Here is a 72,089-nt window from a genome sequence, read left to right as displayed (position 1 = left end):
GGTAGTGTGTGTGAGAGGATTTCGGTAGTGAGTGTGAGAGGATTTCGGTAGTGAGTGTGAGAGGATTTTTTGGTAGTGTGTGTGAGAAGATTTCGGTAGTGTGTGTGAGAGGATTTCGGTAGTGAGTGTGAGAGGATTTCAGTAGTGAGTGTGAGAGGATTTTTTGGTAGTGAGTGTGAGAGGATTGCGGTAGTGGGTGTGAGAGGATTTCGGTAATGAGTGTGAGAGGATTTTTTGGTAGTGTGTGTGAGAGGATATTTTGGTAGTGTGTGTGAGAGGATTTCGGTAGTGAGTGTGAGGGGATTTTTTGGTAGTGTGTGTGAGAGGATTTTGGTAGTGAGTGTGAGAGGATTTCGGTAGTGAGTGTGAGGGGATTTTTTGGTAGTGTGTGTGAGAGGATTTCGGTAGTGTGTGTGAGAGGATTTTTTGGTAGTGTGTGTGAGAGGATTTCAGTAGTGAGTTTGAGAGGATTTCAGTAGTGAGTGTGAGAAGATTTTTTGGTAGTGTGTGTGAGAGGATTTCGGTAGTGAGTGTGAGAGGATTTCAGTAGTGAGTGTGAGAGGATTTCGGTAGTGAGTGTGAAAGGATTTTTTGGTAGTGTGTGTGAGAGGATTTCGGTAGTGAGTGTGAGAGGATTTCGGTAGTGTGTGTGAGAGGATTTAGGTAGTGAGTGTGAGAGGATTTTTTGGTAGTGTGAGTGAGAGGATTTCGGTAGTGAGTGTGAGAGGATTTCGGTAGTGAGTGTGAGAGGATTTTTTGTTAGTGTGTGTGAGAAGATTTCGGTAGTGAGTGTGAGAGGATTTCGGTAATGAGCGTGAGAGGATTTAGGTAGTGAGTGTGAGAGGATTTTTTGGTAGTGTGTGTGAGAGGATTTCGGTAGTGAGTGTGAGAGGATTTCGGTAGTGAGTGTGAGAGCATTTCGGTAGTTAGTGTGAGAGGATTTTTTGGTAGTGTTAGTGTGAGAGCATTTCGGTAGTGTGTGTGAGAGGATTTCGGTAGTGTGTGTGAGAGGATTTTTTGGTAGTGTGTGTGAGAGGATTTCGGCAGTGAGTGTGAGAGGATTTCGGTAGTGTGTGTGAGAGGATTTCGGTAGTGAGTGTGAGAGGATTTTCTGGTAGTGTGTGTGAGAGGATTTCGGTAGTGAGTGTGAGAGGATTTCGGTAGTGAGTGTGAGAGCATTTCGGTAGTGAGTGTGAGAGGATTTTTTGGGTAGTGTGTGTGAGAGGATTTTGGTAGTGTGTATGAGAGGATTTCGGTAGTGAGTGTGAGAAGATTTTTTGGTAGTGTGTGTGAGAGCATTTCGGTACTGGGTGTGAGAGAATTTTTTGGTAGTGTGTGTGAGAGGATTTCGGTAGTGTGTGTGAGAGGATTTTCGGTAGTGTGTATGAGAGCATTTTCACATGTGTATTTGAGAGATTTCCTATGTGTATGTGAATTAATATATTTTCAGTTGTATGTATACAAGCATTTCACTAGTGTGTGTGAGAGATTTCATATGTGTTTATGAATGCTAATTCTGAATAATGTCTTACACGGCACCTCATACATACCGGTGAGCATTAAAATTGTCTTTAGCGGTAACAACATGAGCAGACAAGCTGCAGAATCCGCTACCCGCTGGTCTCAACTCGTTTTTGATGGAGATGAAAAGAACCACGAGCTGTGGAAGACAAAATTCCTTGGCCATCTTCGACTGTTGGGTCTAAAGGAAATAATTTTGGAATAAGACGACGAGTAAGAAGACGGAAGAAAAATGATGGGGCCTACGCTGGATGAATCCAATTTTTGGATGATAAAAGCCTATCGCTGGTGATGCGGGAGGCAACAGATGATGGACGGGAGGCAATTCCGATTTGGAGGAATTACAATGCCGGAAAAGGTAAACCCCGGATGATAAGCCTGTATACTGAACTGACTTTGCTTAAGAAATCCAGCAGCGAGAGTGTGACCGAATACGTTATCCGCGCGGAGACTGCCATTATAGCACTGAGGAATGCCTGTATTGACCATATTCATGTTTTGTCCTCGGTGGTGAGAGCTAGACTGCAAGACAGTAAAAGTACCTTTGTTTGTTTTCTGGATAAATAGAGATCTTCTTGAATATAAATTACTCATGTGTGGAATTAATGGTAAGTTTTATAAATAAATTAAAGCTCCGTACAAGGCTCCATTAGCCTGTGGACAGGTGAATGACCTAAAAACAGGTTGGTTTCCTACACCATTTGGAGTTGAAGAAGATGTTCTTTCACCAACTCTTTTTGCTATCTATGTCAATGATTTAGCTCAAGAAATTAAGAAAACTAACTTATTGATATTAATAATTGAGCAAACTAATTTATGCTGATGATATTGTTTTGATAGCTGATGAGGAAATAAAATTACAAGGAATGTTAAATACAATGAATGACTGGTGTAATAAATGGAGACTCACTATCAATGGTGATAAAACTTAAATAGTTCATTTTAGAAAGCCTTTAGTACCTCAAATTAATTTTCAGTTTTATTTTGGTAAAACTACTCTTATGTATACTGATACTTACAAATATCTTGGTTTTGTTTTTCATGAAAATATGATGTTCTCAGAAGGAAAGCAGCTTTTATCAAATTCTGCTGGGAGGGCACTTGGTGCAGTGATAAATAAGATGGAGGTCTGTCCTGAATTAAGTTTTGACACGTTTAGTAAATTGTACGATGCCATGGTGGGATCTGTGTTACTTTATGCTGCAGGAGTGTGGGGTTATGAAGACGCTCCTGAGTATGATGATGTTCAAATCAGAGCAACGAGATACTTTCTGGGTGTACACAGGTTCATCACAAAAGCTGCCATAGAGGGGGACATGGGGTGGGAACCTTGTGTGATCAAACAAAGAGCAGAAGTCCTCAGATTTTGGAACCAATGGTGACTTTACCTGGAGAGAGACTTGCATGTAAAATATTTGAATGGGATAGAGCTCATATTTATCCCCGGTGTAAAGATGTGTTTAACATTTTGTCCTCTATGAACCTACAATCATTATTATTTAATTGATTTAAATGTAAGATAGTTAATGTTAAGGAAGCTTTAGTTGGTTAGTATGAAAAAGAATGGAAAAGGAAACTGATTCAAAAACCAAAATTAAGAACTTATTTGTAAATTAAGGAGAAATTTTCTACTGAGCCATATGTTATGTACAACTTAAAAAGAGGACAAAGATCTTTTTGTGCTCAACTTAGAGCAGGAGTGCTGCCCCCGCAGGTGGAAGTAGGGCGCTTTATGTTAAGTTATAAATACAGGAACTGTTAAATAAATATGTCTTTACTTGTTTTATGGTAGTTGCACATATGTGTTCATATTGTGAAAGGGAAAAAGTGAGGGGATGTGTGGACGTGGTTTTCGGTTGTTGATGGCGTTGGAATAAAGAAGACGTGAAGCCAAGAAGTGAATTTGAATCCTTTTTAACATTGGTAGCAGAGGATGGTTAGTAACTACAGAGTCCCGCCACCTTTTGACGAAGAAAAAACGTACGAAAGCTGGAAAAATGAAGTCGCGGTGTGGACCCGAGTTACAGATCTTGAAAAGAAGAAGCAGGCGCTCGCCGTTGCTTTGGCGCTTTCTGGGCGAGCGAGAGAAGTGCCGATGGAAATATCGGTGGTGGATTTGAACAAAGACACAGGCATGGAAACTTTACTCGTGAAGCTAGATGATCTGTTTCTCAAGGAAGAAAAAGACAGGATCTACGAGGTTTACTCGAGTTTTGATCGGATAACGAGAAGCAGTAACGTGTCCATGACGGATTATATAATTGATTTTGAACAGCGGTATGGCCGAATGCGTAAATACAAGATGGAACTTCCAGATGCAGTATTAGCATTCAAACTAGTGGACACTGCCTGTTTGAACGTGAAAGATCGACAATTAGCACTAACAGCGTGTGCAGAATTGACATTTGCCGCCATGAAGTCTGCACTGAAGAGGATTTTTGGAGGGAAAATGTCTGGCTCAACGGTGGGAATTAACCAGGATGCTGCCTATATTACTGAACAGAGAAGACAGTTAAACAAACCATGGTCCCATAATGATAAGCAGAAGACAGCTGGCCGGGCACTAATCCTCTGGATAGATATGGTCGCAGATCCAAATGTGCCATTTGTCAAAGCACATTCCACTGGGCCAAGGACTGTCCACACAAAGGTGAGCAAATTAAACTGACTGAAGATAAAGCAAATGATGTAGAAGAGTGCAATGTTACTTTGTACACAAAAGAGTAACCCACTGCAGCAGAAATCTTTATGACAGAGTGTTTTGGTTCTGCAATAATTGACACTGCATGCACACGGTCGGTGTGTGGACAAGAATGGTTGGACAACTTCACCAGTCAGCTAAATCAAAGAGTAAAACATCTAAAGAAGTCGGAAATGCACAGTTGCAGACCCTTCAGATTTGGAGACGGAAAAGTGGTCAACTCCACCAAAAGACTAAAGATTCCTGCTAAAATTGGGCAGACAAAATGTCATATTGAAACTGAAGTTGTTCCTGCCAAGATTCCCCTTCTTCTGAGCAAAGAATCTATGAAAAGAGCAGGAACTGTGCTGGATATGGAAAATGACTGTGCAGTGATGTTTAACCACCCTGTAAAACTTGAGTTTACAAGCTCAGGTCATTACTGTGTGAACATTATGGATTTTGAAGACCAAAACCTTACTGACAATGACCACATTTTGATAGCCAATGAGAATGTTATTCAACAAGGGAACACAAATGAAGAACTGGAGAGTCAGTATGAGGAGGAAATACTGGCAATCTCAGAAAACATGACTACAGCAGAAAAACAAAAGATCTTGATGAAGCTTCATCAACAGTTCGGTCATGCTTCTGTAGAAAGGCTTCAGAAACTTCTGATCAGCTCAGGCAACAAGGATAAAGAATGTGAAATCATCATGAAAAGAATTGTTGAAGAATGTGAACCATGTCAGGGGTATAACAGAACCAAACCAAGACCTGTTGTTGGTTTACCATTAGCATCTCAGTACAATGAAACTGTTGCAGTTGATCTTCATGAACTCCAGCCAGGTATGTGGTATCTTCATATTGTTGACCAGTTCACACGATTTAGTGCTGGAAGTATTCTGACCACAAAGAAGTCATCTGAGATAGTGAAGCACTTCATTCATGCCTGGATAAGTGTGCATGGCCCTCCTCAGAAACTGTTCAGTGACAACGGAGGAGAATTCAACAATGATGAGATGAGAGATATGGCAGAAAACTTTAACATTGAAATTAAAACAACAGCAGCATACAGCCCCTGGAGCAATGGACTTATGGAAAGACACAACCAAACACTTACTGAGATTTTAATGAAAGTAAAAACCTCCAATACTTGTGACTGGGATACTGCACTAGACTGGGCCCTTATGGCCAAGAACACAATGCAGAATGTACATGGCTTCAGTCCTTATCAGCTGGTGTTTGGACGGAATCCCAACCTGCCCTCTGTCCTTACTGACAAGCCTCCAGCTTTAGAAGGCACCACAAAGAGTGAGTGGGTTGCTAAACACATTTCTGCTCTGCATGCATCAAGGAAGGCCTTTACAGAAGCAGAATGTTCTGAAAGAATACGGAGAGCATTGCGTAAACAAATACGCCACTCAGATGAAAAATATGAACTAGGGGAAAATGTCTACTATAAAAGAGTGGACTGCCATGAATGGAAAGGGCCAGGAGTTGTCATTAGCCAGGATGGTGCTGTGGTGTTTGTCAGACATGGAGGAACATGCATCCGAGTACATCATCTCAGACTTAAAAAAGCAAAAATGTTGAGTCAAGATCACCACATTAAAGATAATGCAGAAGTGGAAACAAAACTTTTGAGAAAACAAATTGTGTCAGAGGTTTCTGATGACAGTTTGGAGGACACTTCACCAGCAGGAGGCACATCTGTGATACAAAATGAAGCAGAACAAAACACCAATGACAACACCAGGCAACACAAAGTTGTGGAAGGAGAATATGATGTTCAGCTCAAAAAAGGACAAGTTTTGAAATACAAAGATGATGACAGTGGTGTTATATACACAGCACAAGTCAAGGGGCGTGGAGGAAAAGCTACAGGAAAATATAAAAACTGGTATAATCTTGTAATCATGGAGCCCAGTAATGCTGCAGGTAGCACATGTTCAGTTGACATTACACAGCTGGAGAGCCTTCAGATGAAACCAACTGTTGCTGTTGATGATGCAGCAGATGTTAATGATGACATATTTATGACAGGATACTTAACTTTTGACCAAGCCAAAGTAAAAGAAATAAAAAATTGGAGAGGCGATGATGTGTTTGTAGAAGTTCAGGATGAAGGACAGAAATACATCTCCACCAGGTGGGTGTGTACGCTTAAAGAGACACACACTGGACTGATGCCAAAAGCATGCTTATCGGCAAGAGGATTTGAAGAATTACAAGTGTCTGAGTTGCAAAAAGATTCACCAACATGTGCATCAGAGTCTCTTCGGCTCCTTGTGGCAGTAATCTGTCAAAGACAGTGGTCACTTAACTCCATGGATATAAAAGCAGCATTTCTCCAAGGAGCAGAACTCTCACGTGACCTCTACATTAGACCTCCACCAGAGGCAGATTCAAAACGCACATTATGGAAACTTAAAAAATGTGTACAGTAAACCCTTGTTTATCGCGGGGGTTACGTTCCAAAAAGAGCCCGTGATAGGCAAAATCCGTGAAGTAGAAACCTCTGTTTTGTTTTACAACTATTATACAATTAAATACTCTATTATACATTGAAAAGAAAGAGCAAACCATTTTACAGGCTCAAGCATTTGTTTCACTAATTAAAGTACTTTAAAACGTCTTTTTCAACAAATAACTTCTGTACTGTCAAATAATAATTTTAATCATCAATGTGAACAGAAGGCTTCAAATCGCGGAGATTAGCCCCGCCCACCGCGACCCAAGTAATTGGATTAAACGGGAGGAAATTTTAAATGATTAAAAAAAATACAAAGTACATAGGGACAAATAGTGACTCAGGTGTGTTTCACTGCTCTACAGACTGAGCCACTGTATTCTGACTCCGCTCCTCAGTGCTTACTTCTTTTGCAGCTGTGTTTGTTCGGGAGAAGAACATAGTGATAGGCAGTTGTGGTCGCTCTTTTTTCTTCTTTGAAAAAACATCCTTATACACCGACATGCCACCATCAAGAGAATTTGCACGTACACAATATAAATTTGACAAGCTGTTTTACGTACGTGTACTTTAATTATTAAACTGCAACGTTATTGACGCACAGGTAGAGAAGAAGTAGAGTGACTTTTTAGCCAATCAGAATGCAGAACACAATGCACGATGCAAATCCGTGAAGTAGCGAAACCGTGAAAAGTAAACCGTGTTATAGCAAGGGATCACTGTATATGGTTTGGCTGATGCATCACTTTATTGGTACAACAGGGTGAAGGAGATTATGCAGACACTTGGAGGAAAAGTGTCAAAGGTAGATCCTGCTGTCTTTTACTGGCTTGATGAGAAAAAAAAACTAATTGGGGTACTTGCCTGTCATGTGGATGACTTCATATGGGGGGGTACGCAAAGCTTCTCCATAACCGTTATACCTGAACTAAGATCAGCTTTTCAAGTTGGACTTGAGCAGCATGGTAGCTTTTGCTACGTGGGAATAGATTTTGTGTCCCTAAAAGAAAAAAATTCAACTACACCAGGAAAACTACATCCAGCATCTGCAGCCCATACAATTGGATGCTGTGCGGGCTGTACAGCAAGACTCACCTCTGTCAGCTAAAGAAAAAGATCTACTCAGGTCCAAGATTGGACAAATTCTCTGGGTCGCAAGGCAGAGTAGGCCAGATGTCTTGTTTGATGCAAGCACTTTGGCATCAGGCTTTAAAGATGCAACTGTGAACACAACCCATGACGCAAATAGAACTGTGTGCAAACTGAAATCCAGGAAGGTGGCTCTGAACTTTGAACATCTTGGCAAGGACACAGCCCTCAAGATGATGGTGTTCAGCGATGCCTCATTTGGCAATCTTTTAGATGGAGGCACTCAAGGAGGACACCTGATAGTTCTTATGGGTGAACATGGATAGTTTTCACCGCTCTCATGGCAGTCAAAAAGAGTGAAGAGAATTGTGAGGAGTACACTTGCTGGAGAAACATTAGCAATGTCTGATGGAATTGACAATGCATATTTTCTAGCAACACTATTCTCTGAGCTAACAACTGGAAGTGCTGAACATGCTCCATCCATAATCTGTGTCACAGACAGTCGTTCACTGGCTGACGCACTGAAATCTACAAAATCTGTCTCAGAAAAAAGACTTCGCCTGGAAATCAGTGCCATCAAGGAGCTCATCCAAGCACAGCGAGTTGAGCGCATGTTGTGGCAGACTGCCTTACCAAAAAGGGTGCATCTGCATGCAAGTTACTTGAAGCCTTGAGTGAAGGACAATGGGAACTTGGTTAATGTTAAATGCAGTAACAGCAAGTTCAATGAAAACAGTTCATTATGTTGTTTTGTTTTGTTCATTTGACCTGGTAAACTAAGACTTAAAAAAAAAATAAAAAAAAATAAAGAGTGAGTTTGTTAAGTTATAAATACAGGAACTGTTAAATAAATATGTCTTTACTTGTTTTATGGTAGTTGCACATATGTGCTCTGTGACAACGAGCAGTTGTCACATTAAAGAAACAGGCAGAGAACGTTAATTGACAGAGTTTTATTAGTTTAATGCAGCTAAAGTTAAGCAGCAGCAGCAATGTTCTTCTAGGTCAGGAGCACCTGTGAAAGCACATAGATTTAAATATTTATGTTTTACAGCTGCTGCATGTATGTCTATGCCTTGTCTGATTGTGGTGACTCACCTCTGTTTTCTATGTCAGGAATGGTCTGCCAGCAAAAGAGGTCCTTAAGGGTACAAGGACCTTATATTGGTTCCAGGGAGGGAACCAAAATCATTGAAAAGTTAACAGGGGAGATTTAGATTAGTACTTTTATTATTGGAGTGAATTATTAAAATGTTTAGGAACAGTCAGTGAATTCTATTTTTGCATGGGGAAATTATCTATTTTTATGGGGTTAGGGAAACTTTAAATGTACATATTTTAATATTGTGTAAATAGATTTTCTGTGGGAACCTGGGTGGATGGTAGCTCCCAAAGGTGAAATCCTATAAAGGTGGGAGTTGTAACCATTGGGAGGTTGTTGTTGCTTGGTGGTTAGAGCTGGGCCATGACTGTGAAATGCCAACAGAAGAAATTGGAAAATAAAGTTTGAGTAAAAATCAAGTCCTGAGACTCCGCCTGTGCTTCTACCATGAGGATGGTCTCCGAGACTGCGAGCTGAACGTGACATGCTCTTATTGTGAAAGGGAAAAGGGGAGGGGAAGTGTGGACGTGGTTTTCGGTTTTTGATGGCATCGGAATAATGTAGACGTGAAGCCAAGAAGTGAATTTGAATCCTTTTTAACACTTTAAAGGCGTTTCTGAGGAGGAAAGACTGAGCTGCAAGTGGTGGAGGGTGAATTTCATTTTTTGTTTTATTGTCCTTTGTAAAAAAAAAAAAAGAGACTTTGTTTGTATGAGGTGCTAGAAAAGAAAAGTCCTGATTTGTTTGGTTATCTGATAATAACATTTTACATTGGCTTTTTGAAAATGAAAGTTTTTGTTTGGCAAATTTTGTGTCAAAAGCATGGAGAATAAGAATAGACACTTTGTATTCTGTTGGACTCTGATTAGGTGGGTTATTGTATTTTTGTGATGGGCATGTTTCTATATTTTTTCTGTATTTTGTCTTCCAGTGTCATGTAAGCCCCCCCAGCATCCGGACCCAGGCAGCCCGGGAGGGGGGGAGGAGGGGATCGCCCATCCCACCAGCCAGGCACAGAGAGGGCCCCTCCAATGCCCAGAGGCATAAGCGAACCAAAGTTTGTAAGGTCAACTGTCAACAATGGGAAAAATCATTTTGGAATATTGTCCAACTGACCTGATGGTGGCAGATGTGACAAATATTGCAACAGAACTTAGGTTGCATAAGTTTGTGCAGTTTATGTTTAGAGTTAAATCTTTTATTTATTTATTTATTTATTTTTAGAGGTAATCTTGTGTACTGAGTATGATGACAGATAAATTTGTAACAATAGTTAAGCTGTCCCTACCTGCAATTGCCAGCTTCAACACATACGCATATAAGGTGTGTCCAAATTCGAGTGCTGCATCCTTCAATGGCCACGGCCTTCCCGGTTGACGATGGCTGTGTCCTTCGTCGTTTGGGTAGGTCAGATGTTTATGGATGTGAATTTTGATAAGTCTAGCCTTTAGATAATTCCAGCCGTTACCTCAGCCAATGTCCTGTCGCGTAGTAACGTAGCACATGAGTCAGAGAGGAGTAGTGATCCAGGCATGGAACTCTATATTTCCAGGCCTATCTGATCCAACCTTTAATCTTGGAGGAGTTTAATCATATGTATCCCGGTCAAATGCACATGTTGTATTGCCAGCTGAGACGTAACATGTACTGTACACAATCTCTCAAAAAGAAAAAGTCTACAGGTTGAAACGCTCAGAAATTATGTATTAGTTTTAGCTAGTGCATGGATGTATTTTATGACTTCATTATAGGTTGTAAAGTTTGTAGAGTACCCAAAAATGGTTTAGTAAAATTACTTTTTTTTGGTTTACTGCTCACAAGTTATTATAGTAAATCTAACTGTGTATAAGTACCTATCCTCTTTTCAACATGTAAAAAAAAAAATTGGTATGAAATAACTACAAACATTTTTTTTGAGTATTTTATTAATCAGACTACAATAGTTTTAAATGTTAATTTTATCATGTGACTTCTTTTTTGCAGAATTTTTTTTTAACAATGACTAACCTACTCTAATTTAAATTCAGTAAAAGTGTATTTAAGTATTTTGTTATCATCATATCCATCTAATTATAATCATGTTTCTAACCTCATAAAAACTCAAAACCATATCTTTAAACTGAAAAAGGATTTGTTGTGTATTTCTCTTTATAACCATACTAGACCTCTGTACTGCAGAATCAATCAGGATCCTGGTCTCCTCCCACTCCTACCGGGGATGATCTTCACACCTGTCATGTATCAGCCTGCAGCCTTTATCTAGTATTCCTCAGCCTTCAGCCGATGTCAGTCAGTCTGCTTCCTGCGGTAGAGTACTTTCGCTCATGCTAAGCTCTTAAGCCAAGCCTCACACCAAGCTCTATGCCAAGTGCCACATTCTACTTGCAAGCTTATCCACTCTGTGTTTTGCCCCTACCAGCTTCACTTCCACCATTGGTCACCAATTGGCATCCAATAGGACACCAAGCAACGCTCCACTCTTCAGTCTCACTACCTCCACCAGACCAGCAGCGCTTCCATTTCGTCATCCATCCAAGCCACATGTCTTTCAAGCCAGAACCCTCTTCCACCACTGGAACTAAATAAAAGACTACTATTTCATCCAACGACTGCTTCTGGGTCCAGCCCCATTCTACTTAACAGAATCAACCTATAGATAATCTTTGGTCATCCATCGACAGCCAGCACTGCAAACCCTGTTGATGGAAATGCGGTATAGAGTGCAGTGTGAAGTGTACAGACCACCCTGCAAGATGTTCCAATCACCAACCAGAAGGTTCCAGCCCTGGGTCTCAGTTGCAGCGCCCCATCTATGTTGACCAACTTTGTAACTCTTTGTAAAGAAAATTGTTACAATGAATTCATGAAAATTGCTGTTTTGGAACTATTGATTTATTATTTATTTGCATTCAGAAAAGTTCACATGTTTTTAACATGTCAATTATGAACTTTATTGATTCCAACAGATGATGTGGAGGTATTTAAACTCTGAGCTGGATGTCCTCATCCAATCATCAGAAAACAAAAAAAGAGACAGAAAACACACCAAATGCACAAGCAAAACAAAATTATGGCCTCAGCCGTAACTTTGAGAACAAGCAGTAGGTGGACAGTTTCAGAATGGGTCCAGCTGCACTTTATTTTTTACTTTTTCATCTGGGTTACTGTGATAATGGTCATTTGTAATAGCTGTTGTTCAGTGGTGCTGGTGAGATTCACAGCACCACTCTCACCACTATAATGGAGCTCCTGCTCCATTATCAACATACAATTCCCCCCAGAGTGAGATGACCACTGGTTGACCTCAGAAGCCTTCAGAAACAACTACTGATATCAAACTGCTCTTTCCTTCCTGTATTCCAGACTCCTCCAGCAACATTAACAAGATAATTGTAGAGGTAACAAATTGAAGCATCTTATTTCTCCCATGGACACAAATGCCATGGTCAAGGAAATCAAGCACTTGGTCCAGCTTGTGATTTTTCAAAGTTTGTTGTGGTTTTTAAGCTTGACACGTAAGAAAGTGGCTCCATGTTTGTTTTTCATACATTTGACCTGAAATGTAAACATTCTGAGCACCACACTTACTCCCTTATGTCTGGTAATGACTCTGTCCTCAGTGAGTCATCAAACACTTTTCCTAACAGTAATGTTTCTATTACTATATTTTCCACACTATAAAGCACACTAGAAGGCCTTAAATTTTTTCAAAAAACAACTGTCAATCGACTAAAATCCAAAGCACCTTATAAATTGATAATTATGGCCCGCAGCAGCAGTCACTGACTGCAAGGACCATATTGTTTTCGCAGTTGGAACGACGACTTCGCCGCCTTTCAGCGAGAATTTGACCCCCGCCGCATGCTCGAAAAGTCACCAAAATGGGCACACACCTGGGATAAATTGCAAATGAATTTTCCACAAAGTCAACGTCACCCCCCCGAAGACGATGACATCCCGGCCAGCGATCCCGTCAAAAAAATGAATGGGCCGAAAATCGCGTATGGGGCCGAACAAAATGTACTTCAAAATACAGCCGCAAAACCAAGACACACGTGTCGGGGATATCCCAAAGATGTTTTGAAATCATTACGGGACGGCCACACGACCTACGGCTTGGCGGCCATTTTGTGGCGAACTCTGAGAATTGGCGATTTTCGTGTTTTCCCACAATATGGGGAAAAGACACTTTTGTTTGAACGATTTTCACGCAATTGCACACACTTGCTGCCAGCTCCAGTCTACAAACACCCCAGACGTGTCGTTGACCTTTGACCTTGGGAAAAGGCCGCCATCTGGAATTTTCTCAAAAAAGCACCTTTAGCACCGGATACAAACGAAAAATCGTCGATGGAATTTTCATCAATCGTCTCGTAACTTTTCGGGCACCAACGGCCAGCTACTCTGGACAAAATGTTGGAATTAGAAGTTGTAGATTTTGAACGGCGTGCGCGTGGCGAGCTAGCAACCGTTGCCATCTTGGCATCACGAAATTTGACTCACATGTTGCTAGAGCAAGTCCACAACTACCTCTGGAGTTTCGTCCACATTTGACCTCGGGAAAAGGCCGCCATCTTGAATTTTCTATAAAAAACGCCTTTACCACCAGATTCAAACGTAAACTTGTCGTTGGAATTTTCATCGGTTGTCTCGAAACTTTTTGGGCATCAATGGCAAGCTACTGTGGAAAAAATGTTGGAATTAGAAGTTGTAGATTTTAAACGGCGTGCGCGTGGTGAGCTAGCAAAGTGGCGCACTGTTATAACTCCTATGTTTTTCAAAGGACTACTGTGAAATTTGAATGCATGCAATAATGCCTGAAACTGCATACATTGAAAAACACTGGATATGGACATATAAGGAATGTGGGCGTGGTTAGCATAAAACCACTGTTGCTAAGGACGACAGAAAGTTTACTTTTACCAATTTGTCCGAAACTGACGTCAATCTGTTCGTCTTCCCGAGGGGACAAAAACATAAAATGGTTGCTATGGAGATAAAATCAACAGAAAAGCCGCCATTTTGAAAAAAGTTTTTTTTTTTTTTTACTAACTTATGACATATAGCTCTCACCAATGGAGGAATGTGTTTTTCTGAGTCAGTTGATGATGCTGCTCGCTATGCTAGCAATTTTAGCCACATTAGCATAGCTAGCATAGTTAGCATAATTAGCATTTTATGTAATGTGTTTTTCTGAGTCAGTTGATGATGCTGATCGCTATGCTAGCGCTTTTAGCCACATTAGCATAGCTAGCATAGTTAGCATAATTAGCATTTTAGGTAATGTGTTTTTCTGAGTTAGTTGATGATGCTGATCGCTATGCTAGCACTTTTAGCCACATTAGCATAGCTAGCATAGTTAGCATAATTAGCATTTTTAAAAATGTGTTTTTCTGAGTTAGTTGATGATGCTGATCGCTATGCTAGCACTTTTAGCCACATTAGCATAGCTAGCATAGTTAGCATAATTAGCATTTTTAAAAATGTGTTTTTCTGAGTCAGTTGATGATGCTGATCGCTATGCTAGCACTTTTAGCCACATTAGCATAGCTAGCATAATAAGCGTAATTAGCATTTTATGTAATGTGTTTTTCTGAGTCAGTTGATGATGCTGATCTTTATGCTAGCACTTTTAGCCACATTAGCATAGTTAGCATTGTTAGCAAAATTAGCAAATCCAGCCTTGACTAGCTTTTAATTTGCGGGCTTTGAGGGCGGTGAGGTCAGCGGTGGTGCGTAGAGTTGGGCGTGGAAGGCGGGTTGCGTCTGCGGGCCATACAACACCGCTTGCGGCTTTAATTTGTTGTTGTCTTTACTGATGTCAACGTGATTTTGCGAGGTACACAGCGCTTTCTCAAAATGTCAGTCTGTTTTCTAAGAGTTGCAAACAACGTTGGTGTCATCGTGCCTCTGTCAGACTCCTCCCCCTTCTCCTGCTGCTCTGCTCCTGACTCCACCAGCTGTTACCACTCACTACAATCAAGCTCTGCTTTACTTAAGGAGACCCAGTTCCACAGTTCAACGCCAGTCCGTTGCCCCTTTATGGTGACTAAACCTGGTCCTAAGTCTCAGTTCATGCTTTGCTTTCATGTGCCTCGAACCTCACTAACTTTGTCTCCCTGTCTCAGGATCCTCACGTCACGAGTGTCACCTGAGTGGAAATACATGAGCAGCTCCAGCCTTTACTGAAGCTTCCAGAGTCAAACCACACCGCATCAAGAGTCAAACCACACCGCATCAAGACCTCCAGCCACGCCACATCCCAACATTCACTCCTTGTCAGAAACCCTCAACAGAGAAATAAACTCTACTTACCTAATCACTTACCTGCGTGTTTCCCTCCGGGTTCCAGCCTCTGGATCTGCCTCGTAGCTGAATCATGACAGTTGGGTGTTGTTCTAAATTCGTCAAAGAAGCTAACATGTAGCATTGTCGGCCTGTTTTGTTTTTCACATGCTGCTAACAAGGTTGGGAGTTAGCGTAGTCACAAAAAGGTGTGTTTTAGCAGAAACAGTCTGTTTTTGTATATGTTGGGAGTTATAGGTATTGTGAATATGCAAACATTTAGCACGAAAAGAACAAGTCTAGAAGTATTGTGAATGAAGTTGAGAAGAATTGACTGAGAGACAGACTCATTTTGACTCTTTGGTCTCACTTACTGTGTCTTATAGTTCGGTTTGCCTTCTATATGACATAAATTTTAAAACAGACTTTGGTTGTTAAATTTTTGCATGAAGGGCCATTAATAAATTAAAGACAAATTATCCTGTTTTTCTTTTTTATTGCTTTAATTTTATTTTTAATCCATAACTATTGATGTATTCTCAAATATAAAACAAGGGACCAACTGTTAACTTGCACACAGTTTTGATTTGAACTCAGCTAAAAACACGTCTTAAATCTCAGTGCAGGTCTGCGTCCCTGTTATTCAGTCATTAATCCTCCTGATACGCAGCACGCAATTTATCACTTCTGTGATGTCATCAATGTGTGACGTTGTAGTGTTGAACAGAACTAACCCAAAGCAAAGCCACAGCTATTATCTAAGTAATGGATAAAGCGGGACAAGGTGTTTGTTATCATAAACTAATGGGTAATGTAAAGGGCTGATCGTGTTAGACAGTAAACTGTGGAATAAGATAAGTAAACATATATTATGGTATTAATAAATGGTTTGAGGTCAATATTTTTTGGATTGCACAGAAAATTGTTCCTACTGTTTTTATGTGTTAAGTTAGGGCACTCTGGACCAGATGTGTTGTTTTTTTATGAGTTTGTTTCTTAACTGTTCGACATTGAAAAAGTACCCCTCGTTGATGTAAAAGTAAAGGTTGTAAGTCTGTGTTAGGTCTAGTGCAGGGGTGGGCAATTCCAGGCCTCGAGGGCCGGTGTGTCTGCATGATTTCCAGATAGTCTTGCCCTACTCATGGCTGATTACCTAGTTCAGGTGTGTCCAGCCAATAATCTTGCCCTACTCGTGGCTGATTACCTGGTTCAGGTGTGTCCAGCCAATCAGAACATGCCAGAGCAGGGTATGCTGGAAAACATGCAGGAATGCGGCCCTCAGTGCCCACCTCTGGTCTAGTGGAAGGATCCCAAAGCAGAGACTGAAGCAGAGGGCAGGTTGACAATTCCTTCCTCAGGAACAAAAACTAAATCAGACAAGATGCTGAATTCAAGGAGACCGAAATACAAGACAGGTGCTAAGAGCTACTGAATAGTAATAATCTGGCAGGGAGAAAGAGAAAGGTGCATGCTTTTAAAGACATGGTGATAAGATAAGAATCAGGTGTGCATTGTAGAGAGGCATCATGGAATACATCAGCCACACCCCCCTGCTCCACAGTGATTATAACAGTGCCCCCCCTCAAGGGACGCCACCTGGCAGCTGACCAGGCCTGTCAGGAGGACGGGCATAAAAGTCTTCAAGGAGACCAGGGGCCAGGATAAAGGAGCGGGGAACCCAGGACTGCTCCTCCGGGCCATAACCCTCCCAGTCAACGAGACCCCGTCACCGGACATCCAGAAAGCGGCGAACAGGAAACGCCGGATGATCATCCACGACCAGGTTGGGAGGAGGGCTGAGAACACTGCAGGAAACAGGCTTTAGGAGAGACACATGGAAGGACGGGTGGATGCACAGGGAGGCAGGCAACTTCAGAGGGACCACAGAGGGGTTGATGACCCGGTTGATCTCAAAAGGGCCAATGAAGCTCGGAGACAACTTCCTGGACTCACACTGCAGGGAAAAGTAACGTGTGGAAAGCCAAACCTTCTGTCCGGAGCTGGGACCCTGTGGCGGTCTGCCAGAGCGCGGTTCCGTGAGGCAGTGCAGAAGAGGGCTGCCCGGACCTCGTGCCAAATGCGACGGCCCTCCGGAGACGTTCCTGGATGGAGGGCACGGCCACTGCTCTTTCGTGAGAGGGGAAGCTGACAGCCGTTGGATGCCATGAATGGAGACAGACCTGTGGCAGAGGAGACCAAGGAGTTATGAGAGTACTCAAGATGAGTTGACCAGGATGCAGGGTGATTAGCTGCAACAAAGCGCAAAGCTGCCTCCAAGTCATGGTTAGCCCGCTCAGTCTGGCCATTGGTCTGGGGGTTGTATCCTGACGACAGGCCTGCTGTGGCTCCAATGGCCCGGCAGAAGGCGTTTCACACCCTGGATGTGAACTGGGGGGCCTCGGTCCGACACAATGTCCTGGGGCAGCCCATGTAGCCAGAACACATCGTGGACCAGGACGTTGGCTGTCTCGAATGCAGATGGGAGCTTGGAAAGCGGCACAAAATGGACGGACTTGGAAAAACGAGCGACTATGGTCAAGACCGTTGTGTCGCCTTCAGAAGGTGGGAGGCCAGTGAGTTGGCCCTTCTCAATCACAAACCCAAGAAAACTGACTGTAGAGGCTTGGAAGTCACATTTCTCACTTTTATCATACAGTCTGTTTGCTAACAGCCGTTGTTATACAAGCCGGACATGTTGAAGAGTCCGTGAAAAAATCAAAATGTCATCAAGGTAAACAAACACACATCTATTCAACATGTCACGCAGCACATCATTGATGAGACATTGGAAAACAGCTGGAGCATTAGTCAGTCCAAAAGGCATCACCAAAATTCAAATGTCCCAGAGGAGTGTTGAAAGCCGTCTTCCACTTGTCACCCTCCTTGATTCTCACTAAATGATATGTGCTTCCGAGGCCAAGCTTGGTGAAGATGGTTGCAGTCTGGACGGAGCTGAAAGCAGAGTCCATGAGTGGGAGAGGATATTTGTTTTTTACAGTGATGTTATTCAGACCTGTGTAGTCAATGCATGGGCGAAGGGACACATCCTTCTTATCAACAAAGAAAAATCCTGCTCCAACAGGGGAAGAGGATGGGCGGATAAGTCCAGCAGCCAAATTCTCAGGGATGTAGGTCTCCATCGCATCCGTCTCAGGTTTGAAGAGGTTGTACAGTTTACTCGAGGGGAGCGAAACACCAGGTAACAACTTTATCTCAAAGTCACAGGGTCGATGAGGGGGCAGAGAGGCAGCACGGTCCATAGAGAAAATGTCCTTGAGGTCATGATTCTCCAATGGAACACACGAAAGGTCAACAGGTTTCGGAGGCTCAGGAGAAGTGGAAACAGGTGGTACAGCAGCATGTAAACAGTGAGAGTGGCAGAAAAGGCTGCGATTAACTATGGACTGTAAAGACCAGTCTATGTGTGGATTATGGAGAGAAAATCAGGGCAGACCCAACACAAGCAGAGAAGATGGAGATGGAATAACGTTAAAACTAATTAGTTCTCTGTGGTTGCCAGAAACCAGCAGAGACACAGGAAGTGTGCGGTGCGTTACACAGGCCAACAGTCTACCATCCAGAGCAAACACTTTTTTGGGGTTAGGTAGAAGTTCAGTGGGGATGTTGGATTGGGACACAAACTGAGGGTCAATAAAATTGTCATCTGCACCGGAGTCCATTAAAGCCTGCATCTATAATGTGGTGTCATAAGAGATTGTACCTTTAAGATGGATGCGTCTGGAGGAGGGATCCACAGGGGTTCGGCTCACCAGTGCCCCCTCCTGAGCATGATGAGCCTGGTCTTTTGGCCGTACAGTACAAATGGCCAGACTGTCCGCAGTAGATGCAGAGCCGGTGGTGAATGCGGCACTGACGTTCCTCAGGAGTGAAAGTCATCCTTCCGAGCTGCATGGGGCCCTCGCTCCTGTTACTTTGGTGTGGAGTTTGGAAATGTTTGGCAGTTTTATTTGAGATCGGATTTCATAATGGTCTTTCCTGAGTGAACGTGCACACCACCATCTTTTGTCCAGATAGTTTCATTTGAGGTTTGATGGAGCATTTATTATTTATGTATTTATTTTGTGCTTTTGTGATCTCTTTTCTCAAAAGTGACAGTTACTCAAGGAATGTGTTAATGTTTTCTTATTTTTGTTACTATTGATTGCTATAAACACCTGCAAGAGGGACACACGCATAAATCACTCTCGTGATTCTCTCTTCCCTGCTCTCAAGGGTATAACACTGGCTGGGTGAGAGGGTCTTGCTGATCTTTCCCTGTGTCTCTCCCTAAGGCGCTTATCCAGTCTTATAGAGAGGGAAATTAACTCCTCTAGACTAGATGTTTCATCACAAGCTGCTAGTTTGTCTTTGATCTCCTCTCTTAGACCCCCGTAGAATATTCCGGTTAATGCCTTTCATCCCACCCACACTCCGCAGTGGAAATACGGAAGTCAATGGAATCCTCCGAGACAGAACCGGAACCTTGGCGTAAGGTTAGTAGGCGATTTCCAGTCTCTTGCAGGCACAGCTGGGATTGCTGCTTGGATGTCCGGTGTTCACAGCCTGTCCATTGAAGTCCGAGCCAGCTAAATCCCCTCAATACAACCCAGGCAAACTACAGAGAGGAAGGCGTGACTGTTTGGGGAGTGCTGGTAGCTGTCATAGAGTGGACCCTCCCTGAGACTGCTCAGAGATCATCGGGGATAGCAAAGATCAAGCAGCTCAGTGTCACACATCCCTGCAACACCCCCTCCTGTCGACTGCCATGACGACTGTTCTGGAAGAATTACGTGAGGAATTTGTGGATAAAATGCACACCCTATCCAAAGACGATCTAAAATCAATCTGTGAGTTTCTATGCATATTAGCAAAAATAGATGTGAGCAAATAAACACGACTCTCACTGCACACACACATCATGCTATACATCGAAAGAGAAGAAACAACAGAATTAGAGGATAAAGGAATGTCAGAACTGTTGCTACTCCAAGACAAAATTGCCGAAATTATTAATGGCCCAGATACTGAAGTTGGCAGAACTCAAAAAGTTGTTATTGAACCAGATAAAACAGGGCACAAATATGAACAAGCAACTGTAGCTTTACAGATAACAGAGAAAGCTAATGGAACTAACAACACAGGGGCTGACCCTTAGCCCCAGCTTAATAGCTGTCCGGTGAACACCCCATATCCTTCAAATATGCAACAGAAACTGTGACTCTTGTCATGACAACACAGGTTGGTTTACAATGGCCGTTTTTCGCACTTCTGCAGGTCATCGCACTTCTTGTGGGACATTGAGTACCTTCGCTTTCTTTATGCTTTCAAAACTATAACAAAACATTATATACATTTGAGGAGAAATAAACAATACAAAACAACACAAAAACAAGCAAAACAGCTTTTTCTCCCAGCTTGAAATCCTAATTGCTGCAACCTTGAGAGCTAAGGACGTACTCACCTGCGGCCAACATAAAAGGCTCAAATTCTCACGAGAATAATGATATTTTTCTGAGCATACTGTTACAGTCTGTCAGTTTCCCCTTTGTTTTTGTGTGTAGATTGGCTGTGGCCCCTGGAGGACTCCTCCTCCTCTCCTGTCATTCCTGAAGTGTGCACAGCTGCTTGCATTTAGTTAATTGGTTTCTTGTATTATTTAAGCCCACCTGTTTTAGCAGTGTGTCGCAGTGTAGTTTCTGTTTGTTTCACTATGTCCCTGGTTTACTTGGCTTGCTTCATTGGAGAGGATTCCTTAGTTATATTAAATAATTCTCCTCACTTCACTTGCTTCTCTGTTCCTGCATTTGGGTCATCTTGATTCCTCACAACACATATTACAAACAAAATTCACTGTACATTCCAAAGAAACAAAAATTAAATCACCAATTATTAAACATTCCACAACCCATGAACTACAGTAAAATTTATAATTTTAAGCTGCATTTACAGCAACCTGTCTTTTGGCAAAAAGATTTCAAAAAATTTTTTCCTTCGGCTTTTCCCATCAGGGGTCGCCACAGCGAACGAGTCGCATGGTAAACTTGGCAATGTTTTATGCCGGATGCCCTTCTTGACGAAACCGTCTCAAAGCAACCGGGCTTGGGACCGGCACAGAAGTAGAGAAGGGAACAGGGAGCAGCCCGGAGTCGAACCCTGGTTTCACGGACGCAAACCAGCACGAGCTAAACCGGCTCCCAAAAAGATTTCAAAATATCAGGCCAGATAGGTGAACCAGGCTAAAAGGACAAACTGACGTTTTCAAGCCTTGCTCATCAAATCCAAATTGGACTAAGCAGAGACTACTCAGAACTTGACATTGTAGATGCAGTCATTAGAGCTATTCTGCCAGGTCTACAGCTACGCAGCTATCTGGAAGGAAAGGCCCAGCTGACTCTTCCTGCTCTACGCCGCATATTGCGTTCTCATTTTCAGGAGAAGAGCGCCACTAAGCTTCAAGCAACTTGCATTAGAGGTGCTACTTCAAAAAGAGACTGTTCAAAGCTTCCTGATTAGAGTTTTAGACTCAAAGCAAAAAATCCTGTTTGCATCTCAAGGGTCAGAGTCTGGACTCAAATATGATCCAGCTGTGGTTCAGCACAGGCACAAGAGAACACAGAAACCACAAAAGGGACAAAGCGAAAATCAAAGAAACCTTCGGCAACACAAATTGTGTGGACTGACCAGTATCAAAGTGCTCTGGAGGATCTTACTGACTGTTTGCTCCACCCACCAGTGCTTGGATTTCCGTATTTCACACAAGCATTCATCGTGCACACTGACGCTTCACACAAAGGACTCGGAGCAGTGTTGTATCAAAAGCAACACAGCAAGCTCCGAGTCATTGCTCATGGTTCCCGCACTTAAACAACAGCGGAGAAAAACTATGACTTCCATGCAGGCAAATTGGAGTTCCTAGCATTGAAGTGGGCTATCACAGATAAATTCAGGGATTATCTGTACTATGCCCCAACATTCACTGTGTATGGTGATAACAACCCGTTCACATACATTCTGTCAACTGCAAAACTGAATGCAACAACATCACGCTGGGTTGCGGAGTTTGCCGATTTTCACTTCACAATAAAGTACAAACCAGGAAAACAGAATGGTGATGCTGATGCTTTATCAAGGATGCATCTTGATGTAGAGACACTAATGAGAAACTGTTCTGAAGAGTTGCCCCCTGACACCATTGCAGCCGCCACACAGGCCATTGAAGCCCAAAAGCAGTAACCTGCTACGTGGACATTGTCAGCAGCAGCCATGTCAGTCACAGCGCAATGTGAGTCAGCTGAAGTGTCAATCCAGGCTATACCAATGCAAGAGTTAAGTGAAGCACAAACATCTGATCCAGTTACAAATCTTGTCCTCCAGTGGAAACGATCAGGTTCAAAACCTCCCACCAAAGAGCTAAGAGCATTCAGCTCTAAGCCAAAATGTTTGTTCAGAGAATGGGAAAAGCTGGTGCTTTATAGTGATGGCATCCTTTACAGAGCTACCTCAGTTCGTAAACAGCTAGTCCTACCAGAAAAGTGCAAGAGCATAGTACTTGAAGAGTTGCACAATAAAATGGGTCACCAGGGAGTCGATTGTACAGTATCCTTAGTACATGACCGTTTCTTCGTTTCTTCTGGTCATATATGCAATCAGACATCGAGCATTATGTGACCAAAGTTTGCTCCTGTATCAAGCAGAAAAATCCTTGTCGTGACGCAAGAGCCCCTTTAACAAACATTGTAACAACACAGCCCTTTGAACTGCTGTGCATAGATTTTCTCCATCTTGACAAATGCAAAGGCGGATAGGAGTACATCTTGGTTAGTTTTAATCACTTCACACGCTTTGCACAAGCTACCACCTCAAAGTCAGGGAAGACTGCTGCCAATATCATCTTCAATGACTATGCCTTAAAGTTTGGTTTCCCCTCTCGTATCCACCATGACCAAGCGGGTCATGGTGGATATGATGTCATAGTGTCATAGTTGTTCTGTCAGCTAACAAAACTAAGCGGAATAATTGGATCCAGGACAACACCTTATCACCCAATGGGGAATGGCTAAGTTGAATGTATGAACAGGAGATTATTGCAAATGCTTAAGGGGCTAACTGAAAAACAAAAGACAAGCTTGAAGGAATTCATCAACAAACTAATGTATGCATACAACTGCACTCAAGCTACAGGCTATTCACCGCTTTACTTCTGTTTGGAAGGACTCCAAGACTCCCAGTATATATGCTATTTGGACTGTATACAGACACATCTTTTAGTGAGCAAAAAGACTATGCTGAGAAATTGAAAAATGGCATGGATGAAGCATTTGTCATTGCCAATAAAAATGCAAGAAAATCTGAATAAAAGAGCAAAAGACATTACGACACAAAAGCAACAAGTTATGTACTGCAGCCTAGTGAACGAGTCCTGATTAAAAACCTGACACCTAGAGGGGGATCAGGTAAATAACGTGACTACTGGGAAGATGCCATTCACACAGTTGTGAGACAAATGGGGCCTGACCTCCCTATGAAGTGACGGTCTAGAGCAGGGGTGCTCATTACGTCGATCGCGATCGACCAGTCGATCTTCAAGAACATGAGGGTAGATCGCAGGTCAGCAAAGATAAATAACCCCAAAAAAATGTAATTCTAAAAAATCCAATCAAAATCCTCACTGAGAAGTATGGGACATGATTGACATGCAGAACGGCCAATGGGACATCTTCTCAAACACGTCACTGCACATGAATGTTTAAATTCACTGAGCGCAAATTCTGTCTGTCATCAGAAAGTCGCTTTCTGTCCCGTGGCACGTCAAGTCCCTGGCAGAAGACCACTCCGAACAACCGGAGTGTTTATAGAAGCCGCCCTGCGTGTGTCCTCCTGCTATCGCCTCTGCAGTTCTCGCCCGATAAATACGAGTTCATTAAGGAAGCGCTTTTTTTCCCGTGGCACGCGCTCCGTACGGAGCCATCAGCGCCTCTGAAATGCCATGCTCCCGCATTGCATGGTTTACAACAGAGCATGACATTCAATAGTTGCTGCTTTCTGTCTTTGTAATAAAACGCCTCATCTGTTAATGCAAAAGTATCTTTTGCTGCGAGCCGGGCGTTGGCCCCGCCTTTAGCCCCTAAGACTCATGGGAAATGGGGAATCGCGGATGTAAATGTCCTCGTCATAACTGAGGGATGTAATGTTGATTATATGGTTACTGTTTGTAATTTTATGTACGATACCTAGATTGTCAATAAGTAAAAAAAAATAATAATAATAATAAAAAAAACCATAACTGAGGAACTTGTGAACAGAATAGAGGTTCATGCTGTTTGGCAGATATATGTGTACTCAAATACATGAGCCTGAAGCAAAGCTGACTTCACCCAGTGTGCTAATGAATCACACTTACTCTGGGAGTTAGGATGTGGATTGTCAGGATGACAATGTTGCCTAGTACATGCAGCTTGTACTCAGACGCATCTTGTGTATGTCTAAAAGTAGTTAAACACGTGAAAATGGGTGGTTGCAGCTAGTAATCGGGTGCGCTTTGTAGTCCAGAATTTACGGTATTTTACTGCTTCCAAAAGCTCATAATGATAAACATCGTGACTTGCCATTTTGCTCAGTAAAAAAGTAAGAATCTTCCCGTTCTTCCATAAACGTCCTATATGTGTTTATCTTTATACTCTGAATTTCACCATTTTGACCATGAGGCTAGAGGTCTGCACGCACATCAAATCTTTATCTATGTGTTCCGGCATTGGGCGTAACCTGCACAAATAATTGGCGGTCACGTATGTGTCGGGAGCAGCATCAAACACACACACTGCCAAATTAATTTTATTATTATTTATTATTTATTTTTAATACACTCTGATGGTTTGAGTGTGGTTTAAGAGGGAAAAATTATGAAATGAGGCTCAGTATATAGAAAATATGATGAGACGCAAAGAGCTGCACACTCATTGGCCAAGAGCCGCATGGAGGTTGGTAAACAATGCTTTACTTTAACATTAGGATTCCAAGTAATATTATATAGTCACCATTCATAAAAAGGATCTTGGTTTCAAAAAAGGAATTAGGCACAATATTATGTTACTGTGATTGTATTTTTAAGAGCATGAAAAGAAGAAAAAATGCTGTTGTTTTTACGAAATAAAATTGGCAGCGTTTGTGCCAAAATACAGTAACAATGAAAACAACTTTACTGAACTTGGTACAATTTTAACATAATAATCTTGTAAATAAAACAACACACCAAGACTGTGTAACGTTAGGTTGCCGTAATAAATACATTTTTTAATGTGAAACAAATGTTTGCCAGTTTTTTTTCTGTAAAAACAACAGGATTTTTCTTACAGTGTAGGTCTGAATGTGAGGGTATGTATTAGTGTGATTGTGGCCCTGCGACAGAGTGACGACATGTCCAGGATGTCTGCTGCCTTCGCTCACGAGTGGCCGGGATGGGCTCTGGTTGCCCCACAACCCTGAAAGGGACAAAAAAACGTTTAGAGGATGAATTAATGAATAAACATTACGAGATTTTAAAGTTTTACATTGACTACTTTTTCCTCATAAATTTACAAGATTAAAGTTGAAGTGAGCATTAAGTGCAGCAAGTGAATGCCACGCAGCAGCAAAGCAGTCAGACTAAACTTAAAGGATTCAAACGGGTTTATTGTCATATGCACAGTAACGAAACAGTGAGATGCTTACTTTGCTGTCTGCTCTGAATGCCTAAAGGTTAAAGGTTGTAAAAACAGCTGAGAAGATCATCAGTGTCCATTTCATCTGTGCTGTTTGTCATGTGTATGCAGCATATTTGACAACAAAGCTGACTTTGACTTTTTGTTAAATTAAAAAAATAAAAATAAAAATGGGGTAGGATATATACAGGATATCTGAAATGTATGTTATGATACACGTGGATGTTGAATATTAAGGTGTAAGAGCAGTAATAATAAACAATGAGTATGTGCAAAGGAGCTGTTTGTTGTTACGGACTCCCATCAGCTGTTAAGGAGTCTGATTGTTTACGTCAAAACTCACACACACTTGGGAGAAAAAAAAAAAAAAAAGGAGAAAAAAAGCGTGTGTATATGTAAATTAAAATGGTTGAAAATAAAATAAATCGGGGTGCGAATTGAATATTTGGAAAGTGAGTTATAAAATTTGAGAAAAAGATATTCAAAGAGAAAAATAAGATTCCAAAAATAGGTCAACCGCAACAGGTGAGAATGATTAAACCTGCGTCAGCGCGCCTGTCCGCACCCTGTGATTCACGTGTCGCGCAAACACGCTGATCTGACAGGCGAGCTGAAGGAAGCAGACGTTTGGGCCAACCGTCAGATGAAAGAAAAATTCACCCCAAGGCATCTAAACGAGTGAAGAGGCAGCGGGTAAGATGCGGAAGTGATCGGGGTTGATCAGCTGTTTATGGCATTTTCAGAGGCGCTTTTAGAGATCAGCTGTTTATTGCGTTATCGGTGCGCTTTAGATGTGAATTGGTTGAAATGTATTTTCTATGTCTGTTTGATTAATTGATCACGGTGCTTTGTTGTGTGTGTTATGTCTTGCTGCTGCTGCTTTGCTGCTTCTCCTGTTATTCTGCTCACCTGGCAGGTGTGGCTAATGATCTTGATCAGCACCTGCCAGGTATTTAAGTCAGGGGAGCCTCAACCAAGGAGAGGCATGCAGAGTGTGATAATGTGTTAAATTTGTACCTCCTCTAGGTGACAGGGCCATTAATGAGTATTTTTGCTCTGTTTGAGAATGCTGCTAGGGTGTTGCAGTGGCCTAAGACTGTCTGGCCACTTTTGTTGCGGCGAGTCCTTACTGGGAAGGCACAGGAAGCAGTGGTGTCCTTGCCAGCCACTGAGTGTCTGGACCATGACAGGGTGAAGGCTGTGGTGCTACGTGCATATGCGCTTAAGCTTGAGGTTTGTGGAGGAGATGATGGATCTATCAGGAAAACAAATGATCTAGCTGAGGACAAAGCCCTGATAAACCAACATGTCGTTCCCATCTCTGTTAATCAGGTTTCTAATTTGGTTGGGAAACATCCTGAAGGTTTTCCTGCCCAAGCCAGAGGGCAGGAGCAGGATGAGTCTACAGAAAAGGATTTTCTAGACCTGAGTGACAGCTTCATGGCTCATCTTGATGCACCTGGCCTGCAGCCTGTCAAGTTTCATGTTCACATTGGCGGCCATGAGGCTAGAGTCTCTGATCCTTCTCCGCTTGGGTGTTTACCCTTTTCTGGAACTGCTTTAAAGGGACCAACTGTGTTTCCTCTGAAGCAACTGATCTTAAGAAAAATGTGTGACCTTTCATTAACATCCCAATCTCACTTAGTAATATGTGCCCCAAGGAACCATTGCAGGATTGGACTTCAGTGCCAGCTTCTGGTGATGGATAAACGATCTGAGCAGGTCACTGTGGACAGCAACCCATTACCAGGCACTGAAGGCATGCATCGGTTTCCTTTAAACATGAATCTATTATCTCTCTTCACAGAAGCCATCCTCAATGCACAGACAACCAAGGCAGACCTTTTACAGGACAGGTGGCTCTGTGATGATGAACTTGAGAATTCTGGAGCATTTGTTTTTCAGGAAACTGGCCCCCATGTTCACAAGTTTATGGGTGGAGGTGTTATGTCTTGCTGCTGCTGTTTGCTGCATCCCCTTTCATTCTGCTTACCTGGCAGGTGAAGCCAATGATCTTGATCAGCACCTGCCAGGTATTTAAGTCAGGGGAGGCCACAACCAACTGAGAGGCATGCAGAAAGGGCAGAGCAGGAGGCTGAGGGGCAGTGGTTTGAGTTGGAGCTGTGCTGGTTGGTTTGTTTCCATTTTGATTCCCTTTTGGTCCTCATCAGTCTTATACTGCTGGGTTTTGTTATTTTAGTTTGGGGGTGGACCTTGGTAGTCCTTATTTGCGGGCTTTGTTTATTTTGTTTCAATAGTTAGATTTTGTTAGGCAGCCTTAGCAGGGAGCTGCTGACTCCGGTCAATGTTGGCTGGGTCAGTTGTCTCCCTGAGTTATTTTATGTTTGGCCAAGGCTCCAATCCCTCTGTTTTGTCTTTTTGTTGGGACCAGCACAGTAATTATTAATTTATTTATTTTTTTGTTTTACAGGACACAGGTTAATTTTTCCACTCAATAAACAGTGATCCTAAACTTATTTGGTGTCCATCGTCCATATGTTTTGGCCCCTTTGTGAATTCCCCTAGACTGGGACAGGTTTGCCTGTCGGGGGGCCGTAACAGTGGGAAATTTGATCATTTGAAGTGTGATATTTTGTTATTTGAAATTAAATGATAGTTTTTGTTCATTTAATTGTCAACAGAATATATTTTCAGAAGCATTATTTCTATACAGGTTTTTCACCTTGCTTCACCGACTCATTAACTCATGTGGAAAAAGTTCTATCTAAAGCCAAATGCAAATAAAGAAAAGAGACAAGTTCAGGGAGTTTTTGAGTCATGAGTGGAGTCCTGCTAGCGTTTCCTCCATTTGATGCTTTCCCGTTCAAGTGGGGCAAAATAAATTGACACTAATAGAGGGAAAGAATGAGTTCCTGAGTCTGGTGGTCCTGCACTTCACACTCCTGTACCTCCGTCCCGAGGGAAGGAGAGTGAACAGACCATGTTGCGGGGGGGTGGCACTAAAAATCCGTTGTAGGTAACAGTGTAAATGTAATTTCAGTAAAAATAATTACAGCTAATTGTAATTGATCAAAATTGTGTGTTTCAAATACCAAAACTAAAGTGTTTACTAAATATTTAAAATGTGTTAGTTGGTCATAAAAAATAAAAAGATCGCACATTTGTGCAAACCATAAAATAAGTGTCTTTTTGTTTGCATAATACAAAAAACCTAGAACAAAATTTATTGGGATTGTAAATATTTAAATAAATCAACAGAATGTTTAACAGAATTGCCTACATTCAAAAGGTAAACAGAAGTACTCATCAAAATTATAACAAAATAATTTAAAGAATTACAATTGCTAAATCAATAACATTCTTTTACCTATTTGTGCAAACCATAATTAGGTTTTGGCTTTTCTGGGAAAAAATACAGCCACCTTAAACAATCCTTAAATGAGCTGTAAGAAAAAAACTGTACTTAAACAATTATTTAACAGAATTGTCTGCTTTCCAACAGGCAAACAAAAACATTATCAAACTTTAAACACTAATATAACAGCTGGATGTTCTTAGAATTTGTTTCTGCTTAAATAACGTCCATTACCCACATGGCACTTGTTAGTATGCTTTTGAATTCACTGCGGAAATCAGGATAGCTGTGGAAACCCATCGGTAGTTTTAAAATACATCCACATGTGTGAGACTGTGGCCTTCGGAGGAACTCTGAGGTTTCTACAAACTGAACACTTATTGACTTGTCCAAAACATCTGATCCAGTGCAGAAACGTAAGAAGAGAGGAAGAATGTTGGAATCGGTTTCCCCTGTACCTTTTCAGATAGTGAGGCAATCACTGATTGGTCTGCTGTCATTTCCTCTGGAAAGTTTAGGTGGTCCTTTACTGTTTTTGCTGTCGTTTTCTTTGTGTGTAATTAACGCTTCCAGATCAGGTCGTGGAACTGAACCACTAATGGAGGGCATAATTGGTTGCCAACACTTGATGACATAATTTGGGGTCTGAATGATTAGTTTGTGCCCCATTTTTTTTAAAATGGGAAGGAGTGTGTCTTTGGTAAGCAGTTGCCTACATTAAAGTGATCCAAGTAAATCAAGCAATTCATCACTTTCCACTGAGTCAAAGTCCTCCAAAGCCTTTAGATAGATGACTTTATTAATCCCACAATGGGGAAATTTCATTTCTGTGGCAGCAACACGACATTCAGAAATAATCTATATAATATAACATCAATAAAGGACATCACAAATGACATTTATATTAGATAATTAAAAATATTACTAAAATTATTATGAAAAATTATTATCAAAAATGAGATTCTTATTAAATAAAGAAATCAATATTAAATATTAAATAAATACAGCTGCAAAAGTGTAAAAAACATGCAGTCTGCAAAACATGTAAACTGTAAAAAAACATTACAATACATTTTTCAAGTTCAAGTTCACACCAAAAACAAACAACTGTTCAGGAACAAAAAAAAATTTAAAATTGAAAAACAACAACTACAACAAAAGTAAATGAATCAATGACTAAACAGAAAAACACCCCTGGGACCGTGGAGTGTCACTGTAACACAGTGTTGTACAGTCTGATGGCTGTGGGGAGGAATGACCTGCGGTAGCGCTCCTTCTTACACTGAGGGTGCAACAGTCTTGTGCTGAAGGAGCTGGTCAGCGCCTCTACAGTTTGGTGCAGGGGGTGGGAGGGGTTATCCATGATGGATGTCAGCTTAGCTAACATCCTCCTGTCCGCCACCTCCTCGATGGACTCAAGTGTGCAGCCCAAGACAGAGCCGGCCTTCCTAACCAGTTTGTTAAGCCTCTTCAAGTCTCTGCCTGCACTGCCCCCCGCCCAGCACACAACTCCATAAAGGACCACTGAGGCCACCACAGTGTCATAAAAGGTCCTCAGCAGCTGTCTTCACACGCCGAACAACCTCAGTCTCCTCAGTAGGTGAAGGCGACTCTGGCCCCTCCTGTACAGAGCATCTGTGTTGTTGGACCAGTCCAGTCTGTTGTTCAGGTGAACACCCAGATATTTAAATGTGTCCACGACCTCAATGTCTGAACCCTGGATGTTCACCGGTGACTGTGATGGTGAGGACCTCCTGAAGTCCAGGATCAGCTCCTTTGTCTTGCTGGTGTTAAGCAGCAGGTGGTTAACACAAGCTAACAAAGTCAGTGATGACCCCCCTGTACTCCTGCTCATCCCCCCCTGATAGACAGCCCACAATGGCACTGTTATCTGAGAACTTCTGCAGATGACAGTGGTGGGAGTTGTAGGTGAAGTCTGATGTGTACAGGGTAAACAGGAATGGGGAGAGCACAGTTCCTTGAGGTGCCCCCGTGCTGCAGACCACCACATCAGACACACAGTCACGAAGCCTCACAAACTGTGGCCTGTCTGTGAGGTAGTTGATGGTCCAAGCAGCCAGATGTTGGTCCACACCTGCAACCTCCAGCTTCGACCTCAGCAGCGATGGCTGGATGGTGTTGAAAGCACTGGAGAAATAAAAAACATGACTCTCACAGTGCTCCCAGGGGACTCCAGGAGAGACAGGGCCCGATGCTGCAGGTAGATGATGGCGTCATCCACCCCGATGCCTGGTCGATATGCAAACTGCAGCGGGTCCAGTGCTGAGCTCTCCTGAGTGTGGAGATGTCTAAGGATGATCCTCTCCATAGCCTTCATCAGGTGGGAAGTCAAGGCGACAGTTCTGAAGTGGTTCGGTTCCGTAGGACGAGGTACCTTTGGAACCAGAACCAGGCAGGAAAGTCCTCCAGAGGACTGGTACAATAACAATTTACAATAACATCTTTTTCCTCTTGCGATACAAAAATCAAAAGGGATTCTTTTCAACTACTGGCTACTGACCCATACAGCACTTCTTCCAGAAAGGGGACTGTAAGTTTCACTGGGAAGTAAGAAACTTGTTTTCAGCCCACCACAAACACCCGAGCCACAGCCTGCCATTCTTCCAACTGAAAATCATGCCTGATGAATGGGACTTTCACTTGAACTGCAAATGTGCAACAGTCATAGAATTCTGTCCATAATTCAGTCAGGCTGTCTCGAAAAACACTCGCCCCTTCTCCTTGTTCAAGCTCCCCACTTGGTAAACGCATTTTGATGGTAATCTCTGATGTAAAAACTTTCAGGTCCTTAAAGGCACACGTTTAATCAGTAAGACAATGACCTCTTCTCACAATCACTGTCACAGGAGAAAAATGTTGTTCGGGCATTGCCTCTGCATCTGTGCTGGTCTGCTCTGCAATGTTTGGAGCAGATGCTGAATGTTCCACTGTTTGAAAATCTTCAGCGCCTTCTGAAAGGACCCGCTCTATCCTCACTGTAACCTGCGTGCAGCTCTTTTAGCCTTGTGCTGCGCTTGCGCCAGAGCGCCCAGACTACCGTGTCAACCTGCTGCTATGATGACCGTATTTTGCGCTCTCTGTGTAGAACACACTGCGGAGCGCGGGGGAAAACAACTTTCACCAGCAGAGGATATGAACAGGTGAACAGGTAGAGAGAAAAGCAGGTAGAGAGGCGGGGGAGGGGCTTTGGCTTCAAACTCTGTCAGAGAGATGCAAACACGGGCGTCAGATTAAGACGCAGCTTTCACTGCGGCAGTTGAAGCAGAGACTTTCTCTGGGATTATTTTATGAACTCATGGAACATGGAAACATGATTACCAAGCAGAACTCTCCAAAATAATAAACCTGATCTCTCCACATTCTTCGTGTCTACCATGCATTGATTTACACAGACATTAGGTGGTAGCTCCTCCAACACACGTCCACAGGGTCAAGTTTTAAAGAACACAATTTCTAAGCGGCGGGGCGGCACACCCCAACAACAGATTATTTGACAGAGCCCGGTCCATTAAGCGTCTTTATGGTGAATTCACACGGAGCTTCAGTACATAGAACTCCAACAGCCACAGAGTCTAACATAGTCCAACCGCCCAAATTATGCATACCCACCCAAAGCCGTTTTTACCCGCAAATTTAGAACCAAAACCACCCAATTGGGCGGAAAACCACCAAATCTGGCAACACTGCTTGAACTTGATCTAGCGATCCTATACTGGTGTCAAGCCAGCCCTCTCTCGTCGAACTGCTGTCAAGTGAGCCCTCTCTCAAAAACGGTGTGCCGCTTTTTTACATACATTGCGGTAACAGCAAGAAGGCCTTCATTCAATTTAAAGCAAAGTTTAAGAACTGTCATTATACTCATATACTATTTACACATACGCCCCCTCCCCCGTATATAACTATATATTTATATGTGTATACTTAATTATATCTTTCAGGTGAATTATCAATTAAAGACCAAATTAAAATCATATATTGAAGAGGATTTACTATATGGTTCACTTGTGTTTAGGAAAAAAACTGCTAGTCATTTCACACACAGGCACCTCTCTCTCATTTCATACACACACTCACTCACTCTCTCTCTCTCTCTCTCTCTCTCTCTCTCTCTCTCTCTCTCTCTCTCTCTCTCTCTCTCTCTCTCTCTCTCTCTCTCTTTTCCTCTCACTCTTTTCTCTGCCTATCTCTGACACACAACTACTCAGTGACGGCCAGTAAGGTTGATGCTGGTGAGAATGTGACTCCTCTGAAGTCAGATTTATGATGAGAAAACTGAACATTTCATTGTTTATCCAACAGCATTTAACTGGTAATTCTTTGTGTATCAACATTCCTCTTTCAATGATACTTACACCAACAAATACACAAACATCTGGACAGAGCATCCTTCTGGTATCTGAGTCATTCATATTCACAATAAACACATTAAATACATTACATTTCAGTTGTGTGCAACTTAATTTAATTTTGATCTTCATTAGAATAATTTGCTTTTATATGTTTTTTTTATTTAAAATTGTATGACTGACATTTGCATCAAAAGCAAATAACTTATTAAATATTAATACATTGCAATGAATCAGTTTATACTAAGGAGTAATATTCCAACAAGTGTTGAGTTACAATTTAACTGACTCTGTCATTCACGTCCTCTCCTTCCTGCTCACATTAGGAACCCGGTAACTTCGATACACACTCATTCAGCCAAACGGCATGCAACTCAATTCTGCTAACAGCTACCTGGCTCGTGGTTTTACACTGAAAATCCCCCCCTTCCCATGAGTCTTAGGGGCTAACCCCCAGGCCAGTTGTAGCCTATCTGATCAGCTCCTTTACGTGAGTGTGGCGGTCACGTATGTGTCGGGTGCAGAATCAAACACACACACACACACACTGCCAAATTACTTTTATTATTAATTATTTACTTTAATACCCTCTGATGGTTTGATTGCGGTTTAAGAGGGAAAATATTATGAAATGAGGCACAGTATATGGAAAATATGACGAGACGCAAAGAGCCGCATGCTCATTGTCCAAGAGCCGCATGCGGCTCGAGAGCTGCGTGTTCGCCACCCCTGGCCTAGACGATGTATTCCGGTGGAAAGGTGTTGGAGGGTGTTCATAATCTCCTGGAGTGCTTGGTCATGCCGTCCAACAAGAGCCCCTTGGGAAGAGAGGGCATGTTCCATGTTGGCGGGATTATTCTGTTAGGTTGAGCGGATGGATCCCAAAGCAGAGACTGAAGCCGAGGGCAGGTTGACAATTTATTCCTCAGGAACAAAAACTAAATCAGACAGAGCAGACAGTACGGTGGCCGAGAACCGCCATTGCAGCAACAACAAAAGAAGTGCTGCAAAAAAAAAAAAAGTTACAGCAAACATAAAAAAATACAACTGCAAAAACAAAAAATTACCTGCAATTACCAAAAAACCGCTGCAAATAACCGCCATCCCAGCCATCACAAAAAAATGTACTGCAAACAAAAAAAAGCGATCATATCCAAAAAAGTTGCCTCAACATCAGAAACACTGCAGACATTAAAAACGTCTAACGGAAGTGAATCTTGAAAACACCAGTGACGTCACGACTGATCGGAGATCAGTTTGCAGATTTATACACCAGAAGTGCATTGGTTTTTGCTATATTCACTGCTGCGACAAGGAGGAAAACAGGAGTACGAATCAGAAAACGGACGAGAGAGTGTGGTAAGTGAAAATATTAGTATTCATTGTTACTATGTGTACTTTTGATGTTATTCATTAGGCCAGGTAGCCTCAGGTTTATGTCGGTTTATTGTTAGCTTCGGCTAACGCTAGTATACAGAAAGATCACTATTCATTCTGCGTTCACGCCAAACGCGATTCACGGGGCAAATTTGCGTTTGCCGCCTGTCCTTTGCCGCGCGGCGAAGTCTCTGTTCAAAAATGTGTTTCTGTGCTTGATTATGCGGCCGCATATGCCGGGAAGAGCTTTCAGCAAACATTAGCTTTCAGCTTAAAAACATTAGCTGAAAGCTAAAAACATTAGCTGAAAGCTAATTACCCCTTAGCCCGACAGGCGCCAGTGGGTTATGGTAGCGGTCCCGAACCTTTTTTACATGAGTTTTACTAGTATTTACTAGAATCCTTAATTTTGTTTGTATAATAATAATAATAATAATAATAATAATAATAATAATAATAATAATAATAATGTATAATAACAGCATAGGCATCAAATTAAGAGATTTTTTTTATAGATTCAACATACTTTTTTAATTTCACAGTTTGCAGGCATGATGGGTTTGTTATCGGTGTATTCTCATTTAAATGTAATATTTGGCCAGAATGAAAATGAAATTTAGTAAATAAATACAATGTCTTTCTTGTGTTAAAAAATCAACAAAAAACAAGAAATAATGGCAAAAATGTTAATGTAAAGTAAGTCTAAAGCAATATATACTTTTTGTTTTTGCAGATCACAATGTATTGTCCTTTTTGTGGACACCAGCAGCATTCTAAGCCAATGTTTTGCTGTTCGTGTGGAAAGAACATTAAATTCCTTTGTGATGTTGATGATGACAAGCCTGGCACAAGTAAGTTTAAAGTTTCTTTCTGTCATAAAATTAGGCTTATATACTTTACACTCTGTATACTTTATGAGTATAGTTGAGCACACTGTGTTTCTCTGTCATTTCTTATTGACAATTGGACCTTTATTTGAAGGTGAAGCTACTGGAAAAAGTATGTTGGAGTCATTTCAGACTTTCCGGAGTCTGAAGGAGAAAGAAAGACGAGGATCTTTCAAAAATAAGAAAAGATCACTAAACGACAACCTTAAGCTTGTGAAGGTAACTCTTTTTGCTGATATAAACTAATAACTTGTTGACAGTCCATAGTATCATGTATTTATAGCGTCACTGATCTAGTTAACGGTCAGTATTTCTATTTTTCCCTGTAGATTTCAGTAGGTCTTATGCGGCTACAAGATGGTGGACTGAAGGCTGTAAGAGGATCAGTGCTTCCCCTTTTGGTGCAACCAGAGGTGGATGCAACCGCATTGCAGAGAGCAGCTGAGCAAAAGCTGAAGGCCTTCCACAGAAATTTACCAAGTGGTCCTTACTCACTGCTCTACCCTGACTGTACAAAGATTTGTAATATACCGGGAACAGAAGTACCTTTCACTCTAAAAGAGTACAAGGAGGCATTGGGGAAGGCCTACCAAAGGATCACACTGTACATTTGTACAGCTGAAGATTTCTTTACCTCTTGTAAGTAATTGTGAAATAATTGCCAACCAAGAAGAGATTTTTAAAGTGATTTGTTTTTTTCAAGAAAAATTGTCTGTTGTTTTAAGTAGTCTAAATTCCTCTTATACTGTTCTTGTACTTCACAGCTCAGGAAACCAACCATGAATCTGACTCATCAGATTCAGAAGTGATCATCAGGAGTCCGAGGTCTAAAGAATTCAATACAGCTGATACATTAGTGAGTGGTACTTTTGTTGTTACAGTTGTCATACTTTAAATTCTAACTTAAAGAGAAAATGCTTCTAAATCTTACATGGAAGCCATAATTTTGCGCTAAAACATACAAAAATATCATTTAAATTATGGAAAGATGTTGCAGTGTCCTGGCCTACACATATTTTATGAACTTAAGAAAACAACTTTTTGGGAGAAATTATACTATGAGAATGATCATTCCTCCTGTCTTAAATCACTCGGAATAATAGAATCCAAAAAAATGTTCCAATTTGTTCAGCTCTAGATCTATTAATCAGATGTCAAGCACTCACTGATGTATATTAATATACAATTTTGTTTTCACTTCCAGCTATGGGAACCTGCAGATGGAGAGCCAGGCACTGATTCAACAGCTCCTGTAATTGTGGCTTCTAAAGACAGTCTATGGTTCACACTTTGCCTTGTCTGAAAAGACTGTCACACAATCAGTGTCTTCAACTACATAAAATTATGTGTCACACTGACCTACAGATCCATGTTTGTGTAAAGTAGAATAGTCTTTTCTTTCTAAATCTGTCCTATTTTAGCCACAACTTAAAACACTTAAACTTCTGTAACCTAACCTTGTTATATTTGTTATTCATATCTTACTTTCTAACTTACAGGAGGTCCCAGGAACGTCATCAGGCACAATGGAAACTACATGCTATAGGTATTAAATTTTACTTTCTATAATTTCATGATTAAGACATCAACAAAATAAATTTGTGTTTCAATTTCTTAGTAAATATACTGAGCTTTATGCGCCCATTGTAATTGAGGATGAGGATGACTCAGACAGGGTTGAGTGCAACCATGACATTGAAGAAGATGAAGGGTAAGAAACTATGCACTAAATTCAACTGTGGTTATTATTTTTCCTTGTCTAAAATGTCTGCTATCCTGTATCATGTAATATAGTCATGATTTATCTGATGACAGGATGGACAAACCATCTATATCTGAGATAACGGCAAACCTGGCCCTTGAGATCGACCATCGAGCTGTCAGCAGATTTAACATCTGTCGCTCTGACATTTGGAATGGAGCAGTCAGAGGATTTAAAAGGGCAACATTTTCAGAGAAAAAAGACATCTTAGTGAAATTCTCTGACAATGAAGGGACTCTTGAGGAAGGTATCGATACTGGTGGTCCCAAGAGAGAATTCCTCTCCCTTCTGATGAAGGAGCTGAAGAAACGGCCCATATTTGATGGACCCATGGAGAGCCGCTATCTGGTCTACAACTCAACAGGTTTTGTTTTGTACAATGTCTTAAAGGGAAAAACAAACACATTTCAGTCATGCAGTGTTTTTTAATATGGAAACTGATGCAATACTTTTAACTCTGAATTTTCTTGGACAGCTATCCTAGAGGATGAATACTATTTAGCAGGCAAGATGATTGCTGTGTCCATTGTACATGGCGGACCGGGTCCATATTTCCTCTCAAAGAACCTAATCAGTTACATCTCAGGGCAGGACAGTTTCAAGTCATCTGTAGGAGAGATAACAGATGAGGAGATAGGGAAAGTCCTAAAAGAGGTATGAGGATACTTGATAGAAGAGTGTGAAATTGTAAATATGAGTATAGAGCGTTATATCCACTTACACCATTCTTTCAAATGATCCATATGGCATCACCGTTTTTATAATTCTATTCATATTTGAAATGTAAAGTACTCTATTGTCTCTTCTTTTAGATTCAGAATGCACCCTTCAGTGCAAATTCTGCAGGACTTGATTTTGCAGAACAGTGCCATGTTGCAGACTGCTGGTTGCTTCAGGCGTGTTGGGTCATGTGAGGAAAAAACACGGCTAGTAGAGGAGTATCTGAAGTGGTACATCATCCACAGAAACAGCACAGCAATCGAGAGGTAGGTTTTCAACATAAAAGATTTGTTGTCCCATTTTCTTGCTTGTTTACTTCCACATGATGCACTGTAACTTCATGTCCATATTATATTTATATTTCAGATTCAAGGCTGGACTTGAAACACTGCAGTTCCTGACAGCTTTGAAGGAACATCCAACAGTTTTGACTCCTGCTCTCTGTCACACTGAGGTGAAGCTGTCTGCTGAACAGGTAGAAAATCTGTTCCAGCCAGTACTCAGTCCACAAGGCAGCAACATGAGGACTCAGGAAGACAAAGCCAGGACTTACTGGGCAGACTATCTTCTTGATTGTGAAGGTAACGGAATTTTGTTTTTATACAAATTATTTAAATGTTTCGGTGCCTATATTAAGCTCTTCTAACCCTTGCAGAGTAAACCATCTCCATATATATGATTATGTATTACCTTTAGCACATTGATGAGCTTGCAAGAATGAGGATGACTTGATTTCTGAGACGCACACTTACTCTCTGTGTGGGTGTCGCACAATTTATGACATAATCCTGGAGTTGGCCTAGTCAGGGTGCCTGCATTTCCCCCACGAAAACTAACATCCAAACTTTTGCAAAGATGGATGTGCATATTATTCATAGTAAAGGAAAGAATGTAATCGAGCAAAGAGCAGGTTTTTAGAAAATTTCTTAGAAATGCGTGAGTGGTTAACATACCACTTTGGGTTGTTTTTCGTAAATAAAGTTATTATAAATACACTCAAAAGCCCTTTGTCACTTTCTTTCCTATGCTCTGATTTTAGAAGATAACAGCGCTGTGACCTTGGAGGAGGTGTTAATGTTTGCTGCAGGTGTGCCCTGTGTGCCTCCTGCTGGTATGAGTCCTCTGCCACGCCTTCACTTCATGTCTCCCTCAACATCCAAATTCCCAATGGCGAATACCTGTGCCAACATTTTAAAGATACCTCTTTTGGACTCCTATACTGCCTTTAAAGCAAACATGGACTTCGGAATAAAGAATTCCCCTGGCTTTGGGTGCTTTTAGAGCAATGCATTTGTTGTAAAAGCTATTGTTGCCACACCTGTTTAGTTTTGTTTCATGGAACAATGTTATATTTCTCTTGCACTTTATAAAACACAAGTTGCACTGAAAAAATTGCATTTTTATTTATTGCATTTTTATGTTTTGTACGCTTGTTTGTATAATAAAGATACTGTACTACTGTTTTTCAGACACAGAAAACTTTATTTGACAAATGGAATGACAGAGAAATAACGACATAGCCAATACTATGCATTAAAAGGTTGTATTTGTTTAGTTCTGGGTGCCCAAATCCAGTTCTCGACAGTCTGCCTCCTGCTGGTTTTCAAGAAATCCTGCCTTAAGTTTTACAGACCAGCCATGGTTTTTAGGGTGATGTAGTTCTCTACAGCTGATTCCCACTGCACAGGAGCTCTTAGACCACTCTCTTGTTGCAGTTCTCCAAATAGAGTTTCATGCTCATCCCCACCTGGAGTTGCTGGCACTGGCATGATGCTGGTGATGTGGTTTAAGGTTTGGGCAGATGCTGGGAAACCACAATTGCTTCCATCAAATCTACAAGCAAATACAGAGAAGTGTTAATACTGAGCAACACATCAAAAAAGTTAAGCCTTCCTGTTATATTTTTTGTTTTTATGGTCATTCTAATTATCTTCAGAACAAGAATGCAGAGACACGCATTGATCTTAGGCCGAACTAAGTATCAAATATTTGAGAAAGTACTACAAAACTGGAAAAGTGTATTTAAAAGTTTACGTTTTATAATCAAAATTATTAAAACCATGAGTCCCAGCATCTGGCGAAGGTGGTGGAGAAAAATACTCAACCTAAAATAACCTATAATACTTAAATTAAAACAAGTGACTTCAGGAGTTGAAATCCTTACAAAGGACCTAATTATACCACAATCCCCACACCCAATACACCTGACAATGTTTTGTTCTTATCAGTAAATAGGAACAAAGACCAAAATACTATAAAGAAAACTGTTAATTCTCACCTTTGAGGTACATAATACATTGCCTCAGGTTTACCAGATGGGCACCGGGATTGGCGAACAGGACGAATGGTGTGCGTGTTCCAATAATGCTTGTATTCATCCAGTTCTTTCTGCAGAACTCCCAGGAAGCAGTATCGCACCAAATTTGTATGTGCAGGGCTGCCATTGAAGAGATGTCGCTCCCTCAAGTCACTGAGAAGATCCATCCAAAATTGGCTCCTGCATAGAGAAAAATATTTGTTACACATATGAAGTTTAATACGTAGAATTATGCTTTAATTGAATGTAGTATAAGAACTTGGCAGAATAAAAATTAAATATAATTCAATTATAATAAAGAATTTTGATAACAGAAAAACATGATGTGGATGCATTTGGAGAATGCATATTTATTAGCCTACATGCATACAGCAAATACAATCATCAAATAAAACAAATAAATTGAAAGCAAGAAAAACCTTTGTTTCCGGAAGTAGGACCACCAGCTTTCAATCCGCTGGTTTGATGTTGAAGTTCCATACATGTGGCTTTTAGCACCTGCGAACTCATCTGTATGCTCTGATCTCAGGGTACAGTGAAGGGCGGCCATTGTGCCATTTTCAGTGCCACAATCTGTGCGGAGCCGCTTTGGAAAAACTCCATGCTCAACTATACAGTTGACATAGTATTGAGCAATTACTGAAGGGTCGTTGTTGGTCTTTCCGCAATTCAGCCACATAATTTTTCTGGAGAAGCCATCAATGCAGCCATTTATTGCAATTCCAAAAGGTTTTAATTTATCATACCCATCAACGTGCCAGGTTTCGTTTGGTCCCATTGAATGATATGCCCTTCGAACAAATCTAGGTCTGCTGCGATTCTCTGTTCCACATGGATCCAGCTCTGCCATGAGGTGCATCACATCATCTCGTCTGACGACAAAAGAGTGTTTTTGTTTCAAAATCTGCCACATCGCTCTATATCCTAAAAGATGGCCTGATCCCTTTAGCTCCTCAGAAATAACTGTCCTCAGAGTAGCAATTGGAGTGTAGTTCAGTCTTCTGGTCAGGCCTGCATCTTTTAATCTTCGTTCTAGATTGCGAAGACTGACTGATATGTTGTGTTTTGATTTCAGTAAGTCAACTATTATTTCATAACTATGGCCCTCTGTGAAATATTTTTGGATAAGTCCATCCAGTGAAGTAGCTTCATGACCTGAGGGTTTAAAAGGAGGATACTATATTAGAGGCTTCGAAATGACTAATCTAGGGAGTTGCTAATTATTTTTTGTTACATTATAATTCAAAGATGTAAAGTAAAAGGGATGCATATTCATATGATTCATATGATTAACAGTCTGAAAAAAAGTACCTTCATCTTGAAGACTCAATAGGAACCTGACATTTCTGTAGCATGAGCTACAGTATACCAGGATGCATGGAAGGTTCACCCCACAGAAAGGACAAAACATGACCTGTTAAATGATAAAGCATAGAAAGTAAAGTGTAAAATTCACTCAGGTACTTTCTCAAAAATCCCTCTGTTTAAATACATATTCATATAATAAAATGCACACTATATAAACCCAACCTATTCATTAAACACTATCATATTTGGCTAAAAACAAATAAGAAGAAATTCGCATCAACAAAAATATTTCACTTACCGGTAACCTCCCTCCCCATTAAAAAAAATATTTACAGACAAATTCCACAACACCTGCGTCTTCCATGCGTTGTAAATGAGATAAACAAACACGCTCCATGAAGGGATCAGGCGAAAAACATTAGCTGAAAGCTAAAAACATTAGCTGAAAGCTAAAAACATTAGCTGAAAGGCAGCAGCTCTCCGTCTGCCAGTCAGCGAGTAGCATGGGGGCTGGCGGCACTGGTGGAGCTCGCTCGTTCGCCAATGAACCCTGAATGGAGACGTGATTACTGATGTTTTTGTAGAACTTTTAATAATCAATTAATCTGATCTCTCAACACAACCTGCGTCTTCCATGCGTTGTGTGAGATAAATAGACACTGCCTAATGAAAGAAAGGATCAGGCTAAAAACATTAGCTTATAGCTAATGCATATGCGGCCGCATAATCAAGCACAGAAACACATTTTTGAACAGAGACTTCGCCGCGCGGCAAAGGACAGGCGGCAAACGCAAATTTGCCCCGTGAATCGCGTTTGGCGTGAACGCAGAATGAATAGTGATCTTTCTGTATACTAGCGTTAGCCGAAGCTAACAATAAACCGACATAAACCTGAGGCTACCTGGCCTAATGAATAATATCAAAAGTACACATAGTAACAATGAATACTAATATTTTCACTTACCACACTCTCTCGTCCGTTTTCTGATTCGTACTCCTGTTTTCCTCCTTGTCGCAGCAGTGAATATAGCAAAAACCAATGCACTTCTGGTGTATAAATCTGCAAACTGATCTCCGATCAGTCGTGACGTCACTGGTGTTTTCAAGATTCACTTCCGTTAGACGTTTTTAATGTCTGCAGTGTTTCTGATGTTGAGGCAACTTTTTTGGATATGATCGCTTTTTTTTGTTTGCAGTACATTTTTTTGTGATGGCTGGGATGGCGGTTATTTGCAGCGGTTTTTTGGTAATTGCAGGTAATTTTTTGTTTTTGCAGTTGTATTTTTTTATGTTTGCTGTAACTTTTTTTTTTTGCAGCACTTCTTTTGTTGTTGCTGCAATGGCGGTTCTCGGCCACCGTAAGACAGAGCTACTGAATTGCTAACGAATTGCAATAATCCGGCAGGGAGAAAGAGAAGGGTGCAGGCTTTTAAAGACATGGTGATGAGATGAAGGAAAAGGTCAGCCACGCCCCCTTGTTCCACACTGACCATAATAGTATATTATATTGAAAAAAAACCATAAAGGCACTTTTTTAGCAGTATTTTATTATTTTACTCTGCTGTACTGTCAGGAATTTAACTGAAAATTCATAGAAATTACGCTTATTAGGGTTGATTAATAAGTAAACAATAAATAAATTACGAATTAATTACAGGTCACAAATAATTAATAACATCAGATTGTTTACTGGTTTTCAAAAGTGGCATGACAATTACACCACAAAAACACAGGAAACCTTTTTTTTCATCCTAATTTTTCTACTTTTCAATATGGTTGCTTGACATAAATGAGACTATTCCTTTAACCAGATCACACTTTATTGTCTGGATTGACATTTGCTTCTTTTGTCGTGCAGCATTAAGGGTCTTGTATTTCAAACCATAAAGTATTCTTATCAATAAGCAAATTCCATAAAAGCATCCATCCTATGTTTATACAATTCAAATGCTGTAAGAGGTGTGGCATCAACAGGTGTGTTAAAGTCTGAAAGGATGACTGAGAGCAGTGCTGAACAGTGCTGAGTGTCAGTCAACCAAACATCCTCGTCCAGGAAGCACGGGGCACGTAAGTTTCTACTTTGCTTACAAATTTGAAATAATGTGTCCAAAAGATCTATTACTGTGTTATTATTTATAAATAATGTTTACAAACTAAGGAAACTGTTCAAATTCATCATTTTCTTTCAATTTTCCATCAATTAATGGATCAGAGTACTTCTGGTGCTTAAGAGTCTTTGAACATTTTTACTGTAGCTCTAGATATATAAAGCTCCATAGGCCATATTTGTTTTCTTTCCACGTATATTTCCCTGTTTATTAGTAACATTACTTAAAGTATCGAAAATTCCTGTTTTCTGTCCATCAGAGTTTTCTACTAGAAATGAATCTTTTGTTTTGCTAAATTTGAATGAGTCATATCTTTTTAACCAGAGTTTTAGCTTAAAAATAATCTCAACCCATTTTTTCTTATGTGAATAGAACTGTAACAGCTATTGTGTTGGCTTCTGTTCTGTTTTTGCTCTTTAACTCTGCTGGATGAAGAAACACTAAAGTCAAACTGGTAATCAGTCTGACAGAGCAGACATGCAGTGGAGTCTGATTCTGCTCATTCTGATGGGTAAGAATGTTTTTGATCTTAAACTGTTTTATTTTAATGAGATATGAAAAGTTTGTGTTCTCATTGACTGTCTCACTGTTGTGTTTTTCAGCTCAGTCTTGTTCCATCACAGGTCAGCTCTATGAGTATAAATATGTGAATAAAGCAATGAAATGGGAGAAGGCCCAGCAGTACTGCATCCAACATCACACCGACCTGGCCACAGTGACTAACATGACAGACATGAAGAGGCTCAGGGAAGCAGCAAAGAACGTTGTTCCAAATCCAGAAGCGTGGATCGGCCTGTACCGACCCCAAACAACAAACAGGAGGTGGCACTGGTCTCTGCCTGGACTGGAGTTCAATGAAACTAACTGGGGTTTTGGTGAATCTAGCACAGTAAATGAGTATTGTGGGGCTATAAGGAAAAACCTCACATGGGTGGATCATGGGTGTGGCGCTGATAAACACTTTATATGCTATAATGGTAAGAACACTGCTGTGTTATTTTCTCTTTGTAGATACATATCTGTGAACAAAAACAAGTTTCTCACTTTGCCTGATTGTTTGTTTATTTAAACTTGGACAAAATATGGAGCTGAAATGGATTCTAGAAAAAAAATATTTTCAAGTGTTTAGGCTGCAGAATTTATGTTCCTGCTTAAGAAAAGAAGTCTTTGATGTAAGTTTGTTTGTTTGTTTGTTTTATTTCTGTTGTTTGTTTACCAGACAGCAACACATCTGAGAGATTTTACTTCATTAAAGACAGGATGACCTGGTTTGAAGCTCAGAGGTTCTGCAGGGACAAACACACTGACCTGGTCAGTGGACTGCAGCAGCTACGAGATGAAAAACTGAAAAAAGTTATAGAGCAACACTTTAGTTCTTATGATTTTGTTTACATTGGTTTGTTCAATGATGCCTGGGAGTGGTCCGATGGCAGCAGTTTCTCTTTCAGACAGTGGGATGAAAACAATTATGGAGGTGGTAATAAATATGCCATGTTAACTCAATCAGGAATGTCAAAAACTAACAATGGTAATGATGGGAAACCCTTCTTCTGTTATGAAGGTGAGACACTGTGACAATGTGATCAGCACATCTATCCTGTAATCAGTAAATGTTTCACAGAAAATATTAATATACATTAAGAAAAAATGACCTGGTTTAATGCATGTTTTTCTCCTTCAGATCATGTGATCCTGATCAAAGAGAACAGGACCTGGGAGGAGGCCTTATACTACTGCAGACATCACCACCATGACCTGGTCACCATCACTAACATGGATGAACAGAGATGGGTCCAGGAGAAAACCAAGAATGCCTCCTCTCCCTTTGTGTGGACTGGACTGCGCTACACCTGCTCTCTGGGGTTCTGGTTCTGGGTCAGTGATGAGGTGGTCCACTACAAGAACTGGAACTCACCTGGACAGGTGAATGAGTGTGACATGTCAGGAGCCATGGAGACAGGAGGAGAACACAAGTGGTTCAAGAAACATGATGAGGAGAAGTTCAACTTTTTCTGTTCAAAGTAAAAAGTTATTCACTGATTCCTATTTTACCTGCATAGAGTTTTCTTAAGAGAAAATAAAATAGATCAGCAATTATGTTTACACTGTATTTTTTACCTGGTAATGGTTGTATTCATCCTAAAACTGTCCTTTTCATTCAAGGTTTATTGAATTTTGTTTTAAAGTATTGACAGATTATTCCTTTATGTTGGGATTTAATTGGGTGGTGTGTTTTTTTGTTGTATTCTTTTATAACACAATAAAAAGTACATTAAAGCAGTTTATGTGTATATTTATTTCGACAAAAGACAAGAAGAAAAAGCTTCAGAAAGAAAAACAGCTTTTATGGTCTCGCTTTTATGGTCTCGGCAGACCCAAATGCTGGAACCCGGAAGGACACTCAGATACATGGAAATGGCTTAATTCACAACTGATAAGTGAATGACAGGATTCTTGATGCGGCGCGGCGGCTGGCTGGAGGTTACGGCAGTCGGAACCTGAGCACGAGACTTCGGCAGGATCCGTGGCTTGGACGGGGAGCGAGGATGGTCGACAGCGACCCATGGAACATCCGTGGTGAGATTTGGATCTCCTTAAGAATGTGGTGAGTTGATGAGGTGAGTGGAACCAGCTGGTCGCGTCCGGAGCAGAGCAGAGACGGGAGGGGGAGGGTAGCTGACAGAGGCACCATGACACCAGCACATGTTTTTGATGAAGATTTATTTAATACCATAATATAAACATTACACACACCAGCTCACATATATCATCTCTTTAATAATACGAATATATTGAAAAGGTTTTTTATGTCTGGGGACATCAGCTCAATCCGTGGAAGAAAACTGATAAATATAATGACAAGTCATTAAAGGAAGGGACAAAGTCTAAACAAAATAGTTTCACACACAAAAAACTTTATGAAAGTCTAAACATTTTGAAACCTAAAAACAAATAACTGGCAGAAACTTTAGTTTGACTAAAACTGGAGGCCTGTCTGCCTGCCTGTCATAAATAGAGCTCTCTTGGCTTTCAAGAGATGAAAACCTTCCCTTCTCAGTAAAATTTGAATCACATCACCATATTTCCTGTGGTATAGCAGGTAAACACTGTCAACCATTATGTACCTCTGTGTGAGCAGAGGGAACTCATGCAGGAAGAGATTCAAATCAGCCTCTAACATGAAACACAACAGTCACCTTCTGTAATGATCCAGCTAATGTGTTTGAGGCAACTTTCTATTCAAATATTTATGATTTAAAGGTGATAAATTACAAAGATGCACTGATGCTGTCAACATTTCACATCAACACATCAGAGCAGAAGGTGGAAGATCAGACTGAAGGTAAGAAAGTACCTGCTGAGTGAATATTTGATGGGTTTATTAAGTAAACAGCTGTTAGTTCAGGCTGTCCACAGATTCAGATGAAATATCAAATCAAAGGAATATATTTACATGTGTTTACGTTTAATGCACTGCAATAAAAACGCATTTGTGTACTTAAGTATTTCCCATTCATATATTTTTGTTTTTTAAATAAATTTTAATCTCGTGTGAGAATTAACATGAAACAAAATAAAAACCCATTTAAAGAAATAAAAAGGAGTCATATTTCAATTAATGTAAAATTAATTAATGTAAAAACACATTTATTTTTATACTTTAACATCAGAAAATGGTTTATACTTTTTAATAATAAATAACTTTCATATCCTAACAGTAAATTGTAAATGATTTATGTGTTTAAGGAATAAATTTGTTTACCAATAAATGTGTAATTTTAAACCTTTAGAGTTAAATAGGGTATATTTGTCATCAGGACAGAGTCATGTAAATGTCCCTCCATAACAGATCATTTGAATATTTATGTAAACTAGCTCAGATGGAAAATATAAAGAATAAATGACGTAAAAAAGTAAAAGTCAATGTGGTTTGAAAATAAAAGTTCAAAATAAGGATTACTTTAATGAGCTCTTTTATTTTTCTGAAGCTTAAAAATTATTTCAGTTCAAAATGAAATTTGCTTTGTTTGTCTTTCTTCTTGGTGGGAAATGGATTTTCAGATGTAATGTTTTTTACCGCAAAAGAGTAAATGCTAAGTTAAGAGTATACACTTTTTTTTTTTTTACATTTAGTCCTATTGTTGACAAGCAGACTTTTCTTGATGTAACTTTTGTTTTTCTCTCAGATCTATTCTGTTTTTTCACATGTCAGTTGCACAAATATCACTTTAATTGTCAGAACGTGGACTGGACTGAAGCTCTGTGGTTCTGCAGGGAATTTCACACGGATCTGGCCACAGTGAGCAGCACAGCAAACATGGACCAACTCAGAAAACCCGCTGAGAAGGCAAAGAATGCTTGGATTGGTTTGCATAACAACGACAGATGGCGTTGGTCTCTGTCTGGTCTGCAGTTCAATGACAGCGACACAAAGAGGGAAATTGGAGAACCAAAGGATGGAAAGAACTGTGAGGCAATATAGAAAAACTCCAAGGGTGAGTGGGAGACAATTTCCTGTGCAAATTCAACACATTTCCTCTGCTACAATGGTAATCAGAAGACATGTTTGTTTGGCGATTCAAATGTTTAATTTCAGGAATTAAGTCTCTTCCCACCTCTGCAAGGGTGAAAAAAATGCAGAAATACTGGAACCTGTCTTTAAGTGAAAATAGGACTTACTTGAGTGTCTTTCAATGACGATGAATGTTCACTATCAAAATTTTAATAGAAGATCAATCCATAGAGTTTTTAGTAAAATATGGAATAAAAACATAAGGATTTTAGTGGGAGCAGAACCTGGGATCATATAAAGACCACTTACGGCATTGGAAAGTTAGTTATTAGATAAAGAACACCACCATCTTCTAATTTGCTGCATGTTTTCTTTTAAAGAAATAAATAGAGAGTAGGTTAGTTTGTGCCACAACCTAAAAGTGTCTTGAATTCACTCGACACAAAATCGCATTTTTCCCCCATGACAATGTACAGAGGGTACTGAAAGTCATGGGGGAAAAATGAGCCTTTATTTTGTTGGGACACGACTGGAAATACAAATCGACGTGATCGTTTGGACTGAGCGGAATTTTACATTGAAAAGCTCAAAGCCACCGTGTGAGCTGGAGACATGTTCTCCTGCTGCTCGTTCACATTGAGCTGCAGGACCGATGGCAGTCTGAAGGCTCCCACACGTAACATCGCATCCGCCCCTCATCCACAAAACGTTCAGTATTAAGTCCGATTGCTCTGCACAGACACGATTCGCTCCGTCCACCGGCACAATGGGGACGAAGCGCTCCTCCTTGGAGCCGCCCTGGCCAGAGGTGTCGGAGAAGATAGGAAGGGGAGACAAAGAGCCCGCTTGGCGAGCGCGGAGCGCAGAGGCGTCCGCGGAGCAACAGTGTTTGTTGTGGAAGGAAACTTCTGACGCACGTGCATCGCGCTGAGGCGCGCGCTTTTCAGTCGCCGCTGCTTTATTTTACTGGTGTGTTTTTTTAGCCAGCCCCGTTACCACCATAATGCTGCCGCAACACAAGTGGAAGGAGAGATGCTCTCCCGTTCGCCCTTCCATCCACTGCTGCTGATTCTTTAAACACTGACAACAGTGTGGCAAGCCGGGGGTTAGACCCGCCTTTAGCCCCTAAGACTCATGGGAAATGGGGAATCGCGGATGTAAATTTCCTCATTATAACTGAGGGATGTAATGTTGATTATATGGTTACTGTTTGTAATTTTTTGTATGATACCTAGATTGTCAATAAGTAAAAAAAAACTAAAATAAAATAAAAAAAACATAACTGAGGAACTTGTGAACGGAATAGAGATCCATGATGTTTGGCGGATGTGGGTGTATTCAAATACATGAGCTGATGCAATGCTATGTGCTCTTACAGTGTGCTAATGAATTGCACTCAGCATGGGAGTCAGGATATGATTTGTCAGGCTGGCCATGTTGCGTAATGCATGCAGCTTGTACACTGACGCGGCTTGTGTATGTACAAAAGAAGTTAAACATGTGAAAATGGATGGGTGCGCTCTATGATCCGGAAATTACGGTAATTTATTTTAACAGGCTCAAACAGAATTGTCCAACTCTAACCGGATTTAAGGTTCTGCTTTCATTGGTTCAATGAGTAAAAAGGAATAGTAGGGCTGCACGATATGCACGATATTCATTAAATACTTCAAGCTGCCATAAGATAGTTATAGCACATTTAAGGTAACTATTTATTGCAATATCCGACGACTTAGCAATATGTGTGTTGCAAAGCCTGTTTTCGCAATAACGATAAATTTGCGGTTTATTGTGCAGGCCTAATGAGTAGATATTTTTTTTATCATCAATCAATTAACACAGAACCATAGATCTTAAAAAAAAAGACAAGGGGTTTAACACTGAACTCCAGAACAGACATTGCCCGGCGATTGGATGTGCTCTACTCTCATCTCTCCAACCGCTGCCACTTAGGGGATCTAGATAGAAAATCTCTCTTCCCTGTGGCCTCAGTAGCTGTTAAATGTTAAAAGCATACCAATTTATTTTATGTTGTTTGGATCAATAAGAAAATAAATTACAAATGTGCTTACACAGAGGATCCAGTGTCCAGGAACAAAAACAGGGATGATGATCCACTGGAGACTGGCTGCATTGTCCTGTAAAAAAACATCAATAGCAAAACATTGTTAAAATATCCAATTCAGCATTAGCTTACAAAAACAAGAGTTTTACCGGAAGTTTCTCCATCGGGTTTGCTGATATTAGTGGGAACCAAATGGTAGTGACATGGCTGTTAGCAGCAAAAACAAGTGATTGTCATCTTTACAGCTACAAGTGATGATAATAGTTTGAATTTGTGAAAGAGCTTATTTACCTTCTCAATGACCTTCAGACAACTTTTGAGGATCTAGTATAGTACATATCGCAAGTGTTTTAATTTAAAACACTATAATATTTTTTATGAATAATTATCACAGCGTATTCTCTATGCCTACCATCCCATCAACATTCTGTTCTAAACCCAGACTCCAAAAGTCAGAACAAGTCAAAATAGTCAAAATATCCAGGACCTGGTTCAACTATTGGAAGTAAAAAAGAAAACTCTTTAAAGCTATAACCTGTGTAGGTTATAACCAGAATAGAATTTTTAAGCACTGAAAATTTCTAATTTATCACATAATTTCATGAAAATTTGCAAGTGCACTGCAAAACCTCGCCATATCTTTTAACGTAAACAAATACATAAAAAAATTATCAAAACGATAAAAGTGAAGTCCGTAAAACACTCAGGATGGGGTTAAAAAGCCTCTATTAGTACACGGCTATTTGTTGGAAAGCTTGCCAACGTGTTGGAGGCGTGTGTGGATGTTAACCGCAGGTGTACTCTACCATTAGTTCCTGTTCCTCTACAAGTTTCTGACCCCAGTATTCAATGTCAGGTAACAATCCATGGATACTGGTGACATCCTTCTGCTCATTTATGGTGCTTAATTTCCATTTCATTGTTATTTTTAGTAGTTATAAAATGTCAACTTTCTCTGTACTATATGTAAATAGCAATGACTGACACTCCAGAGGCTTCTGAGGTGGTTCTTCGTCTTGGTTACTGGCAGAGGTTCCTTTTTGCGTTCCAACCCGGGCAGGGGCTACTGAAAATTTTAAAAAACTTTTATGTAAATTGAGATAAGGATAAAATCTAAACAAAAGTACATGAACATTTAATATAATAGCATACCTCTGTAAACCCGAATAAGTTCAGTGAACTCAAAATTTTTGAGGAAACAGATTACATAATAATTTTTAAGTTGACTTACTTAAAAAGTATAAGTTATTTGAACTTAAAATCTTTGAGTTGAATAAAATAAAAAAATTTAACTAAAAGTAAACAATAACTTTTTATTTAACTAACTTAAAGATTCTTACTTTACTAAACTAGAATATTTTGTTTTTATTGAACCTTAATACATTAGTCAATGAACTAAAAAACTTTAATATATCTCAACTCAAAATTAATCATTTGAAGTCTAAACTAAGCCTTTTTTATCCTTCTTAGTCAGGACCATTCTTACAAAAGAAAAACTGAGGCAGAATTGTAATTGCAAGTTTATTTTTAAACCACCTTACACAAGTACATTTGAACAACTTGTGGTACTAGAAAATGTAAAACACTGCACAATTTGTGTTAAGAAAAGTGCACAAGCCATAAAAAAAAAAAAAAAACAATCAGTCTTCAAGAAAAGCAAAAAATGAGCACTAATCTTTTTTACACCATTTCCTTATACATCTTTATAAAAAAGAGCATTCTTACATTTCAAGAAAAGAAAAAATTGTTTATTAGCCTTTTTTTTTTACACTTTTCCTACATAAAACTGTATTTTCTTAGGCTGCCCTTTCCCTACAAACATTAGCGCTCAAAAAAATACCCATTTAGGAATGTCGCCTACCACAAGCTCATCTTCCACCACAACTGCTGTACTGAGCGGACAGAAATGCACTGAACTTGTATTGTTGTTGCTGACGGTCAGAATGCCAACAGAGGTGCTGCTGATGTCTGCCTCTGGTGACTCTTTAATCTGCAAAGAAAAAAAAAACAGTGTAGTATTAAAGAGAGAGAATTGATCGTTTGAGGGAAGAAAACTTTATGCAAAAACTACAACCTGAAATTGACATTTTAAGAGAAGGTCAGAAATTACACATCAGGAAAATTATTAAAGTTGATTTAAATTAATGATTTCAAGCATTGTAGTCAAAGCAATAAATAATTTAAACATTTATCAAACTCATTACAGAAATGATGAAATGCATTGATTAAAAAGACAGAAAATAAAACAAAAACGTCACTTAAATCACATTTGCTTAATTCAATACAGTGATCTTTAACTAAAGTCATGTAGAGATTGATTTATTGCTTGAAAAGGATCTGGAAGAACAGAGCTTATATAATACAAAATCAAATGAAATCAAAATAAGACTATATGTAAGAATCATCATGATTCCATAAGGCACTGTACACAAAAAAATAAACAAAAGCTTTTGTAACATGACAATCTGAAAACAGGATCACATTTATTCACCCAAACCCCATCCCTCCCTCCACCTAACCAGTTTCACCAACATAACTCTCAGCTTGTGCTAGATGGTCAGTACCTTTCAGGACACGTCCAGGAATTCCATCCGACCCAGCTGCTGACCTAGTATTCACCCTCTGGAACTCTTTCCTGATGTCATGCTCTCACAGTTAGCACTCGTAACTCTCCACCAGGTTGTGTCTTTGTTATTGGGCAGTTTTTCAACTACAGCTCAGAACATCTCCATAAAAATGACACAACCTGCTGGAAAGAATCCCCTTCTTGCCAATGCAACTTAAGAGCAAAGATTCAGTTCAATTTTATTTATATAGTCCTATGTCACAACAAAAGTCGTCTCCATGGGCTTCATACCGGCAATTGTACAAGAACATGAAATCATAATACATTAGGTATTGGCTAAACTAAACAGACTAAACTAAACTGGGCATCCCTGCCATTAGATCCCTCTTACACAGTAAGGAAAACTCCTTTAAAAAAATAAATAAAAAAAGACTCCTCCCCCAGGACGGACAGGCGATGTTCCAGAACTCTTAAAGAATTACATTTTCTAGTTCAACAACTGCATTTTTAAAGTCCAGCAGATTGGCGTCATCCAGATGAAATAGGGGACGGCTGTGGGCCCCAGACGAGTCAGAGGCGAGGTCCACGGTCAGGTACAGGAGCACAGATGAGCTGGAGTGCAATATTTTAGGAGACTATGTGCTTTACCTCACAACATTGCTTTGGCATGACTTTCTGGTTAAGTTATATTACCCACACAGCTGGAGTATTAACCAGCACACTGTCACTGGTACTATTTAGTGAATAAAACATTATCCATCATAAAGTACCTACATTCCAAACTTTGAAGAACTGTGGGTCCTCCTCACGTTTGTATATGGGAAGCCAGTACAGGACAGGAATACCATTAACATCAGCAGTCTGCTCTTGCTGCACAGAGACAAATACAAATTAATATGGCAAACATATTTCAAATGACTGCACCCTTTGGTCTGGCTCAGATCAGTTCATTTAGTCTTTTTAATTATCTTAAAATTGTACAGTTATTTCAAAAATACACCAAACATAAGATGACATTACATTCATATTTACAAATGCATTGGGATCAACGTTGATGTTTTTTTCTCCAGTGAAGCAAACATTTACAGTCAGTCACTGAATTAGAAACGCTCAGTGATTAATATGAACCGATCCAAGTCAGCCCCTTCTTTTAGCTATACTAATGCATAATCTGGATTATGCCATGCAGTTACACCTCACCTGTTTATCATAGAGGTGCAGAATGTCGCATAGAGCCTTCCGGTTCGTGCTGCCTTCTGTCTCAAAAAGATCAGCATCCGTGGCGTCTGTCTGTCCAGGTCAAAATAAAACTGTTTTCGCAGGTTGACATTTGTGATGCGATGAAACTCAGCTCACATCTACAAAAAATAAAAAAATAAAATGTTAAACACAATTTAAAGCTTTTTCAAGCTACTGGTAGCTTGGAAAAACTGCTGCATTTTACAATAGCCTCAATACTCTGTCCACAATATGTAATCTAGGATGCATATTAATATTTTATGGATGTTTTAGGAAGAGACAAAACTGTTATATTAAAATATTTGACATTGTGAAACACAAATCACAACCAAACCAGGGGCCAAAATACAGTTTTTTGAGTCTTAAGCAAACTATATCATACATTTAGTACTTTAACTCGAGCCCAATTCAGGACAAAGTTATAACTGCTACATAACATTAACTTAAGGTAGGTTGGACATTTTTACTTATTCATAATTAATTTAATTTGTCAATAATGTCAAATGTTCTCCAGGAGGATTCATTGGACTGAGAGCTGCCCGTGTCTTAAATATTGCAGCCATGTTAACTACAATCCAAACTTACCTCCGCTCTTATTTTTCAAACGCACCGCCGGTTCACTAAAAATAAGATACGAGAACAAGTTAGCGTAAGGCAGTTAGCTTAGCCCACATTTGCATTTATTAGGTTACTACGTGAAATACAAGTTACAGAAAAACATAACGATTACCAAATCACAGAGCCTGTGGTAAAATGTAGTAGAAAAAAAAGGCAACTCCCACCGAGTCGTATATGTGGCTGTGGCAGCCGCTCTGCCAGGGCTAGCTAGCGGTTAGCTAGTAGTAACGGTTAGCTAGTAGTAACGGTTAGATAATTTAAAATGTGCGCCAACCAACTCGGTAAACGTAAAACTTGAAACTTTGCCCCAACAACTTCTTTTAACCACAAGCAATAATTCTCTGATGACATGATACTGCAAAACATACATAATTGTTAAATTCAGAACAAATATTATTCGAAGATACATACAAACTCGTGGAGCACGTCATGAATACAAAGGATATACTAGAAGGAACATCAAAAGAAGCAACAAATATATAATACAGAGGCGAAAGTCATAAAATATAATAAAAAATAAAATAATACGACTTACCTAGACGTATGTGCGTTATCAACTTGGGCCAGTTGACACTCGCATCAGACCTCCGCCATCTTGAAGACTTCTGTGGCTGAGTTCACGTTCATGGGCGTACGTTATGACGTCATCAGGTCTCATTACTCATAAGTTTTGACTCCAAGGTTTCATTTACTCAAAATGTTTCAGTCCAATAAAGATATAACTGTGGCAAAAGTTGAATCGGCTTATAGGTTTTAAGCTGACTCAACTTGTTTGTTACTTTTGAGTTCAGTGATTATAAAACTTTTGAGCTCATTGGAATATTCGGGTTTACAGTGATAAGACAACCCTCCCATGGATGTCAGTTTGCATCTTCACAGCCGAAGGAACAATGTGGCCGTACTGGATCATAGCCTTTTGGTTTTTTGCCATTGTAGTGATGGAGTATATTTCTTTGAAGAAATATATGGGTTGATGGGGTTGTCATGTTTAAAAAGTAATTATTTTTCCTCATTCCTGAGAACAGCTGCTCCACTGTCTGTTGACAAGTACAGCAAGCCCACACTGTAAACCCGAATAAGTTCAGTCAACTCAAATATCGTATGGAAATGGACAAATTTTTTTAACGTTATCTTACTCAATAATATAAGTTAATCCGAACTTAGAATTGCTTGAGTTGACATTTAGCACTTTCACTAACCAGACCTATGGTGAGTAAAAGCCGGATTTCCACTGCATGCAAACACCACACAGAAAGGAATGCTGTCACCAGTACCCAAGCTTGATCCGAGGTTTTTTTTGTTCCGAGTCAGGAGCACTAACCGCTGTGCCACTGCATTTTACAGAATCTTCTCAATTTGGTGGCATTTCTTTATGACGTAATCACGTCTCTCTTTGCTTACAAGTTGTGACACCAAGGTTTCATTTACTCAAAATGTTTTAGTCCAATAAAGATATAACAAGTCAAAGTTGAATCGGCTCACAGGGATAAGCTGACTTGACTTGGTTGCTACTTTTGAGTTCTTTGATTATAAAACTTTTGAGCTCATTGGACTGTTCGGGTTTACAGTGACAAGCTCAAGTATCCTTGGAGCGTCTGTTCTGTCTTTGCTGTTGCCTTGATGGAATACGTAATTTAAAGTATAATGCTGTGAGGGTCCAGTGAGTAGATGTCCGTCCTTGTCAGCTGGCATCTTTAAATTTCTCAGCCACGACATGTTTACAAGAACCTTGCACTCTGAGACCTGCTGGATTTTCTGTGGTGTTGAATCCAGTAACCTTCCATTAAAAGGTCCAAATATTCCACATATACCACAGGCAGCCATGTGGTTAGCATGCAATGCCAGTCTCCGCGCATAGTGATAGACTATAACATTAGGGAAGTGCTTCCACGACAGCAACATATCAACAAAGTCACGTGGACTCTCCGCTCGAAGGTTAAATTTTACCTAGTGCACAATTCCACTCGGACAAGTGATTACATCCCACCCACCTGTAAGACAAAATACCAAAAATATAATGTCTACATCAGTGGTCCAAAGGAATTTCTTCAGTAGGTAAAAAAAAAAAAAAATAAATAAATAAACATTTCCAGTATGTAGAGAAACTTATTACTATCATACTTGAAAGTAATAAAGGACAATTTGATTATAAAATAAACTTTTCTTCAACATATCAGAGGCACCCCAAACCTTCTCAAACACCTTGTTATAGTCGGACCTATTTGACATCTTCTCCCACAGTCTAAGGACAAGATCCATTTTGGAGCCTTTGCTGTCTACACCACAGTTTGCAAAGTGACCTCACTTCAAGGTATCACAAATCAGAAACCTGTGTTTGATGTATTCTTTGGTATCTAAATCATAATTTAATCCAGATTTGAGCAGTCCAGGTCGTGTGGTTTTCGAACAGGACCTGGTTCTAGGTTATCTTAGGTTTTAATTTTTTTTTTTTTTTTTTTTTTTTTTAACTTGTCCTGTCCAACAGCTAGGCAAACAGATGAGAGCTGAGGGCCTCTTGTGTTGGACATATTTTATTTTAACAAGAGGGGTTATTCATCTTCAGACAAACCAAAGGTATGTCTGAATAAACCCCTTTTGTAATTGAGGCCAAACTTTATTAATTTCAATCATGTTTGAAAATCTTTGGTGTTGGACCGGACGGAAAAGGAAAGAGGGGAAGAAGAGAGAGGGACGTTAGAGAGAGGGGGGGGTAGGAGGGTGATAATAGGAGGGGAAGGGGGGTAAGACCATGAAGCAGCATAGAGCAGACAGGTTTACTGGTTGTTTATCGTTACGGTACGGTTCAAATGTAGTACAAAAAGGGCGGGGCCTGTTCACACACACTCAAATATTATCAACACACCTGCTAGCCGCAAAAATGTCCACATGTCAACATGCACACAAAACAGATAGTGTTCACGAACGCATACCTATGCCTTTAAACCAACTAGTGTGAAATCTTTCATTCATTCAATCATGCAAACTATTAGTGCAAAGGTGAGCTAACACCTGTGCTCAGGTGAGTGTTTATGTTCTTCTAAAATGGATGGTGGAATGTGAAAAGAAGGAGGAGGAGCGCCCAGCCACCCCCACACCCATACCCCCGCCGCAGCAGCAGCCGGAATTCCCCCAACGCCACACGGGAACAGGCAGGGAACAACCGCCCCCCGGGCGACCAAGACCGCCACCCAGGCCAGGGCCAGCAGGACCGCCGCGAGGCCCCCAGAGCCAGAGAGCAGGGAGGCGCAGAGGGAAAGAGAGCGCCGCCCCAGCCCAGCCAGGAAAGCAGCCCCCCGCCGCGCCGGAAGAGCCCAACGCAGGGCCCCACCGGAGAGGGACGCCCACAGCCCCAGACGAGCACCCCACCACCACCCAGGAGTTCCGGGCATCCCCCCGCCCCGACCCCAGGTACGAGCCAGGACCCCCCAAGGGAGACCCGCTCCGCACTCCAGGCAGCCACCCACCCGGCCCTCGGTTGGTCCAGGTAGGAGCAAGGCAGGGGCCCGCCGCCCCCGCCCAGGAGGGGGGAACCCCGGGGAAAAAAGGGCGGCCCACAAGGGATGTCATAAATATGGCCCGACCAGGCTCGGCCATGTTGGAAGTTTGGCGGGGCCCAGCGCCCAGGGGCAAGGACCAGGACCCACCCCCCAGGGACACGAACACCCCCGGCTCAGGTGTAATATGAACCCCCCCACCGCGCGGAGAGAGCACCGCCGGGCCCAGGGAGCCGGCACCCAAGGGACACGGCCGCCATCGCCAAGGGGCCCGCACCCCCCACCAGGGAAGGGGTAGGGGACAGATGGACCCAGGTCCCACCTTCCTTGTAAAATGTGTGTGCGTGTATGGGTGTTTGAGAGGGTGTTTGTGTGCATGTGTGTGTGTTTATGTTTGAATGTATATATTGAAGGGGGAGGGGTGTGTGTACTAAGGGGGGTGCAGTTAAAATTGGCGAGTAGGGCACTAAGGGGACATCTCCTGATTACTCACAGTGATGTCCCCTCACCCTCCACACCAAGGGGCCCTAAATGTCTAAGGTGCGGTTAAAATTGGCGGGTAGGGTGCCAGGAGGACATCTGCTGCTTGCTTGCAGTGATGTCCAAGCACCCCCCCCCTACCAAGGACCCTACATGTCTAAGGTGCAAATAAAACCGAAAGAGGGGGGGCCCACTTCATACGGCAATCATAGGAGGGGGGCCACTGCCAAGTAGCCCCCCCCCCAAGGCGCATCGCAGGCTAGACCCCCCACCCCCTCACCCTAATATGAGGTTATATAAGGAAGGGGGTAAGTTGGGGACAGCTGGTAGACTGTCCCCCGGTGGTCAAACAGCCGTCCCCCAGCCCACCCCCAGCAAAGGGGCCAGGGCCACCCAGCCCAGGGGCCCACCCCCGGAGGCGCCGACACCCCAGGCCCGGCACCACCCACCCCACACAGAGAGAGAGGAGCCAGAAAGCGTCGCCCCCCCCCCGCCCGGAGCAAGCCCAGGCCCCCACCCCCAGACGCCGGCCCTAGAAGAGCTCTGGTCAGGCCTCGACGGGACCGAGGAGGCCAACCGGCCGAGGCAACCACTGATTGCCTCAGCGGAGACCCCGACCCGCTAGCCCCCCCGACCCGTACTAATAATGGGCCCCCCCTCCCCCCCAGAACGCCCCCCCCACAGGACAGGGCCGACAAGCCCCCCACCCCCTAAGTCATGGAGTCAACCACAGGAGACCAGAGAGACTGAATTCTTTCAAAGTTACTTGAGCTTTGGGCTGACATTTTTTCCAAGCTGATATGATCAAACAGCAGATTTCTGTGTTGACTAATGTTTATATTTTTCTTGTTTTTCCAATTTATTAAAATAGTTTTTTTGGCAATACAAAGAGTTATGAAAATGATAGATGCTAATCCTTCTTCTATATCGATGGCACTCATGTCACCAAGCACACAAAGTGACGGTGAGGCAGTGATTGAAACCTTAAGCCAGACTGATAAATCGGCACATACCTGCTGCCAGAGAGCCTGGACAGGAGTGCAGAACCACAGTGCGTGCATGTAGCTGTCGGGTAGATTATTATCACAGTGCTCACAAATGTCTGAGTTACTGAGACCCATCTTGAACATCCTCTGTCCAGTGTAGTAAATTCTGTGAAGAGTTTTGAGATGGATTAGCTGCAGATTTGGACTTTTTGTCAGTTTAAAGGTGTTTAGACAAAGTTCTGACCAGAAGCTTTCATCTGTGCTGATGCTCAAATCTGCATCCCATTTTTTTGTTGGAAGGGAAATATTGTTATCTAAATTACATAAAAGTTTGTATATTTTGGAGAGAGTTCTATTCATTGAAAAATTAATCAGAGTTGTAACTACATCTGGTAGCTTTAAATCGTCGTCTTTAATTTTATACTTTTTAGTAATACTTGATTTAAGTTGCTGATATTCCAAGAAGTTATTTATTCCATGTTTGTCTTGAAGTTCCTGGGGGGTTATGAATCTTCTATCAATAATTACGTGCTCTAGTTGTTTTATGCCCCCTGCTTGCCAAGCTGGGAAGTGAATCATTTTTTTGTTAATAAGGATGTCCGGGTTGTTCCAGATGGGTGTCATTTTGCACGGTTGAATTGATGATTTTGATATTTTGAGAAATTCCCACCAGGCTGTTAAAGTGGCATTTATATTTATGCTTTTGAAACAATCCTGTTTTTTAACTGTTTGGCTAATAAATGGTAGCTGTGACAGGTTGATCTTCCCACATAACGCCTGTTCCAAGTCTAACCATGAGTTGGTTTCTGGATTATTTTTTAACCATTTTAAGATATATTGTAATCTATTTGCAAGAAAGTATTTGTGGAAGTTAGGTAATTCTAATCCTCCACAGCTTTTTGCAGATTTTAAAGTTTTTAGACTAATTCTTGCAGGTTTGTTGTTCCATAGAAAGCTTGATATGGATGAGTCTAATGTTTTGAACCATTTTAATGGCGGTTGTGTGGGAATCATTGAGAAGAGATAATTAACCTTGGGTAAGATTTTCATTTTAACCGTGGCTACCTTGCCCATAAGGGACAGAGGCAGGTTGGTCCAGCGTGTTAGATCGTCCTGTATGCTTTTCAGTAATGGGGTGTGGTTTAGCTGCACCAGTTCTGATAGTTTGGGGGAAAAGTAGATACCCAGATATTTGATATTTCCTGTTTTAACTGGAATTGTGAGTCTTTGTTCCATATTCCTGTTGAGTGGTAATAAAACAGACTTATTCCAATTAATGGAATAGTCTGATATGGAGGAGAATTCATTTATGATCATTGCTGTTTCATTTACAGAATGTAAATTCCTTAAAAACAGTAATATGTCATCCGCATAGAGACTAATTTTATGATGGCTGTGTTTGGTTTTTATTCCTATAATGCTCTCATTCTGTTTTATTGCTGCAGCTAGAGGCTCAATAAATATAGCAAAAAGAGAAGGAGAGAGTGGGCAACCCTGTCTGGTTCCTCTTCCAAGAAAAAACCTGTTTGAAGTCTGTTTATTAGTTCTAACTGATGCATTGGGGTTGTGATATAATATTTTGATCCAACTGATGAATGCTTCTCCAAAACCAAACTTATGGAGGGCGGCAATAAGGAACTTCCAATTTACTCTGTCAAAGGCTTTTTCAGCATCCAGCGATAGTACCGTCATTTCCTGGTTTTCAATGGTGGCAAAGTCTATTAAATTAACTAGTCTACGGACATTATCCTCCGAGTGTCTGCCTTTGATGAATCCAGTCTGGTCGAAGTGAATTATGTGAGGAGTGATTTTTTCTATTCTCTGTGCTAGTGCTTTGCAGATATTTTTTACATCTGCATTGATTAAAGAAATAGGTCGATAGCTTGAAGGACTAGTGGGATCTTTGTCTGGTTTTAGAAGAAGAATTATGTTGGCTGAGTTCATGTTAGGTGGCATTGATTGGCTCTCATTAATAGATGTGACCGTTTTATAAAATGTTGGTGCCAGTTGTTCCCAGAATTCTTTATAAAACTCAGCAGGAAAGCCGTCAGGCCCTGGTGCTTTACCATTGGGCATAAGTAACAGAGCTTCATGAAGTTCAGACAACCAGAGCGGAGAGTCTAAGTTTGTGATTTGATCCTCATTTAGCCTGGGTAGGTTTACATTATTAAGAAATGAGTCAATACTTTGCTCTGACGGATTGATCTGCGGTGTGCACAGGTTTTTATAAAAGTTTTCAAATGCGTTATTAATCTTGACCGGGTCATGAGTGACATTTCCTGTTTGGTCCGTAATAGAGGTGATTGATGATTTTTCTCTATTAATTTTAAGCTGATTAGCCAGAAATTTGCCAGATTTATTAGAGTTTTCAAATCTTTCAAGTCGTAGCCTTTGTATTTGAAATTGTGTTTGTTTATTAATGATGTCATTTAACTGCAGCTTTAAATTTTTCAGATCTCCCAGAATGTGTTCCTGTGCAGAAGCAGCATAAGCAGTCTCCAGGGTTTTGATTTTATTTTCTAATTCTAATAAATCTGCTTTCTCTTTGCGTTTTTTGTGCGTTGAATAAGAAATGATTTTCCCTCTCATGACTGCCTTTGCTGTTTCCCAAAGAACGCACGGTGGGATGTCTGGAGTATTGTTGAAGTCTAAGAAGGTTGCCCACTCTTTTTTAAAGAATTCAAGAAATTCCTGGTCCTTTAACAGAGAAGTATTAAACCTCCAGGTTGTAGCAGAGGGTGTGGATTTTTCCCTAGAAATATTTACAGAAACTGGTGCATGATCACTGATAATAATTGGATGGATGTTGGAACTTTGAATATTTTTTAAAAGAGAGTTACTGATTAATAAATAGTCTAAACGGGAGTGTGAATGGTGAACTGGAGAAAAAAAGATGAACCCTTTAGTGCTTGGGTGACATGAGCGCCACGCGTCGCAGAGACCCAAATCATTCATGTACTGCTTTAGAATACTTGCAGACCGCCAGGTATGCTGATTTGTTGCTGTGCTGAGTCTGTCAAGTTCAGGGTCCAAAACAAGGTTGAAGTCTCCTCCTATAATGATTGTGGAGTCAGAGTGAACTGAGAGTGAGGTGAAGAATCTGTGAAAGAAGGAAGAGTCGTCAACATTAGGGCCATAAACACTCGCTATACAAAAGTCCTTACTCTGAATGGATATATTAACGATTACAAATCTGCCTTCTGGGTCAGTAACTGTATCCTTATGAGTAAAATTAAGATTTTTATTAATTAAAACAGCTACTCCTCGTTGTTTGGAGTTGTAACTGGCAGAGTATATAACTGGACATTGTAAGCAGCACATAAGGTGATTCAAAGAATTTGATAAATGGGTCTCCTATAGTAGAGCTATATCTGCTTTTAGACCATACAGGTGATTTAACACTTTCAGTCTCTTTGGGCCAGAGCCAAGTCCACGCACATTCCAGCTAACGATGTTAAGACTGTTCATAAGTCCTCTGACTGAAAAGGTGTAAAGCTAAGTAGTGCTTGTGTACCAGTCCGTGTGCGCGTGCCCGCATTGAGAAGCGCTGTGCGCGTGAACGTTTTCTGGCTATGTGAGCTGCGTGTCGCGTGCGTCCTATGAGAGCCTGTGTGAGGTGATTGCAGTATGTCGGCGTGTGTGTGCGGGATCGCATGTGCACGCCCCTGTGTGCGCTTGTGTGCGCGCGCGCCCGTTCCGTGCATAGATAAATACTTAACGAGGATGAGTTGCTTCCAGGTGATTTACATATGATGAAGGGGGAGAAGGGGGAGGGAGAGGAAAGGAAAGAAAAAAAGAGATACAAGGAAAAACGAAAACAACAACAAAACAACAATAGAAACATGAGTGGGACTGAGGTGACGAAGAAAAAAAAAGACCTGAGATCGAGGTGTGGATTATTGATGATCCGGTTTTCCATTCACTGAAGTTAGTTTAGCGAGTTTCTTCTGGGCAGCGCAGATGTTCTCAGCGCGGGTCTGAAAGCCCTCAGCACAGCCACGGGGTGATCTCCGGGTCCCGGAACAGCCGGCCGTCCACTTAAAGTTTGTCAACGGCCACAATCGCTCTCGAACCAGCAGCAAGATGCTTCCTCCTCAGCGGGAACAGGATCTTCCTTCTGCGGAGGATTTCTGCCGGGAACTGGTCATTAACGCTGTAATGCGTGCCTTTCAGTTCCCGTCCGCGGCCCTTCACCAACTCCTTCTGTTTGAAATGTTCGAATTTAGCCACAATAGGACGCGGGCGCTGGTGGTCGGACCTTCTTCCTCCGAGGCGGTGAACCCTGTGGAAAGAGATCTTCTGCACCTCCTCCTTGGGTAGCTTCAGGTGGACCTGTAAAAAGGATCTAACGGTGGCCTCGGGGTCTTCTCCTGCCTCCTCTGGAACCCCCGCGACCACTAGATTGTCCCTCATGCTCCTCGACTGAAGATCCAGGAGGGTTTCCTTGATGGATCGGTTCTCCTCGGAGAGACGGGCGGTGTCATTGCCCAGGATCTTGACGGTCTCTCTGAGGGCCTGGTTCTCCGCTGCGAGCTCCCGCACCTGCTGCTGGCTGAATTCCAGAGACTCCCGCAGACCTTGAAATTCTCTATGGAGGATCTCCAGCAAATTGAGGCGGCCATCAAAGCTGGAGAGCTTTTTATCAATCGAATCCAGGATATCGCTCATTCCGCTGCCTGGAGAGGACACAGCCCCGGGAGAGTCCTCAGGCCGTTCACGCTTGGCGGAGGGGGTGGTGGTGGCGGTTCTGGGCTTCACCATGTTGCAGGTATTAAAACACTCGTCAATGAAATTCTCCAGGTCCTCCAGGCTGACAGAAGCTTAATACTCTTAACAGGTTATGTTAGTTAGCAGGAAATATTTTAATATGGCGGAAAAATGAAACAAGATCGAAAATGTTTGTTCAAATGCTTACGCGCCGTCAAGTCGACTCACCACACTCGTCTCGCTGGGTCTCGCGATACTACAGCATCACCTCCCACCTACAGCATCACCTTAGGTTTTAATTTTTAAAATCAAGGACACTAGATAGTCCCGCACCATAGTTTTTTAGGGATTAGGGTGAGAATTTGGACACAGCCTAGATGTACGTTTGTGTTTCACGGACGAAAGGGTTTCCATGTGGTAGGCCATAGCAGGCTCTGCATCCTTTTTTACACCAAGTCTTTTTATTGGTATTTCAACTTTAAACAGAGGGTACAAGGATATAAGTTGACAGAGTATACAAAACCGATCCCCTCACACCCTCCCCTCCCTCCCCTTACTGCACCACTCTTTCAAATTGCAAATTATTTTTTAAAATATACATTGTCAAAAGAAATAAACCTCTCAATTGCACATTTCTAAAATACAGAGTCAATCATCAAATATTCTAACAGCAGTGACGTCTAAGTTCTTTATATAATTTAAGAAGGGATTCCAAGTGGAATAAAAATCTTGTGTAGAACCTCTAGCAGAGAAGCGAATTTTCTCCAAAACCAAATACTGTAAGATATCATTTATCCACATCTTTAACGTTGGAGGAAAGTCATCCTTCCATTTGAGAAGAATAAGTCTCCTAGCAATTAGGGTCCCGAAGGTAATTATGTTTTGTGCTTTGTGGTTGAGATTAAGATCCTGTTGGATTACACCAAATATTGCAGAAATTACAGAAGGCTTTATGGCCCTTTGTAAAACATCTGAAAATACTTTAAATATTGAATGCCAAAAGTAACTTAATTTTGCACAGGACCAAAACATATGTGAGGTAGTGGCCGTTGATTGTTTACATCGATCACAAATTGGATTAATATCTGGAATGAATTTTGTAAGTCTTGCTTTAGACCAATGGAGTCTATGTACAATTTTAAATTGAGTAATCCTGTGACGTGAACAAATTGAGGACGAGTATATTCTGTCTAGACCTTTCTCCCATATCTTCTCAGTGATATTTAAGCCTAAATCCTCTTCCCATTGGGTTTTTAGCAATATTAGAGGTGTCTTTTGATTTGCATTGCATGTGTTTAGCAAGTAGTAAATGTTCCCAATTGTTCCCCTGACGTTTACGTTAAGTTTCAAAATGGAGTCTAGAAGTGAGTCAGGTGGGCAGGACGGGAAATGAGGGAATGAAGTTGAAATAAAGCTTCGAATTTGAAGGTATCTAAAGAAATGGGAGCGGGGGATATTATATTTAATTAAAAGTTGCTCAAAGGATGCAAACATACCATCAATGAATAGGTCCTCAAATGAAACAATACCTCTTCTGCTCCATTCCCAAAAAGCTTTATCTGTAGCCGAGGGTATAAACCTATGATTTTTATTTGTGGGTGTACATTTTGATTGGCTTTTCAGGGAAAACAATTGCCTAAATTGTCTCCAAATTTTCAGAGATTGTTTAACTATGGGATTTGAGGTGTAATTCGATATAGGTTCAGAAAAAGGTAGTTCTGACCAAAGCAATGATTGTAGAGAGGCACGAGGACAAGAAGCTCCCTCCATATATAACCATTTTGGGTTTGTGGATTTGTTAAATTGTAAATCTTTCCAATATAACATGGATCTAATGTTGGCAGCAGTAATATTGGAAATTAGGAAGGGATAATCCACCTTGTTGACGGTGTTGCTGTAAGATATTTTTCTTATTCTAGGTTTTCTTTTATTCCACAAAAAAACTGATATTAATTTATCCACATTTGTAAAAAAAGATTTAGATAAATGCAAAGGGATGCATTGAAATACATATAAAAATTTTGGGAGCACATTCATTTTGACTGTTATTTCTCCCTCCCAGTGAAAAGGGTAATAGACACCAACATTCTAGATCTTTCTTGAGCTGAGTTAATAATGGGATGTAGTTGGCCTTAAAAATATCTTTAAATGAGTGTGTAATCCAAATACCTAAGTATTTAAATTTTTGTGAAGTGACTTTAAATGGAAATGGGTCCAAATTCATTGACTTAGCTTCTGGATTTACTGGCATAATTTCACATTTGTGAAGATTAACTTTGTATCCTGATATTTTACCAAATTCTTGCAAGAGATTTAAAGTGACTGGTAAATAAAGGTAAATGGACAAACTACTAATGATCCAGACACAGTTGCAGATGCCTTCAACAGAGGTTTCTTTAAATCTGTATCCTTAATTGCTGCTCGTTTTAAAGCTAATGATTTGCATGTTTGTTCCATAAATAAGACCTAGCCTATACTTAACTTAATGACTGTCACTGAAACTGAAGTCGCACAAATAATCATGTCTCTTAAGTCAAGCAGAACAAAAGACATATTCGGCATGGATACTTTTGTGCTCAAAGAACTCTGCTCATCCTTAACATCTCCCTTAACCACTATTCTCAATCAATCCATCTCTGAATCCATATTTCCAAGCGCATGGAAGTCATCAGTGGTGATTCCAATCTACAAAAATGGCGACTCCATGTTGCTTTCAAATTACAGGCCCATCAGTATCATACCCACAGTGTCCAAGATCACAGAAAAACTTATTGCCCAACAAATCATTGAACACCTCAACAATACATCTTTTTCTCTTCATCCAATGCAGTTATGTTTTAGAGCTCTGCACTCAACAGAGACAGCCAACTGCTTTTTCACAGAAAACATAAAACAGCTGTTGGATAAGGGGGGTGTAGTTGGGGCTGTGTTTCTTGATCTAAAAAAAAGCATTTGACACTATAAATCATAAAAAGCTACTGACTAAACTAACCAAATTTAATTTCTCCTCTAGTACCATAAAATGGATAGAATCATATTTGTCAAATAGATCCCAGTCAGTGAGGATAAATCACTGTCATTCCTCACCTCTCCCTATCTCTACAGGTGTCCCGCAAGGTTCTATTCTAAGGGCCTTTACTTTTTTCACACTGCTTCACTGGAGCAGTCAAGTCTATGTCTCAATATAAACAAAACAGTTGCAATGTTCTTTTCCAAAACAAACCGCAAAAATATTCTGGCTGATGTTTTTGTGGGAGGAAAGAAAATAGACATTGTTGAAAAGTTTGAATACCTTGGGATTTTAATTGATACAACTTTCAATTTTAAATCACAAATTCAAAAAGTTTGTAACCGTGTGAGGTTTAACCTGTCCAATTTTAGATTTATTAGGGTAAATTTGTCACTGCAAGCTGCCACAATGTTCATGCATGCAATGATTTTATCACACATGACATACTGTCTCACTACGTGGTCACAGGCAAACAAATCAGCATTAAAACCTCTGGAGTCACTTTACAAACAAACAATTAAAGTACTGGATAAAAAACCAATAAGACATCATCACTGTGAAATTTTACAAAAACACAAACTGTTAAGCTGGGAGAATTTCATCAAGTACACAAAACTATGCCTATTCTATAAAATCATTTACGGTCTGTCATCCCCTCCACTCATTCAGTTTGTTAAAATAAGATCCTCCCAAAGAGTGACTCGAGGGTCGGGTCAACAAGACTGTATAGTTCCTCTGAGGAGAAGTGCCTTCAGCCAGAGCGCCTTCTCCGTAACAGCAGCACAGGAATGGAACTCTGTCCCTCACATCATAAGACACATCACCACATACACTCTGTTTAAAAAGAACCTAAAAAACTGGCTCATATCACAGCAAACATGTTCACATTGAATTGGATTAACACCTGCCCTTCCTCCTCCCCTCTATCACTTTTGTGTCTTTTATACTTTTTTTTAATGTTTTCACCATGTGCATGTTTTTATTAGTATATGTATTTTAGATGATAATTTAATTGTAAATGTATATTTTTAATTAATGTACTTAATTGATGTTTTTAGGTTTTTAGGTTGACAATTTTTAACACCTGTCCGGGGACTACGGATGAAAAATAGCCTTTGGGCTAATTCTGGCGCATTGCAGTGATGCTTTTAATGTGCACTGTCCCTGTTAAATAAACGAATAAATAAATATTAAGGGGACATTTATTTTTCTAAAAAATGTATCAAATAAAGTTCTATCATTGTGAGATTCTGTTTTATACAACGTTGAATAGTACTTATGAAAGCACAAATTTATTTCTAAATGATCTCTGTGCTTAGCACCCAAGTGATCATTTATTTCAGTAATACATCTGCTAGCAGTTTTTTGATGAAGTTATTGGGCCAAAAGTTTTCCTATTTTTTCCCCATGTCCATAGATTTTACTTTGTGTTTTATTAATGAGGTTTTCAACATGTTTGGTTGACAACAAATTGAATTCTGTTTGAAAATTTAATCTTAATTTGAACATGTCATCGGACGGGCTAACGGCAAGTGCCATGTCCAATTTAAGTATCTCATTGGTTAGTTTTTCTAGTTTTAAACTGTGATATTTTCACTGTTGCGCACTGTATGATATAATTTGTCCCCTAATATATGCTTTCATTGATTCCCACACAGTAGAGAAAGACATTCCAGGGGTTTGGTTATATTTCAAGAAGAACAATATCTCAGAGGATATAAATTTAGTAAAGTTTTCATCGGAAAGTAATGTATTATTAAGCCGCCAGGGGCGGTAATTATTGCATGATACTGGTATGCATAGTGTGAGTATTAGAGGGGCATGATCTGAGATAACTATAGCTTGATATTCACACTTTTTAACCAGGGAGAGGAGCCGTTTATCCACAAAAAGGTAATCTATGCGGGAGTATGTCCCGTGGACGGGACTGTCGTCCCAGTGTGGTGCATGGACATTAACTAGGACAACTCGTGTATTGTATAATCTGCCTGTGATAATCAAGTAGCGCCCAGAGGAGTCTGTTTCAACTTTGGACATTACAAATGGGATGTTTTTATTAATAAGAATAGCCACACCTCTACATTTAGAGTGAAAGTTCGAGTGAAATGCTTGTCCAATCCACCCTCCCCTAAGTCGAAAGTGATCAGAATTTCGGAGATGAGTCTCTTGAAGAAAAACAATTCCTGCTTTTAATTTGCTTAAATGGTTCATTACTTTTTTACGTTTGACTGGGGTATTCAAAGACTTTACATTCCAACTTATAAAATTTACGTCACACCCAGCTGGTTTGTTCAGGAAATCCACTTTAGTTGTGGTCATATTTGATTGGAAGTTGAGTTACTGGTTTGTCCCTTATATAAACGCTCATTTGGAAATTAGGATGACCATCAAAAAGAGAAGTAAAAAATAAATGCAAATTGAGATTGAAAAGCAAAACATCAAAAAATACAAAATAAAAACGTGGTGCAGTAAAACCCAAACCTTCACTGATCAGAACGCAGTGACAACACAAACCCCCAAAAAGTAAATGCACATCTAAGTGCTTAAAAAGGGCAATGTACCTCCTACTGATTGAATTGCTTAACAAATGTGACCCTGGGGGGACATAAAACAGCTTTTTGAGAAAGATTTTCCAAGGATCAACAACAAAGTGGGAAGTTTTTAAGTGTTTACAGAACGGTAATTACTGAGAGAAATGCGTCTAACAAATGGAACCTTCTTCGCATCCTTTTTCCAGCTCCTACTTACTCAGAGCAACAGTCAGTCATTTGATGTTCCAAGTAGGATCTTGGATTTCACATAAGCCATGGCTTCCTCTGAGTTTTGGTACCACTTTTCAGTCCCGTTGTGCGTTATCCGGAGTCGCGCTGGATACAGAAGTCCGTATTTGTCCCCACTCGCCCGCGTAGGAGCCGCCTCACCTCGCCGAAGGCTGACCGGGCTTGTACCACGCTTGGAGGGTAATCGGGGAAGATGAGGATGTCTTTCCCTTTCCAGCGGAGCGGCCCGGACTCTCTGGCGCGGCGAAGAATGTCAACACAGTCCTGATAGTAGTGCACTTTAGCAACGATGACTCGGGTTTGTCGTTTTGGCTTTTTGTTTGTAATCCTCGATGAGACCGGTCTATCAGGATGTCTTTGTCCATATTTAGTACTTCTTTAAGAAGTTTGGACACAGCTGTTGGCGAGCTGGAGCCGGCGGTCTCTGGGACATTCAGCATGCGGATGTTGGAGCGCCTCATTCGCCCCTCCATGTCCAGACATTTCCCTCGCAGGTTGTTCACTTCTGTTTCGAGTTTTTCAACCTTGGTTTGAAGGGACACTACATCATCTGACTGAGATGAAAACGCGTGTTCCATGTGTGTCATCGTTGCTTTCATCGTTTCCACCTCAGAGCGGACTGCTGCAGTGCTGCTGGCCAGCTCGGTCTTCAGAGCTAACAGCTCCGTTTTGATGGCTTCAAAGTCCTCTGTGAGCATTTAGTTCCTGCCTGAACATTGCCACAATGTCCGCTTTCAGAGAGGATAGAATTTCGGCCTTCAGAACCGACGGGTCCATTTGGTCTCCAGGTTGTGATGTGATAGCTTTGGCTGGTGAACCCTCACCGGTCGATGTTTTGGGTCCCATAGTTGGCGCCGCTCCGGAGTATTTGAATTTTCGAAGATTATTGGCCATTTTTCGGGTTCAACTCGTCAATAGATAGTATTCTTTGAGATTAAGATGACGACAAGTAGAGTTCTGGTGTTTTTTCTGGCATAAAGTGTCTGAAAAAATTACTTTAATTTGTTTTTAGCAGAGCTCGTCTTCTATGCTGCCTACTCCTTTACCTGCTCCATAGCGCCCCCAGGCTCTGCATCCTTGTAATGGTTAAATGGAAAAAGGAAAGTGTCGTTTTGTTTTTCTGCGTTGGTTTTTCATTGTCAAATAAAACTGTAACGTGTCTCTATACAAAGACAGAAATAATACAGGTGAAACAAAGTTTTACCAACATTGGAAGACACAAATATGACAGCCCCAGGAGAGCCGCAAGCAAAACTCCTGAAAAAAAAACAGATTCCGGAAAAACCGAAGAAGCCTCAGAGGTGTCCACAAGAAGGAGGGATCCTCCCCAGGATGGACAGGCGATGTACCAGAATTTATAGAGAAGAATTAACTTATCTTACTCTACAACTACATATTTAGATTCCAGCTAATGATCTTTATCCAGATGAAGTTGGAGGATGGCTCAACTACCCCTGGCTGCAGCCTGCAGAACTGCTCAACATAGTGGAATGCTGGAACGCTGAGGAATGTGAACACGCTGTGGAATGTTAACCCCGCCCCCCTTGAGCCTGTTAACCCCGCCCATGCTGAGCCTGTCTTCTTCTTTGGTTTTACAAGTTTCCATGTGCAATATTGCC

General features: G+C 40.9%; 1 protein-coding gene and 3 long non-coding RNA genes across 6 annotated transcripts; 2 read left to right on the top strand and 2 right to left on the bottom strand.

Annotated features, from left to right (window-relative positions):
• Window positions 1-34,766: 34,766 nt before the first annotated feature.
• LOC105353901 (G2/M phase-specific E3 ubiquitin-protein ligase-like) lies at window positions 34,767-39,758 on the top strand. Of its 3 annotated transcripts, none has more exons than XM_023953221.2 (12): window positions 34,767-34,892; window positions 35,644-35,761; window positions 35,898-36,016; window positions 36,127-36,436; window positions 36,562-36,653; window positions 37,002-37,049; window positions 37,297-37,343; window positions 37,416-37,508; window positions 37,613-37,923; window positions 38,035-38,545; window positions 38,646-38,860; window positions 39,319-39,758. In XM_023953221.2, the coding sequence occupies exons 2-10, from the start codon at window positions 35,650-35,652 to the stop codon at window positions 38,217-38,219; spliced, it is 1,317 nt and encodes a 438-aa protein (XP_023808989.1). In that variant the 5' UTR covers window positions 34,767-34,892; window positions 35,644-35,649; the 3' UTR covers window positions 38,220-38,545; window positions 38,646-38,860; window positions 39,319-39,758. The 3 variants fall into 3 exon arrangements, with proteins under 3 accessions (XP_023808989.1, XP_023808988.1, XP_078792455.1); XM_023953220.2 differs by having other exon boundaries at window positions 35,892-36,016; XM_078936329.1 differs by lacking the exon at window positions 35,898-36,016 and having other exon boundaries at window positions 36,316-36,436.
• Window positions 39,741-43,008, bottom strand: LOC111947097 (uncharacterized). The gene is made up of 5 exons (XR_013651094.1): window positions 42,869-43,008; window positions 41,908-42,010; window positions 41,016-41,751; window positions 40,558-40,776; window positions 39,741-40,112 (listed from the first exon to the last, which is right to left on the bottom strand). It is a non-coding gene; the product is annotated as an uncharacterized LOC111947097 (long non-coding RNA).
• Window positions 43,009-43,910: 902 nt separating this feature from the next.
• Window positions 43,911-46,860, top strand: LOC105357876 (uncharacterized). Its single transcript, XR_013651093.1, has 4 exons — window positions 43,911-43,971; window positions 44,448-44,523; window positions 44,615-45,573; window positions 45,694-46,860. It is a non-coding gene; the product is annotated as an uncharacterized LOC105357876 (long non-coding RNA).
• A 5,237-nt stretch (window positions 46,861-52,097) lies between these two features.
• Window positions 52,098-55,672, bottom strand: LOC144987083 (uncharacterized). The gene is made up of 5 exons (XR_013650948.1): window positions 55,549-55,672; window positions 54,981-55,015; window positions 54,357-54,514; window positions 53,931-54,026; window positions 52,098-52,580 (listed from the first exon to the last, which is right to left on the bottom strand). It is a non-coding gene; the product is annotated as an uncharacterized LOC144987083 (long non-coding RNA).
• Window positions 55,673-72,089: the final 16,417 nt, after the last annotated feature.

Source organism: Oryzias latipes, chromosome 18 (assembly GCF_053564925.1).
Source record: "Oryzias latipes strain Hd-rR chromosome 18, Olatipes_Hd-rR_3.1".
Taxonomy (NCBI): Eukaryota; Metazoa; Chordata; class Actinopteri; order Beloniformes; family Adrianichthyidae; genus Oryzias; species Oryzias latipes.
This window is presented reverse-complemented; position numbering and strand designations above follow the sequence as displayed.

What these genes read in the sequence shown, in the direction of transcription:
- LOC105353901 (XM_023953220.2), top strand. Translation starts at nt 35,650, where the DNA reads ATGTATTGTCCTTTTTGTGGACACCAGCAGCATTCTAAGCCAATGTTT. An exon ending in ACAACCTTAAGCTTGTGAAG is followed by an intron (nt 36,017 to 36,126) that starts GTAACTCTTTTT and finishes TTTTCCCTGTAG; the next exon opens with ATTTCAGTAGGTCTTATGCG. An exon ending in GCACTGATTCAACAGCTCCT is followed by an intron (nt 37,050 to 37,296) that starts GTAATTGTGGCT and finishes TCTAACTTACAG; the next exon opens with GAGGTCCCAGGAACGTCATC.